We start from the raw sequence: 72089 nt of genomic DNA on the forward strand, positions 1-72089 counted from the left end.
AAGGAAATTGTTTCTGAAATGTATAGCCCCTTACACTTCACATCATCTGGAATACAGGCTCATTTTTATTAAGAATTTAGAATGAGATGGGAAAATGTATTGCAGACATTTAATACAATATTTATAGCAAGTTCTGTTAAAAAACAAATGTTTATGCAACAGACAAGAATGTTAAAATAGCAGAAACATATAACTAGTTTACACTGAAGACAGTTTCCTTTCCCTAGAAAACCGGAAGGTGCTCCTTATGTGACATGTATGTTCACTACACTGCTTGGGAATAACCAAAGGTATAGCCCAGTTCCTACAAGTAGCCTCACTTAACACCTCCAAGTTTGCGTTTCCACTTTTCTGCCTATCATGCAGAGACAGACTGGACAAATTTATTGTGCTACTTGAAAGAGTCAACACCATAGAAGCACATTTGATCTCCTTTGAAAAAAAAATATAACACAGAAAAACAAAATCCAACATCTCAAAATCCTATCCTATCCTATCCCAAACCAACAAGCACAACTTCCGGTAACCACCAATCTTGAAAGTAACATCTCCATTCTCATCAAAAATGCCAATGAACATCAATAGAAGCACCCCAATGATATCTTATTTGGTCTTGAGGACTCCAATGAATCTGATGACATCACAAAGGTTTGCAACATCAGCAGCTTTCAGGCATCAACTACCTCCCCTGGCAAAATCATTGACATTTCCCATGACGGCCCTGAATTCAAGAACAGTGACAGTTTGGTGGCCCCACCCTTCTGCAAACGTTTGCAAGAGTGAGTTCAGCAAAAGCAAACTCATCTACACAATAAACCCAATTGCATAAAGCTGCATTAACCATAAGAAACTTCATTCGTGGCCTGATCTATCTGTACTACAACATGTCAATTCCTGCGACCTCCACTCAGATCTCAAAAGACTCCATGACCAAGGAAAGACTGACCTATACAACAACTACCACACTTACAGTATCAAACACAAAAGACCACCCCCCCAACAACCAAAACTATGCATGCACAACTTCCTCCAGATTCATCACTACAGACCTTAAGTGCAAGCTACTTAACACAAGAAGCCCCTCAAACAAAATGCCTGAACTCCTCCTCTTACTAAATATAGCTCTATTCAACCTTATATTTGTCTGTGAGAAGTGGTTAAATGTATCTTTCCCAGACTCCATTATCAGAGTAAATGACCATCATGTTTACCAGAGGAGGGTAGTGTTGCTATCTTCTACAAAAAGTCCCTAGATCTGAAAAAGATTCAAGTTACACAGAAGCTTACTCTTCCTGACATCATCATCTGCAAACTGTCCCTAAATACCACATTTCGCTTCTTACTATGTTACAGAGCCTCTGATTACGACCTCAAGCATTCAAACAAGCTAACTGCATTACTAACGTGGGCAGCCTTCTGCCCATACCCTCTTATCTTTCTTGGTGACTTCAATTTACCTCTTAGTAATTGGACTCCAAATGAATGTATAACCAAAGCTGTACATGCAACCCTGTATAATGCCCTTACTACTCTGGAACCGGATCAATTAGTAACAAACAACATTAGGCTCAACAACTGCCTTGATTTCCTCTTCTGCAACAGTTTAAACTTAATTTATGGTTTACCAATCAAAGAATATTTTTGTTAACATGACCACAGCATGATTGACTTTTATCTCAATTTACATCCTTGCAAAGAGGATCATAATGATGAGAGTCCAAAATATAACTTAGAAAAAGCTAACTGTGATCTCATAACTGCCAACCTCTCATCTCTTCATTTGAACAGTCTGTTCACTGGCTGTAATACTGCTGAGGACCATTATAACACTTTTTGCTTGAAGTAAAAAGAGCCATTAAAGTATACGTATCATTAGTAACCCCCAAAGCCAAAAAAACAACAACCCATAACAGTAAGGAAGCTCCAATTAAAGAAAATCTATTTGGCAAAAAAACCAAAACAAAACCCAAACTGTCTACGTAACTAACTTTAAAAGCCACTACAAAACCTTATGCCACTAGATAAAGGCAAAATGCACCAATTACTACTGCAAACAAGAGGAAGAGCTGTTACACATAAAATCCCCCCCCAGCCTTTTATAATTTTGTAAATGCCAAATTTAAAGACTTGAAAACTATTCCACTCCTAAAAAGGCCTAACAGGAAAGTCTGTAATAATGAAACTATTAAGGTCAACCTCTTCAACCCGTTCTTCAGTTCAGTCTGGTTGGTTAGGGTTAGGGTTAGTTAATTTTCCCATATTATTGCAGTCAGTTGCACCGGTTTACAATTTCTTTCTAAATGCAATTTAAGATGCCAGTGATTACCCTAAAAAATCAGGGAAATTAAGAATAGATTTTTAATCACTTTGGTAAAACCTTAGCCCTGACATTCTAGAACTCTGCAGTGGAATAGATACGGCAGCTACATTTGAAACAGAGGCGAAATAAGGAGTCTGGTTTAGAAAGCTTTGGGCAGTTGTTTTACATAAAGTCTTTTGATGACATTTGTCCAATTAAATACAGTAATAGAAAGATGTCATTAGTCCAGTGTGACCCTTACAATCAAATATCCTTCAATCGCCTTGGTAACAGACTTTAGATGTGTGATAAGATCATAGAAAAGAGCTTTTCAAATGACGTTTGAGTTGTACAACCAGAAAGCCATCCAAGAAAGACTGAAGATAGGTAGAAGAGGATCTCAGTCAAACTGCATTTACAAAGATACATTTTAGCATAAAGAAGTAGTACAGTCAAAAAGAAAATGAAAATGAAAATGAGATGTTAGTCATGGTAAAATAAAGCTAAAAAAAATACACAGAATTGGTAGAAAAATTTTGAATTTTTTTCCTTTTTTCCCCTTCTGGGGTCTAGGTATGTTTTTCTTATCGCAGTAAATGAGGTTGAATGTGTATAGTTTTAGAAGGGCTCTCTCTCTGTGTGTGTGTGTGTGTGTGTGTGTGTGTGTACATACACATACAGTTTATATAGTAGATAATGTATATTTTTGTGTGCCTGTGTGTAATATGTATGTACACATATGACATATATACATAGAATGAAATAGTATATTTTGAATGTTCAATAATAGTAAGTAGGCAAATTCTATCTCTTTGAAGTGAGGAGAGGCCTCTCCTCACCTCAAAGAAATAGAATTTTCCTATTTATTATTATTGAACATTCAAAATATACTAACCCTAACCCAAACCCTTGATGTGAGTGACGTCAGGTTGGCCACCTTTAAGCCAGTCACATGACCTTTAAGCCATCCCCGGTCACATGGTCGTCAAGCCCTTCTCACCTGGTTACATGGCTGGCAAGCCACACCCACAAAATAAGCCAGGACCACAGTGTGGTAGTAAAAATTTTTGCAGCCCTTCACTGGGTCTAGGAAGCACTGAGATTGCTCTCACCATGAGGCAAAGAGCCTCCCAGAGGTTGAAGTTTTGAGATTAATATACTAAATGTTCCCTTCTTCATAGAGTATATTTTAAAGACATAGAATATGTCCTGTTAAATTCCACACTCCCCCCAAATTACTAAAAAGATACAAGGGAGAGGAGGGAATGATATAGGCATGAGAGAGAGAGGGAGAGGGAGTGGGGGAGAGAGGGAGGGATGGACCGGGGAGGAAGAATATATATATATGTATGTATTTTCTCTCTTTGCTTATATTCTGGATTCCTGATTTTGAGCAGATATTGGTTGTATGAATCATCATAACTACATTTGAACTTTATCCTTCAAACTTTTCTGGGAAGACAGAGATGGAAGAAGTGGTATATCTCTGTTACACAATTTCAAAATATTTAAGAGTATTATTTGTTCCCAAACTATCAAAAGCTGAATGGTTTTCTATTTATGTTTAGCAAAATAAGTTCTATGTTGGAAAGAAGGGAGGGAGGGAGGGTTGGATGGAGGGAGGGAGGGAGGGAGGGAGACAAAAGAGTCAGTCAATTCACAGCAATGATTATTTTAGGCAGAATAGATGAGAGTGGAAAAGAAAACAAAGTTATTCTGCTTGGCATATAACAACTGCCTGAGAAATGTGGATCTGAATGAAGTCTGGAATGTCAGCGCGTCAGAACTAATATAGCGATGAGATGTTCTCTTCCTGATCCTTTTCAATTCTTTAAAAATAACAGGGTAAATAAGATCTATTCCTTTTATGAGAGGTATACTGCCCTAGGGCTTTCAAAGCTGTTACTAAAATATTAATTCTTTGCTTTTCTATGATATGAGTACTCATACAGTTATTGAAATGGAGCAGTGACAGCATTTTGAGGATAGGTCTCAACAACTTTTGAGAGCAGTTTTATGGATCAGTAACTTCAAGGGATAGGAAACATGGATTTCTATATTTTTGTCAGCCAAATGACAAATATGTTAATTTTAACTAAGTGTACAATCATGAATGTTGGGGCAAGGAATCCCATAACTACCCAAAGACTGATGAGGTCTGAGCTATCTGACACTAAATTGGGAGAAAATCTTGGTTGCATAATGGATAGCTCCATGAAAAAAATTTTTTTCAGTGTGACAACTCTTAAAAGAGCTAGATTTTATAACTGATTTGATTATGAATGGAGACTGAAAATAGATTTTATCATAATCATTTAAGTGATTTATAAATTCTCAGCATTTCCACATAAAAGATTTATCCCTACCCAGAATACTGTGTACTATAGATACTGGAAAATAATATAATAGAGATGGGATGGTTTTTACAAAATCAAAGTATTATAAGGGTTCAAACATCTTCCATGGGAGAAAAAAAGAGATTTTTAACATTCTTTCATGAGATGTAGGGAGATTGATGGGATACATGATATTTATAGAGTCGTGGATGAACAGGAAGCAATTTTATATCTTGTCTCAAAATACTAGGATCAGAAACAGCCAATGAAACTGAGCAGAAGGTATTTATATTAGACAAGTGACTGTTAGTGACAGATTGTAAGAAACAAAATTAAGTATAAGATGGATTCTAGATCTCAATCAACAGGGATAAACTTATGTCTCTACATGATCTGATACTAAGTAAAACTCCTTGAAGTGGTGAATAATCTTGTTTTATTTCTTATTTTACTTATCCTTTTACTGATACTTCTCTTCCTTCCTTCATTTCTGCCTCCTTTTAAACTACTTCCTGAATCCCTTTTCTGTACATATGAAGAGCGTGTAGTGACTGGGCAATATGAAAGGTTTAAGATCAGATGTAGTTCTCAATGTAATGCTCCCTCCTCTTCTTCTTGTCTCCCGAACAATAAAATTCTCTTTTTAATATTCTGCAGCAGATTTTGAAGCGATGTGGAAATTTTAAAGTACAGAATTGTTAGTAGATAATATACGGTATTTCCAGTTACCAAAATAGAAAGTCACCTTAAAATGTGGATTTTATGTTGGCATAAAATAATAAAAATGCTCTTTGCCATATGCTAATAGGTATAAACGGGATTAAATTTTGTAAAGCCAAGATTATCTTGCTTCAGGATGGCACAAAAGGTTTTTTTACCCTGCTGTTCTCTTCGAAAAAACTTCCTAATGTTATGTTCGGGTCACATACGACCCGGACCGAAAACTCTTCATTTGAAGTGCTTATGTTTGGTCAATTTGAAAACTTTTTTCACTTGGAAAGTAGTCTGAACATTTCTGCACACAATGATATGAAAATTGAAATGAAAAAAGTAAATCTTATTGGTTTATTTTGCAGATATATTGCATGCCCCCCCCCGTTTTTGTGAATTTTTTTCAATTTATGGATAGTTTTGCTTGCAAAATCCATTCTATTTTACTAAAGTTGGTGTGGGATTGGTAGCTTGAACGTTTCTGAACATAATGATATGAAAATTGAACTGGAAAAATTGATGCATATTGGTTTATTTTGTTGATGAAATGCATGCCCCCCCATTTTTTTGAAATAGTCTTCACTATGGATAGTTTTGCTAGCAAAATACATTCTATTTTACTAAAGTTGGTGTGGGATTTGTAGCTTGAACATTTCTGAACATAATGATATGAAAACTGAACTGGAAAAATTGATGCATATTGGTTTATTTTGCACATAAATGGGCCCCCATGCTTATACTCAAATAGGCTTATACTCGAGTAGGCTTATACTCGAGTATAAGACAATATGGTTTTATATTCAAAAATAAACCAATAAGAATCATTTTTTTCAGTTCATTTCTATTTTTCTTATGTTCAGGATTGTTTCAAAAGGATATTCCAAATATTTCTAGCCAAATATGTATAAAAAGTGACAATAATGGCACACAGCAAGGCCGAGGGGGGGTGGCCCTTTTGTGGCAAAAATAAACCAATAAGAACCATTTTTTTCAGTTCGTTTATATTTTTCTTATGTTCAGGACTGTTCAATTTACTATATCAAACCTTTTGGGGGGAAATTCCTTAGGGATTTGTAGCCTTAAAAAATAGAAATTGACACAAAATTCAGAAAGGATGGGGGGAGGGGCTTTTTGATCAAAATAAAAATATAAGTCTCAATTTTTCCAGTTCAATTTTCATATCATTATGTTCATAAATGTTCAAACTAGTTTTCCAGTTGAAAAAGTTTTCAAAAAGATCAAATTCAAGTAACTAATAAAAATCATTTTGGTCCGGGTCTATATGACCCGAACAGTGTAAACGTGACTTTTTTTTTGCCCAGAAAAAACATTTTCCCCCCACACCCACAAATATTTTTTTGATGATCAGCATTGTTAAATTGAGTAAATGAATGCCTAAGATTTTAAAGAATATTTCGGATTTGGAGCATAAAAAAATAAAAAGTGAAAATGGATGCAAGCAGCCGAGGGGGGGAGGCCTTATTTCTGATGTTAAAAAACCAATAAGAATCATTTTTTTCAGTTCCTGTATATTTTTCTTATATTCAGAAATGTTCAAGCTACCAATCCCACACCAACTTTAGTAAAATAGAATGGATTTTGCAAGCAAAACTATCCATACATTGAAAACAATTCACAAAAACGGGGGGGGGGCATGCATTATATCCACAAAATAAACCAATAAGATTTACTTTTTTCATTTCAATTTTCATATCATTGTGTGCAGAAATGTTCAGACTACTTTCCAAGTGAAAAAAGTTTTCAAATTGACCAAACATAAGCACTTCAAATGAAGAGTTTTCGGTCCGGGTCGTATGTGCCCCGAACATAACATTAGGAAGTTTTTTTGCCCAGCAAAAACTAAGCCCCCCACCCCCCCAAAAAAAATTCTCACAGAGAGAACCCCTGAAATGATGAAAAGTCATGAAATTTCAAGTTTCAGATATGCAGGGAAAATGTTTTACAGAGGACTCAAACTTGGTTTCGGGTCACATACGACCCGAACAGAACAGCAGGGTTAAAAAAATAAAGATATTTGCATACTAAAAAAGTAGGATCATTTACTATTGATGTTCAATATTATACAATGAAGATGTCACTAATAACTAATTTAGTCAAAACTAATTCTTCTATATGAATGTGTTTAATTGTTGCAGAAGAGACGGAGTAACGACTCGGACACAAGAGCTGGATTTAAACTTGGGTCATTTTTATTATAATAAATTTGCATAATTTATTAATTAAATTAGCATGAATTAGCATAAATTTGCATAAATCAACATACTAAACTATGACCCGGAAACAGTGGACCTGCAGGGTCAAACAAACACTTCCGGGGCGGAAATGACGTAAAAGGTCAACATTCCTGGGCAACTATGGGCGTAATCGATGCTGGTCCAGGTGAGGGACCTCTCCCTCACCTGAGACCCTGCCATACACTCGCATGAGGGGGGTCCCGCCGGCTCACCCCTACCCTGGGACTTCAATAGCGGGACCCAAAGACAGGTTCCCCCCAAGCGCGCAGGTAGCACCCACCATGGGCTTGGAGAGAACCTGTCAATCATCCCCAAAGATGCCCAAGGGAGAACGCGCAGTTGCTGAAACCACCCAGATTTCCGCCCCTAACCTGCCTACCCAATGACCAGAGGTAAGCCAATTAGCCTAATTAAATGCGAACACCCCCTAACCGCACATCCATCTCCCCAGTGTGGAATGGGCGAAAAAACAGCCTGGCCTAATGGGCGAGGCTGCAAAAAATTCCCATTCGGCCCCCGAGGGCGACCCACTAGGCACACTGCAAAATAGGGAAGGGCGGGTGGGTGTCTGCTTCTTGGCACCAGGTCCGGGCGAAAAGGCTCTCTTCCCGGCCTGCTGTCCCTTAAATAGGGCCAGCAGGCCACGCCCGGACCCGACGTCATGCCCAGCCACGTGGGCAGGGCATTCTCGGCCGAAATCTCGCATCGCGAGATTTCGGCCGAAAACAAGATGGCGGCCGCCATCGGAAGGGTCCGAGTCTGCCCGGCCCTTCCGCAACAGCGCCGTGGGGCCGGTGAGTCAGCCGGCGATATTGCAGAAGAGACGGAGTAACGACTCGGACACAAGAGCTGGATTTAAACTTGGGTCATTTTTATTATAATAAATTTGCATAATTTATTAATTAAATTAGCATGAATTAGCATAAATTTGCATAAATCAACATACTAAACTATGACCCGGAAACAGTGGACCTGCAGGGTCAAACAAACACTTCCGGGGCGGAAATGACGTAAAAGGTCAACATTCCTGGGCAACTATGGGCGTAATCGATGCTGGTCCAGGTGAGGGACCTCTCCCTCACCTGAGACCCTGCCATACACTCGCATGAGGGGGGTCCCGCCGGCTCACCCCTACCCTGGGACTTCAATAGCGGGACCCAAAGACAGGTTCCCCCCAAGCGCGCAGGTAGCACCCACCATGGGCTTGGAGAGAACCTGTCAATCATCCCCAAAGATGCCCAAGGGAGAACGCGCAGTTGCTGAAACCACCCAGATTTCCGCCCCTAACCTGCCACGGAGCGGGGGTCAGATCTCTATCTTGGCCCCCCGACTCCCCCCTCTATCTGCGCCAGCTCACGCAGAGACCGCTGCAGGTCCTGTAAGAAAATGGCGTTCCCCTGTTCTGACAGGTGAACGCCATCGGCCCGGTAAAGCCACGGCCGATCTACGGTGATGAGGGGATGGGCCACTACCACCCCACCTAATTCTTTGACAGTTTTTCCCACGGCCTTATTCACCCTACGCCTAACCCGGTGTATGGCCCTAAGGGAAATGGCGTCCCTCCAAACGATCCTTGGGAGGATCTCTGACCACACCACTTGCGTGGTGGGCCATACCGTGCGAAGCCACCGCAGGTCTTCGCGCGCCTGGACGATCAACGGTAGACCGCCAAGCAGGCACAGGTCATTGCCACCAAGGTGCAAGACCAGCCATCTGGGTGCGGCTATGGGCTGCCGACCACCCAGTCCCATCTGGGTGCGACCCTGGGTAGCCGCCCGCCCAGCAGCGCTGGGTACCGCCCGCGGAGGCTGAGTACCCAGCAACGACGGTAGGAGACCCTCCCACCGCATACCCCTCCGGCCCATCCAAACAACATTGACCCACCGTCCCAACGACAGCTGGGTCCCAATGGCGCTTCTGGCTGCTGAGCGGCCGGCCCAGAAGACCATGCTGTGGCCACACAGCAGCACCGTCGGTTTCTGCCTGGACTGGGAACCTGGAAGAGGACACACACAGAGAGGTTACCTAGCCTAAACCCTGCCCAGAATCCTCAGCGGGCCTAACATAACCCAAATATGCCGCTGACCGCCAGCGGCCGATCTCCTGAATCCTTTGGGCCGGGAAACCAGAAAGTGCCGCGCTAGTGGCGGCGCCGATACGGAACGAATGCGTTCCGTAGCCAGCGGGATCCATGCCTACCTGAGACATAGCTTTAGACACTATCGCCCAGAATTGATACCGAGTCAGGGGGGTGCCATCCTGGTGGACAAAAAGGTACCCACGCCCTGACCCCCGCAAGCCGCAAAAACACTGCAAAGCAGCCACCGGGCAAACAGACTTATCGGTGGCTGCGCTAAGTTCAAGTCTAACCCCTCTGTGTAACTGATCTGTCTTGGAGTGTCTCACCAAAAGGGAGACACCCCCCTGTCTAAAGGTCAGATCAGTAAGCTGGAAAGCACGGAGCGACAAGTCAGACTGTGAGGAGGCCATTGCCTCGCTGACCCTGAGGGCCCCAAAAAACATAACACAAGTCGCTGCCCTAAAAAGACGGGCCTCGTACAGAGAGGCACACAGACTGTCAAATGCCTGATTAATCAAAGACAGCTGCTGAACCGTCAGGGCCTGACGAGTGTCAGAAGGGAACCCCTGTCGCTCCCTCACCCAGCCTTCCAGCATCCTCCGGATGCGAAAATCACCCGAAAAATCACCAAACCCCCCCCGCCTTGGACAGAAAGGCGAGGCCGGCTAACCTAGACCTGATAGTCCTAACTGAAAGGCCACGCCCCTTCAGCAGGACACAGAATTCAGCTAGGTGCTCAACCGGGACAGGCCAGCTATGGGGGTAACCCCTACCCTGCCTGAAATCCCCAAACTCCTTACCTGCACGCTGGTAAGCTCGAAGGGTGCCAGGTGCTACGGACAAGGCGATCGCCCTGGAGGCCTCATCTCTCCAGCTCTCGGGAGCCCGCCCAGGCTCCACAGGTGGGCTGGAAACACCTCTGGCGACTCTCGGGCCCACGGGGCCAGGGTCCGAAACCTGGACAACTGACCACGGGACAAGGCGTCAGCCACCCAGTTATCTAGCCCCGGGACGTGCCTAGCCAAAAACAAGGCGTTTAGAGACAAGGACCTGTGCACAAAATGGCGGACAAGCCGCATTACCCTGTCACTCTTAGAGGACAGGGCGTTCACAACATGGACAACCGCTAGATTGTCACACCAAAAATGCACAGTCTTGTCCCTAAACTGCTCTCCCCAGAGCTCTAAGGCCACTATCAAGGGGAAAAGCTCCAAAAAGGTCAAGTCCTTAACCAATGAACAGGCACTCCATTCCGGAGGCCATGCCGACCAGCACCACTGGTCACCTAACACTACCCCAAAACCGCAAGTCCCTGCGGCGTCAGAACACAGCTGCAGCTCCGCTTCCAAAAGAAGCTCCTGCCGCCAAAAAGACAACCCGTTAAAACGCTCCAAAAACTCCCGCCACACGCAGAGGTCAGCCCTGACCCCTGCGCATAAGCGGGTACGATGGTGGGGCAAACTCAGCCCCTTCATCGCATCATACAACCGGCGAGAAAAAGCCCTACCAGGCACCACTACCCGACAGGCGAAATTAAGGATCCCGGCCAACTCCTGGAGCTGCCGGAGAGTAACCTTCCTGCAGCCCAGGACCGCCTCGAGCTTAGACCTAATTTTTACTAACTTGTCCAGGGGCAATCTAGAAGATTGCTCCTCAGAATCCAATTCAATACCGAGGAAGGTAATCCTGGTGGCAGGGCCTTCGGTCTTCTCGGGGGCTAAAGGCACCCCCAATTGAGCGCAAAGGGCTTCGAAGTCCCGCATCAAAGCAAAGCATTGCTCCGATTGCGCAGGCCCGGCCAGCAAGAAATCATCAAGGTAATGAACGACCGACCCCAGGCCACTACGCCTCCTGAGCACCCACTCCAAGAAGGTGCTAAAGCTCTCAAAAAGAGAGCAGGAAACAGAACAGCCCATGGGCAATGCCCTGTCCACATAAAACCCACCTTCGAAATGGAAGCCCAGAAGCTCGAAGTCGCCTGGGTGAATGGGGAGGAGCCGGAATGCCGACTTAATGTCGCATTTACCCATCAAGGCTCCCACCCCACACTCCCTAACCATGGCCACGGCCGCATCAAAGGATGCGTACCGGACTGAACAAAGCTCGTCAGGAATGAAGTCATTCACTGACTCCCCTTTTGGAAAAGACAAATGGTGAATCAACCGAAATTCACCACTCGCCTTTTTGGGGACCACCCCTAGGGGGGACACTCTAAGATTCGAAAAGGGCGGCTCCGGGAAAGGCCCCAGGACCCTGCCCTCGGCAACCTCCTTTCGAATCTTGGCCCTCACAATGTCCTCATGTCCGACAACCGACCTAAGGTTGTCTGACATGAAGGCCTTCCTAACACCCACATAAGGGATCCTAAATCCCTCGGAAAAGCCCCTCAAGAGCAGCTCGGCTCTCGGGCGAGGGTGGTAGTCGACCAACCAACCCTCGAGCACAGACACATTAATTGGGCTGGGCCCCTTTTCCCCCAGCTGGTGGGGGAGGTTTTCCTGGACCCCCGCCCTTCTTCTCCGCCCCTTTCTTGGGGCGGGGACAGACTGAAGCTGCATGGGACCCCCCACAATTCCCGCAGGCATGCTTGTACTTACAAAAGGGACGAAAACACGCCCCTTTTGCAGCAAACTCATGACAAGCGGGCGAGGCCCCCTTGCCAGCCACACCAGGAGTCGCCTTGGCCGGTGAAGCCGTGCCAGGCTCCTCCTCCATGAAGTGCCCACTATCCGTACGCTCACACCCTTCCTTCCCTGACATATGCGTGGCCCGGAACCAAAGGTCCGGCACCACCATATCCCAAGGCAAGTTAGGCTCAACAGCCATCCTCATACGGAAACCCTTATCATAATGGCGCCATATGGTGCCCTTATATTCGAAGTGGGCCCTAGCAATCAAGTCTATATACTTAAACATGGCAGAGGCCATAGCCGGCTGCCTTTGAATCACCACAGACCCGTAGGTGAGAAAAGCATACAGCCAGGAGCTGAAGCATTTCGTCACCTTGGTCTTCTTTGTTTTCTCCCCCGGGACAATCTCTTTCTCCTGCTTAGGAACCTCACGGTTCAAAAGCGAAAAAAGATCCACATATTCACCCCGCCAAATAGCCTCCTTGACCGACGGGTGAAGGTGGCATCCTAGAGGGGTGGACGGCAGTCCGCACGGTATAGCCCCCGCTTTAATACAAGCGAACGGGTCCCACACCGAGTTGGCCGCTACACCGAAAACCCTCGCACCATGGGGGTAGGGCAAAACGGGGAGCGGGGGCATGACAGCAAGGGCCGGGGGAACCCACCCCCCTGCACCCGGCACCGCAGGTATCCCCGCAGGACCCGTCCCGGACAGCAGAGCAGGGCCGGCCGCCGGCGGCCCCTGAGGAGGAACCGGCTGTGCCCATACCTGCCCGCAGGTGCCCGTGGAGGACCCCAAAAAACTGGACCCGCTCCCAACCCCCGCCGGGGGAAAACCCGGGGTGGGGGAAGGAAGAAAGGACAGTGGTGTAGTGTGTGGTGCAGCCTCACCTGCCCCGTACGGGGTTGATGACATCCACGGGTGGCCCATTGTTGCAGGGCCCGGGAAAGCCGCCATCGGCCCTGCCGGGGCCTGTCGTCCAACCGGAGCCATCTGCCCAGCCTGGGCCACCGCCGGATCTCTCCCCAACGCCGCGGGAACTTGATCGATGGACGCTCCAGGGCCCGCACCGCTCCTCCACTGCTCGAGTTCGTCGAGCCTCTCCAATACCCTGGCCCAGGACATGGCAGGAGAAAGAACAGGTTGAGGGGCAGGAGGCAACGCAACCACCCCCCCTTGCTCGGGGACCACCCCCGCAGTCCCCTCCCTACTGGCCCGAGCCCGGGCAGAAGGCCTAAGAGCCCTCCTGGGGCGCGCAGCCGGTGGAGCCATAGGGGCAGTGGCTGGCCTCTTTTTTGGAGCCATCCCACGTTTCCCAAGTATGCCAGGAGCAACCCAAACAACCTAGGACCGACAGACCGCGTAGCAGGCACTTGTCTCCCACCGCTGGGCCCTACCTAGGGCCTAGAACTGGAAAGGGGGAAGCCCCTGCTACCTAAGCCCTCGTGTGGTAATTAGTCTATTATGCCTCCCTCTCAAGGCCAGCAGCAAGCCTCCCTGGACAGGTAGGCCCTAAAGGCCTGCAAGCTCAAAAACCGCCCCAGCCCAGGGCCCCAGACCAAACACCCCCACCGCGCCCTCCTCCCAGCCGGGAGGAGGTTACCAGTCCCCCTCGGGCCCGAGGGGGATCGCTGAAGACAGCTCCGAAGTGGAGAAGATCAGGGGCCTCAACGTTGCTCTGAAGCAGCAGCACTTTTCGCCCCCTCGGCAGGCCACAAAATGGCGGCCGCAACACGAGGGGAACCAAAATGGCGGCCAAGCAGCACCAGCAAGTGTCTGCTTCTTGGCACCAGGTCCGGGCGAAAAGGCTCTCTTCCCGGCCTGCTGTCCCTTAAATAGGGCCAGCAGGCCACGCCCGGACCCGACGTCATGCCCAGCCACGTGGGCAGGGCATTCTCGGCCGAAATCTCGCATCGTGAGATTTCGGCCGAAAACAAGATGGCGGCCGCCATCGGAAGGGTCCGAGTCTGCCCGGCCCTTCCGCAACAGCGCCGTGGGGCCGGTGAGTCAGCCGGCGATAATATATCACTATTTCCCCAAATCTATGATTTGACCTTTTAGTTTGTAATGCCTGATTTGAAATACAGAATTTAGATGAGGCAAAAGTCTTTTAAGGAAATTTCACTGATCAATCAGAAACTGAATGTAGATTTCTAGCATTTATACAGAATCCTGCACTGGTTTAACAAGAATTATCTATAATTTAATTTAATTTAATCAAACAAGTAACATTGAATGTATAAATATATTTGTTCAGAATACTTCCATACATTTAACATTTATTCTAAAGAGAAAATGATTATTTTATTTTATTCAGTAAAGACCTTTGGATTTCTATAAAATTCTCAACCCTGTAGAACAAGACAATATGTTCCTTACTGTTTGAACTTAAGGTATGTATAGATCTGTTTTAAAGATACAGTAAGATATGAGGGGTAGAATTTCCTGCTGGCAGCTGTTTGTAGTTTTCTGTATTTTGTTACACACCCTGCACATTTACTTCACTCCATGTTCTAGAGATTCTATTGGTTAAGAGAAGATATTTGTGCAGTCTAATGGTTTGACATGGAATAACTCATATTGCAGCGGAAGCGGAGTAACAATGTGGACACAGAGCTGGATTTAAACTGGGTCATTTTTATTAATTAAATAAACTTATTTAATTCAAAACTAAAATGGGATCCGCAGAGGTCAACTAAGAACATTTGGGGTGGAAATGACATAACAAAAACTTTCTGGGCAACTCAGGGCGTAACTCCATGCTGATCCAGGTGAAGGGGACCCCGCCCTCACCTGGATCCCAGCCATGCAACGCATGTGGGAGGTCTCACCGTCCAATCCCTGAAAGGCAATTGAAATGGGCGAGACCCAGAGAAAACTTCTCCCCAATTGCTCAGGCTGGTTTAAAAGCCACCATGAGCCCTTGGAGAGAGTCTGCCAATCATCCCCAAAGATGCGGAGAACTCGCAGTTGCTAGCACCTCCCAATTTCTGCCCCTAACCTGCCAACCCAATGACCAAAGGCAAGCCAATTAGAACTAATCAATAACGAAACACCCCCTAACCATTCATCCCGCACTGCAGTGTGGAATAGGTGAAAAAATGGTCGCAGGTAAAATGCCGAGACCGCCAAAAATTCCTATTTGGCCCCCTAAGGGCAACCCCTGTAGCACACTGAAAGATAGGAAGGGCGGGCGGGTGTTTGCCTGCTTGTTGTCGGGGTGAAAAGGAAGACCCAAGCCTGTGCAGCCCTTTATAAAGGGCTGGCAGGCCACGCCCCTGAGCAACATCTTCGGCCGGTGCCGATGACAGGCCTGGCTGGGATCTCGCGAAATATAATGAGATCCCGACCAACAAAATGGCGGCTGTGCTGGGGACCGCGTTTCCCCAGCACCGCAGCAAATCCAGCCAGCGGTGAGTCGCCGGCTCGGCATTGTAAATAGAAGGGGGACATCTCAATGTAAGAATGCCATTTTGAATGGAACTGTTTCCGATTTCATGTACAGTTTAGTTATCTGCTAAAAGATTCAGATACTATTTCATTTATTCAGACTGTATATTGCTTAAAATCAAAAGTTTGATCTACTCAGCTAAGATCAAATATGAAAAGTTCACCCTTTCCTTCCTTCTTCAGCCCTAGCCATGTTAATGATTTGATAAATGGATACATATTCAATGTTTGACATCTTCTTTCATTCAATCTTATACCAAATAGGCCAAAATCTCACTCTGATGAAATTAATGAGGTCATCCAAGATACTGACAAGTCAGTTTCAATTTACCATAGAAAATATGATGGAACAGACTAATTTTTTTAAAAAAAATGTATGACATTCCTATACAGAACAGTTTCAAAATAACCTGAAGAAATCTATTTGGCTTTTCCAGACCTTGTAAATTATAACTCAGAATACCTGAGCTCCCTATTTGGCTTCATTTAAGCAAACTTTGATAGCTTCCAAAGTTAAGCCAACCTGTGAATGTATGGTGTATGTTAAGTTTTAGGCTGTGGCTGATATGATTATGGGTGGTACACCTCCTTTTGTTTTTGAGTACAGTGGGACCTCTACCTACAAATGCCTCTACTTACAAATATTTCTAGATAAGAACTGGGTGTTCAAGATTTTTTTACCTTTTCTCAAGAACCATTTTCCACTTACAAACCCGAGCCTCCAAAACTGTAACTGGAAAAGGCAGGGAGAAGCCTCCGTGGGCCCTCTCTAGCAATCTCCTGGGAGGAAACAGGGCCTCCACCCTCCCTGTGGTTTCCCTAATCGCATACATTATTTGCTTTTACATTGATTCCTATGGGAAATATTGCTTCTGCTTACAAACTTGTCTACTTAAGAATCTGGTCACAGAATGAATTAAGTTCGTAAGTAGAGGTACCACTCTATTTGTATCCTAAACTCTCTCCTAAACACAATACATGTTATTTTGAAATAAAAATAAAATAAAAGTTATTCAGTAACACTATGTTCTTTAAAAAATGGATGGAAAACTGATATAAAGGGTCTGGAGAGGAAAATTACATAAGAGAATTGGCAGACATGCAACAATTTTTAAATTTCCTTAATTTCTAATAGGATACATGGCATGTATCCCAGATGAGTGCTATGGCAGCATTTCACTAAACTAGCTGGACCAGAAAGCTATGCAGAATGAAATCTGGTTAGTACTTGGATAAACGCCAAGTAGCTAAGTGGCTTAAGGATGATGGAGATGATCTAAGACTTAGATTTTAAGTCCTAATACTGTGTATGGGGTGACTTCCCATCACACACCTCAGCTTCTGCCCAACTAGCAGTTCAAAAGCATGTTATATGCAAGTAGATCAATAGGTACCAGTTCATGTGAACAACTAGAATCTGTTGTGGCCCAATGACTGTCGGCCCCTCCAGCAGGTGAATCAGATGAGGAAGAGACGTGAGAATCAGGGTCAGCATCAAGGCAACCTGAGAGCTCTGAAGGGGAAGAGGGAATGGAGTGGTCAAAGAGAGAGAAAGAGAGAGACACAGGCGGAGCCTGGGCTGTCCATCAGCCCTCAATTCTGGAGGTGGCTGATGAGGAACAGCTAAGTCTAGTGCCTGAGGTGCAGTTGTGCAGAAGGCAGAGGAAAGGAGACCACTGCTGCTAGCGAAGCTCCACCCTAGCACTGGAGATAAAAGGCAGTGGGTGGAGATGAATTGATGTGGCAGAAAACTATTCATCTGCCTGCCAGACAGACTTGTTAGCTTATGTTAAGAGAGAAACTGTTTGCCAAGGTTGCTGGCACTTCTAATAAATGAATCATTCATTTAAATACTGAAGGTTTGCCATGCTTGGGGAGCTGGGTCAGAACAAAAACCTATTGGCACTAGACCAGTTATGAAACCAATTTATAAGGTGGCTTCGGTGGAGGGAAAGGGTTTTGGATGATGCTGCAGGAAAGGGACTCATCTTTTTCTCTGATGTAAAGTTAGCATGGACCCTTGTGTTCTGCCTGACCGGCCTCAAGCAATGATTAACAGTCCAGGAAAGAAGGTCAGATACACACATGGATAGTTAGTCAGCAAACTTGTATTAAACAGTAAAGAAAAAAGTCTAAAGCAAATGGTCCTTACTTTCAGGAGGAACAAAGAGGATTCATTGCAAATTCAGTCAGCTACAAAGTTCAGTGAAAAGCCAACAAATACAAAAGTCACAGAGCATAAATATTCCAAGAGTCTTTGAATATTCACATCACAAAAGCAGCAGCTTGTCCCAGAGTTTCCAACTCCCACAACACTGAGTTGAAATCCAAAAGCAGGAACTTCAAAGCAGGAACAAACGACGCCACACAAACCACCCGGATAATCAGCCACAGTTTGCCTTGGCCCCGTTCCCATTTTATGCCGTTAGCCCTCATTAAGGGACCCACACCCAGCCCAGGTGTGCTTCTCCTACTTCTTAAAGCGATCCCTTCTTTGCAAGGCCCTACAGTTGCGTAAATTAATGTATTGTCCTGCAGACGAGCTGAGAGAGGAAAAACTGTCTGACGAATTGCTAGCCCCTTCCCCTGAACTGTCTGCCAATTCTTCCTGGCTCTCTGCCCCATCTTCCTGACTGTCTGCTGCATCATCCTAGCTGTCAGCCAGGCTTTCACAGTCACTGTGTGCCTCGTCTCCCCCATCTGTGGGGGCAACAGCTGGCCCAGGCACAAACACAACACCTTGTGGTGCACCTTAGGAAGCATCTGAGCATGAACCAAACAGGCTAGGAATCTTAGGCAACCAAACTACTGTTCTGCATTAGCATTGTGGTCTACCAGCTAATGTAACAGTGCCATACACTAAATAAAGTACTTGGATGGGATGTAGTGAAGGGCCACAAAAAGTTTTACTACCACACTGTGGGCGTGGCTTCTGCAGGACACCCTGCATTTTCTTTCAACATCTTTCAGTACAAATTTGGTGATCTGGGGTGGAACTCCATTTTTGCTACCCCACTGAGGCTCCCCCCCATCCGGGCAGTAGCCCAACCCTGATGGGATGCTAGAAACAGTCCCAATAAACCAGATTGGGAATAATTTTTGTTTAAAAAAAACCTTAGAAAATGTATTGCCAGTTGTTGCAAATTACTTCCAAATTGTTGCCAACAAACAATATGCATATGTTCCTGAAGTCACATATGTTCCTGAAGTTACCAAAGCCAAGGTCAATAAGTAGATGTTACTTCTATTAATTCTTAAATCACTATGCTCTTATATAGCTAGAAAATTTATAAAATACTAACATTCAAAGGGTTAATTGGAATTATTAACTTGATTCTATTTTTAATACAACTTTACCTTTTAAACAAAACACCTGCCCTTTGAGTTCCATTCAGATAAATCCATAAGATAGATAGATAGAGATAGGAAAATAGATATTATGCTATGCACTACTAGGTAACATTTTTCCAATAAATAAATTACACGTACTCTCCTTTTAATATTTTCACATAGCTTTTCAACATTTACTAGTTAGTGCAACCTTTGTGAAATTTAATGTTTTTGATATTTAAATGACATTTAGCTTCAACTTGCCAAACTGTAGTTGCCTTCAAAGTGTTGTCCAAATTGGAAATGAAGGACATATAAGTAATTCCAAGGGTATTTTTGAGTCTTACACATCTTTCTAATTTATTTGTTTGTTTAATTCATGTTCTTTATAATCTGCTGCTTTTACATTCCAATTTACAATCTTCAATGTACCATGAACATCACCATTAGGGCCCCTGGATGGTAATCTCCACCATCCATCATGACTTTTGTAAATTGAAGTTTTGACTTCAAACTTCTGACTAAAATTGAGCCAGTATACGCATCTTATTTTAATCTGAGTAAGCTAGAATAGGTGTAAACTAGGTTGCCAGTTTTGATCAAGTCTCTGTCGCACAGCATTGATTACTAACTATAATATTCTGGCACAATTTGGTCAGAATGCTACATGTGAAATCAAAATCCAGCATTGAGCAGTATATGCTCATGCTATTCAATGCAGATCTCTATTGTGGTGGTCATAACCTGGCTCATTCAGAGCAATCAAATCACTTTGAAAATAAAACACAATTTTATTTACATGCATGCATGTAATAATAAGGGTTTTTAGTTGTTTTATTATTGGATTGTCACATGCTGTTTTTATCATTGTTGTTAGCTGCCCCGAGTCTATGGACAGGGGCGGCATACAAATCCAATAAATTATTATTATTATATTATTAATAATACAGTGTATTATTAATTATAATAGTGTATTTGCCTGCAGCAAAGCTGGTATACTTTGCTGAGTAGCTTTGAGTAGTCATTATATAGCTTTGGTCTCCTATATTGCAAAGTATTGGAAGATGTCCATCAGAGTTCAGATCCAAGTGGGGAGAAAGGTACTGGAAACACGGACACTGCTTGGAAGGATGGTTTAATGGACCAGAACCAGCATACATGTGTGATTCTGGGTAGCTGACCACATGGAGAGAAGAGAGATATATATTTATATCCTCCTTTGGGCCTTGCCCTAGAGCTTCCTGTTCCTGAGGCAAGAGCATGTATTCTATTGGCTGCTGTAGGAGTCATATGCAAATTCTAGGAGTTTGTCTGGGATAAGTCTGGTTGAACTGTGCTGGGTAATATAATATCCCCAGGTGCCATGTGGTGAGCTCTGTTGCTAGATGGGTAGACGGCTAATCCTATTATGTCCTGAGGATCATATCTCAATCCCATCAGCCTGAAGCTGTGATCTTTTGTTTTGTAGATAGGCTAACCTAGTCTTAATGTGCACCCAATATCTTCTGGGGGGCAGGGAGCTGCTTTCCACTCACTTATTTTTATCTGTTTCTGGGTTTTTTCGCTTCTGCGCATGTGCAGAAGCGTGAAAACCCGAAATCTCACACGTATACATCCTTGCTTGACATTTGGCTTCTGCGCATGTATACAAACATCCAATAACATAACTTCAAACATGACATATCTTTGAGTCCTTCCTTTCCCCAGATATCACAAACCAATTTCCTTGAATAATTTCCTTTGAGCAAATGTTTCTCACACCTAATTTCTTTGAAGCCTTCTGCCTTATCTCAACCAATCTCCTGTTTACTGTGGTCAAAGTCTTTTATCACAGTCTCATCCTGTTTTGCTTCAGGCAATGTAAATTTCCCCCTTTGATCGTATAACGTCCTGTTTGGAGTGATGTATACTTGTTTATCAGTGAGATGTTTATTGAACCCTTTTATGGTCAGTTGTCTTCCTGTTGCAAATTCCACCAGAAATACAGACTTAAGCAAGTTAATTCCATTCTATCCTGGCTGTAATGGAATCAGGGTAAGCAGAGCATTTTACGCTAGAAGTCCAGATATATATAATATTATATGATCCTATTCTAACATGCATGCTACACTGCAACAGCATGTGCAGAAGCTGAACTCCACACAGGGACGCATGCGCAAGGATGCATGCACAGGGCACGCATGCACGCTCTCAGCCCATTCTGGTAGGGCCAGGAATCGTGGCCTGTTCCTGGGAGAACTCCTGTTTTTTAAAATAAAGTTTGTAGTTTACTGGCGTCTCCTTTAATTAAATAGCAGTTATAATTCTTTATAGAATCACTATCATTAAAAAAAAATCTTATATTCCATAAAGGGCATACCTATAAAACCTGAATGCTCCATAACAGAACTTTGATAAACACCCTTTGTAATATCTGTCAGGATACTGTGATAAGGGTGCTTTGCCCTCTCCCCACTTCACTTATCCTTCTAAGTCTTCCTTATGCAGAGCCACAGGGATGCAGAAAGGAGATTGAATGACCTTCAGGGATGAATGGATCTGTCATCAAATCAGAAAGTTGCTTGCAAAATTGTCTTCCCATTGTTGTCGTTGGCATTGGTGATGATATTCTGGGAGAGAGGGAGGGAATGACTACCAGTATACTGATGTCATCACAAGAATACCTAGTTGCCATCTAGGCTCCCTTTTTCAATAGTCATATAGCTAACAGTTCTCTTTTAAAAACAAATAACCAATTTATCTTTTCTGTTCATGATCCTCATTCCCATCTTACAATTAAGTCCCCTCCTACATTAGATAAGAGGAGGGAACTGAACGGAGAGTTTCAATTTGCTCATTTCATGCTCCAGAATTTGGAACAAACTGGGACAATGAAGTCGAAGAAAAATGTAATTAAGGTAGGATTTCTTCCAGAACTGAAGATCCATATGCAATTAATCAGGCAGTCCTTCCATAGCCTTGCCCTTTATTATGTCTAGATTTTTTTCCCCTTTATGTATTGAATTGAAATAAGCTGATCTACACTGTTTGTGTGTCTTTATCTATCTACTTACCTACCCATCGCTCTTGCATTTTAAACACAGACCGGCCAGTCACTTTGAGTTGCCCATTGAGTGTCAGACAGCAACAACTTTTGTTCATTGCTACTTTAAAGATGTGATCGTTTCACAGAACTTTAAACAAAGGAAAAGATTTACAGGTAGTTGTTGAGTTAAGAAGGGTCATTTAACAACTGTTTCAAGTTACAAACAACTGTTCAATGCCCCCCAAAAGTACACAGGTAATCCCCAGGTTACAAGTGTTCATTTAGCACCCATTTGAAGTTACGAGATAAGTGCCCACTATTGTTTATGAAAAAGTTCCAAAATTATGAATGTTGCAGCATCATGGTAGTGACAACCACAGAGGTCTGCAACATTCTTCCCCTGCTCCCCACAATTCCCTCCCAATCCCATCTTGTCATGCCAAACTACTTACCTTGCAAAGATCTGCCATGTTTTTTGCCTATGAGGGAGAGGAGCATCAGTGGAGGCTCTTGGGTGCCATACTACTGCATGAGTTAGCGGATGGCTCTGTTTCTAAGTATCCCATAGATGTCCAACCAGAAAAGAGAACTGACACAGACTGGAAGCTTTGTTTCCTTGCAAAAAGGAGCTTAGAAATGAAGCAGATGGTTTTTCACTTTTCTGGGTGAAAAGTGTTCTGGTAGTGGCAGAAAGGAGTTGGAGGGGAGGACTGGAAGAAAGGCACCACAAGCACTTTTCATGCCTGGAATGAAAGTTTCTGGAGTCCGTGAGAGTTCAGGCACCCAGTCTCTGCAAAAGAGGATATGTGCCTGAACTTTTGCAATATTACAGCTCCCAGGAATTTCCATCGACTCTCCTCTCCTCACAGGGACAGAAAGACTCAAAGTCTGCTACAATGTCCTACCTGTCAACGAGTACTTGAGCTTCAATTAGAGGAATACACAGGCAAACAATAGATATAAACTCAAGGAAAACCACTCCAAACCCAGTTGCAGAAAATACAACTTCAGCAATAGAACGGTCAATGCCTGGAATGCTCTACCTGACTCTGTTGTTACTTCCTCAAACCCACATAGCTATAATCTTGAACTGTCTAACATGGACATCGCACCATCCCTAAGAAGGGTCAGTAAGGGGCCGTGTATAAGCCCACCAACATCTCTACCATCCCAGTCCCACTGCCCCATTTCTTTGTATTTATTTCATGTGCTCATGTCCATATTTATACTTACACCTGTTATCTCATACATGTTTGACAAACTAAGTAAATTGTGCAATAGGGTTGATATTCCTGGAGGGGTCTGTAATATGGTAAATGATTTAGCTTTACTAGATAAATGGTCAAAGCAATGGAAACTGCAGTTTAATGTTTCCAAATGTAAAATAATACACTTGGGGAAAAGGAATCCTCAATCTGAGTATTGCATTGGCAGTTCTGTGTTAGCAAAAACTTCAGAAGAGAAGGATTTAGGGGTAGTGATTTCTGACAGCTTCAAAATGGGTGAGCAGTGTGGTCGGGCAGTAGGAAAAGCAAGTAGGATGCTTGGTTGCATAGCTAGAGGTATAACAAGCAGGAAGAGGGAGATTGTGATCCCCTTATATAGAGCGCTGGTGAGACCACATTTGGAATACTGTGTTCAGTTCTGGAGACCTCACCTACAAAAAGATATTGACAAAATTGAACGGGTCCAAAGACGGGCTACAAGAATGGTGGAAGGTCATAAGCATAAAACCTATCAGGAAAGACTTAATGAACTCAATCTGTATAGTCTGGAGGACAGAAGAAAAAGGGGGGACATGATCGAAACATTTAAATATATCAAAGGGTTAAATAAGATTCAGGAGGGAAGTGTTTTTAATAGGAAAGTGAACACAAGAACAAGGGGACACAATCTGAAGTTAGTTGGGGGAAAGATCAAAAGCAATGTGAGAAAATATTATTTCACTGAAAGAGTAGTATATCCTTGGAACAAACTTCCAGCAGACGTGGTTGGTAAATCCACAGTAACTGAATTTAAACATGCCTGGGATAAACATAGATCCATTGTAAGATAAAACACAGGAAATAGTATAAGGGCAGACTAGATGGACCATGAGGTCTTTTTCTGCCGTCAGTCTTCTATGTTTCTATGTTTCTAAGTAAATTAAACAAACAAACAAACAAAAAAACAACAAACAAACAAACCAGGGCACAGAGGAGATAGAACTTGTAAGATAAATGAGTCTGGCATGGCCGGAAGGGAGGAGGAAGGGCAGTATTTTAGTGGGTTGAGGAGGCCTTGGGGGCCTTCTCCATCACTATGCCCCCTATGACCTCTCCCACCCTGAGATCCCTCATGTACACTTAATGAACAGTGCATTCAATTAGTAAATGTGGGCAGAAAGCAGGAAATGATCTTGTTCAAGATATGAGATTCACTCCCATGAATCCTCAAGGGACAAATGGAATGGTCAGACTCCATTCCATTCATAACTCGAGGACTGCCTGTACTTAAGATTGTGGTGACCAGCAGTGTTCCCTCTAATTGTTTTTTTTGGGGGGGGGGGGCGAAAAGTATAGTGTCTGAGCGGCAGTCCCTTCGGGACTGGGCGGCACATACATACATACATACATACATACATACATACATACATACATAAATAAATAAACAAACAAACAAACAAACAAACAAACAAACAAACAAACAAACAAACAAACAACCCACCCTGTTTTGCCTCAGAGAATTCCAAAATAAAATACTGTACTGTGTGTCTATAACAGTGAGCTCATAATAGGGCAACTCTATCAATATCAAAATGCCACTTAAATAGTTGAGCTAGTTTCAAACTAGATTTTGATTTTCTTTCTCTTTTCCTTACTCCCATTCTTTTTCTTTCTCTTTTCCTTCCTCTCTTTTTTCTATCTGTTTCTCTCTCTTCCTCTCCGCCTCTCTCTCTCCTTCCTTCTCACTCTTTCCCTCTCGGCTTCTGGGCAGGTTTGGAAAACTCTGAGTTGATGATGATTTTTAAGTGAGCGATTGCTCACTGCTCAGCTGAGAGGGAACTATGGTGACCAGCAAGAAGTCTCCGAAGTCATGAGACCTGAATTCAGTCACTCATAAACCAGTGGCTATTTTTTTTAAAAAAATTGTGACTGCCCTTTGTCATCCATGGTTATGAGAGGAAAACTCCAAGTCCCATAAGATTGGCATGTTTTTTCTTCCTTGTCACATTACCAGTTAAAATAAAATCCTTTGCAGGTGGCCTGCTTCCCCCCCCCCTCCTCATTGCTTCCCAGTGTAGAGAAGTGAATCTCTTATTGCTGCCTTGTTGTTTGTTTCATTGCTGTTGCCTTAAGGACTGGAGCACTGTAGTTGCCTTTGTAAGTACTTTATTTTTATTAGTAGTATTATTATAGTACTGCATTTGTTTGTAAGTACTTCACAAATCACTGTTCTCATTTCTAAGTACTTTGCACAATACTGTTTGTAAATACTTTGCAACTATACTCTGTTCATTTGTAGTTGTCTTGGAATGCCTTGCAGAACTACTAGCTAGAGTCTACAGAAAGCAGATATAGTACTGCAAAATTCCTTCTCATTCTACTGTTGTTTGTTTGCATGTAGTTTGAGATTGCGTGCAGAAAGATCCTTTGCATTCTATTCTATACCGTTGGTTTGCTTTTGCGTTGAGGATTAATATGTACTACTACTATAGATTGCTTATTGTGGATCTGCAGTTAATAGGCAGGTGGCAGTGGTTCCTTTCAGAGACTCCACTGGAACCCTAAAAATTCAGTGTTGAATTATGACCCTAATGGGCAAGTTCTGGTAGGATCATAGCCCCAAGATTTTCTCTATATTTCAATAAGTAAAACGTTATCAGAAGATGAAATTTCTCATAACTATTAGTCAACCAGCTTAAAAAGTAAAACAATAAATAATGTCCCGTACTATTTGGAAAAGCCAAAATCAAGGAAAATGTTCATGTTCTTCCTATATTGACTATCCTAAATCTGTATCATATAAGGGCATTTAATTTGAAATTCCATTGCTGAAATCCTGGGGACATTGATCTGATCACCTTGGGTATTTAGGGACTTCTAAAAACATTAAAAGAAGGAGCTCTGAGGCCTTTGAAATGCTTTCCACTCTCAGAATATGACTGTAACGCTCAGTCTGACCTGAATTTGTTATAAGCTTTTTAGAATCTTGCTTATCATCATGAGCATTAATTTTCTGAAACAAAATACAAGCAGCAAGAAATAGTGCAGGATAATGTTCCCATTGGTGCTTTTGCATGCTTTTCTACTACTTAATCTAAGCATGCCAACAGTATTATTTTAATAACTAACACTGAATACAAAGGCTATTCAAGCATAAAATTCCAAATAGTTTTTGCTTTAGTTTTTGTTTTGTTTTTTGAGATAGCACTTGTAACTGTATTTCTAGACCAAATATTGAAGAATAAAGGCAACAAAGGTGCATGTTATCAACGCCATAGTTTTCCCTACTATAACATTGCTGTGAAACCTGGACCAGCAAAAAGTCGAGCAAAAAACACGTTGATGCTTTTAAATTGTGATGTAGAATAATTTTTTAAAGAATATCTCGGCCTGCAAGAAGACCAAATCATTTAGTTACGATGTATTTACTGCAAGCACCAAAAGCTTAAATATTGGGAATGCATAATATGAAGGCAATTGTTGCTGGGAAAAATCTTAATGCTTGGAAAAGTTGAAAAAGCAACAAAAATAAAGATTAGCAGAACAGAAGGTAGCTAGAGGTATCAATGACAGTATAAGCATGAACACATGAGAACTCAAAGCAGACAGTCCTGGTGAAAAGATCACAAAAAAGTTAAAATAACTTGACATTCAACAGCAACGTCTGTGTCTTACTCCCAAATAAAAGCATGTTTAGAATAAATTAAGATTTTGTAAATGCTCTTTCCATCATGATCGTCTGTAAACTTCTAACAGATGACGAAAGGATGACTAGTTAAGCAAGAACAAATAGATATGTCTGTATATTTGCAAACTCTCTTCATCTAACACAATCACTAATGCCCAGCCGGCAGTTTGTAAAGCTGCCGGCTAAAATTCCCTACAGGGCGGGGGGCGACGCTGAGCTAGCTCTTTTCAGAGCTCAGCACTTCCGGGTTCATTCGGAACCCGGAAGTTCGGCTTCTGGCAGCGTGCCAATGAGAGCGTGCTGCCGGCTTGCCCTGCCAGGTCCCAGATCGCCCTATTTAAAGGGCGATCTGGAAGGGACCCCCCATTGCCTTGCCAGCGAACAGAGGAGTGACCAGACGTCGGCTGCTCGCTTGTCAGGATCACGTGGCGGGGCCTAACGAGGCCTCATCTCAGGCTTGTCGGGGCAGGGGCTTACGGGCCTCTGACTCTTTAATTTTCTTTCATTCATTTAGTTTAGGAGTGAGAGGGTTGGGTGGCCTACTCTCGGGACAGGTGTGGAGGTGTAGAGGATAGCGAGGCCTAAGGGGCCTCACCCGGTAGGCAATTTTTCTTTAATTTACTATCTTAGTTAAATTAATTTCATTTTGTAAAAAATAGAGAAAATAAAAATAAATTCATTTTGGAATTAATTGATTATTTAATTAATATTGAATTAATAATTAATATTAATATTAATTTGGGACATTTGGTGGAGTTAACTCTTGATTAATTAATTATTTAATTAATATTTAATTAATAATCAATATTTAATTGGGTCTTTAATTGTTTAGCTCAGCTAAATTAATTTAATTTTGTAAAAATAAAAAATAAAAATAAATGTCATTTTAGGAACGGGATTTTGTTTGCGTTGGGGGTTAGCGGGCAGGCCTCCCCCCCTTAAGGGGAGTTTAAACCCCCCCACACGCACACGCACACCATTTCCCCCCCTGCCCCCCCAATTCTCCATGGGGGGGGGGGTGTTTTACTAAGGTGGGCTGGGAAGGGCTAAAGTAAGATAAGCCTCTTGTTTTGGGACAAGGGGATTTGGGCACTTCGAGGCAAGGGTGGCCTTAGTGCAGGGTAGTGGGATCAAGTACTGCACCTAGTGGTGCGATCTGGTCCCAGGGCCCCCCCCCCGGTTCGAGTGTCTTGGCCTGGGTTGTGGGGGCATCCAGGTTTTTTCCCTGTTAACAGTGTCCCAGGGTTTCCTGAACCCCAAGACCTCCCTTCCGGGTGGCTGGGGGTGAGCAGGCCTGGTTTGGGCCTACGATCTTAACTTTACCCCTGGGATTTTAGAGGGATTATCTACATGGCTCCCAAGAGGCGTGCCCCTACCCAGGGCCCCCTGGGTCCTCGCCCTCGGAGGGCGAGGGTCCCTTCATTACGGGCTAGGGAGGCAGGGGAGATAGTTCCTACCCCTCGTGCGCAACCCTCTCCTGTCAGCCAAGCCATCCCAGGCCCCAAACCCATTATCTCGGCTCAATCTTTTTCCGCTTTACTAGATCGCCTGGACAGGATGGACGCCTGCTGGGAAGCCACCTTCGGGGCACACAGCGGATCCAGGCCCTCGGCAGCATTGGGAGCCCCTCCTGTCAGCAGGGATGCGCAAGATCCAGCTCCGGACCAGAGCAACCCGAGGGTACAGGATGCCAGTTCGGCGGCCGGGGCCCTCGGGGCCCCATTGGATGGCAGGGGTGAGTCAGTATCCATTGCACCCACACCGGTTGTACGGGGGTTATCCACCGTAACCCCCCCAGCAGGGCCGGCCGGCATGGCTCCCCCTTTGGGGTCCAGCACGCCTACGGTATGCTCCCAAGTTTGGGGTGCAACCGTGCAACCGGCTTTGGTCCCGGGCAGGGCGCCAATGGTGAACACGGGGTGCACCGCGGGGGGGAGCCAGGGTAGTATTTCTAATACACAGTGGCTCCAACCATTGCCCGGATCTTCAGGGCCAACCGGGTCATCGCTCAACATGACTGGCAGTGGAGGGCCCCAGCTAGCTCCGGTTGGGGTAGCTGGGTCGGTGACAGTGCCGGGTTTTTCTTCCCTTGCGGCGGCCTTTTCTGTGGCAGGGACGGCCAGTAACAGTGTGGCCACCTCGACCGACCCCATGGCTGCTGCCATGGGGGCGGTGCCTGTAGGCCTTCCATCAACCCCCTTGGGATATCATTTGCACCCCTCGATTAGGGATAAGATTTGGAGGGGAGAATATATCGACCTCTATACCCTGTTAAATAGGGAGGTTCCCAAGAAGGAGAGGGATGAGGAAGCTCGGACCGATCTGGCCAAAAAGGTCAAGGTCCCCAGAAGTTTCAGGTCTTGGCTGTACGCCTTTTTGACCTATGCCACTGTTATAATACAAAAGGAACCGGGTAGGGCTACAGCGCTAATTAAATACATCGACCTCATTGCCATGGCATACTTCGAGATCAAGGGGGATGCCTGGCAGAACTATGATGAGGCATTCCGGATGAGGGTGGCTTTTGACCCTTCTCTCCCCTGGGATCGGGAAGTGCCCGACCTATGGTTTCAGGCGACCCGTAAGAGCGGGTCGGGTCAGCGGACCAATAGCGGTCATCTAATGGAGGAGGAGCCGGCTGCACCCCGCGCTGCTGTGGGGCGGGGTGTTCGAACCACCCAGCTTTGTTTTGAGTACGGTGCCAAGGGCTCTTGTGCACGCTCCTCTTGTAATTTCCGCCATGCTTGCGGTAAGTGTGGGGGTTCCCATGCCACCCACATGTGCACACGTCCCGGTGGAAACAGGGACAAAAGTAAGCCAGCCGTTCCTGCGACGCAAGGGCCCTTGTCCGGTCAAGCTTGAGCGCTTGGCCGAGTTCCTGCAAGGGTACCACCCGCCAGAGAGGGCGGCTGCTATCCTTTGGGGCTTTTGTGAAGGCTTTAGTATCCCTTATCGGGGTCCACATAAGGCCTTATGTCAAAGAATTTGAAGTCAGTTTTGGGTAATGACGATTTAGTTAGAGCTAAAATTAAGAAAGAGGTAGACGAAGGGAGGGTCCTGGGCCCCTTCCCCCCCCGTGCCTAATAGGAGGGTCCCCCCCGGGTGGTGCCCAAGAAAGCCCTAGGGGAATATCGGCCTATTCACCCCGTAAAAAGGTAACCCTCAAACAGCTTCAGGAGCTCACAGGGCTGCTTAACTTCGCATGCCAGGTAATTGCTCCCGGTAGTTGCTGGTGATCCACCTCGGGCGCAATGACCTCGGTGTTTTGAGTGGCTTGGCGGTGAGCATCCAGGCTCGCGAAGATCTGCAGGCCATCACCACTGCATATCCAGGCACACGCATAGTGTGGTCGGAGATTCTCCCCAGACTGGTCTGGCGGAATGCTATCTCACCTAAAGCTGTGAAAAAGGCCAGGTTAAGGGTCAACCAGGCCATTGGAAGGGTGGTGGGGGAGTTGGGGGGGGTGTAGTGAAGCATCCCCTGATAAAATTTGGAACCCCCTGGCTCTACCGGGCCGACGGCGTTCACCTCTCAGATGAGGGGAAAGCCATTTTCCTGTCGGACCTACAGAGGCGCTTCCAGGAACTAGTTTAGGAGGCTGGGTGGGGGTCGGGGCCCCCAAAATTGAGATCTGACCCCCCCTTCCGTGGCAGGTTGGGGGCGGAAATGGGCAATTAGAAGCAACTGCGCATGCTCCTTTCGGGCATTCTTTAAGGGTGATGGACTGCCTCTCTCCAGGAACTAGAGGTTGGGATTGGGGGGTGAATTCCTCCCACATGACGAAGGGGCGTGGTTTGATCCAGGTGAAGGTGGTACCTCCACCTGGTTCAGCAAGGAGTTCTTGCCCAATGTTGCCAAGGAATGTTATGGTAAGAATTTCCACCCCGTTAGTTTGGCTCTGCAGGTCCTTAGTCTGTTTTGAATTAAATATTCAAAGTTACGTATTTAAATTTATTTAAAGTCATTTAAATTTATGATAATTAATAAATGACCCTTAATCCACAATATATGTCTCAGCGTCTTTACTCCGCCTCTGGGGGGCAAATGCCCAGCCGGCAGTTTGTAAAGCTGCCGGCTGAAATTCCCTACAGGGCGGGGGGCGACGCTGAGCTAGCTCTTTTCAGAGCTCAGCACTTCCGGGTTCATTCGGAACCCGGAAGTTCGGCTTCTGGCAGCGCGCCAATGAGAGCGTGCTGCCGGCTTGCCCTGCCAGGTCCCAGATCGCCCTATTTAAAGGGTGATCTGGAAGGGACCCCCCATTGCCTTGCCAGCGAACACCCGCCCACCCTCCGCTATCAACAGTGTGTCCTAAGGAGGTCGCCTTTGGGGCCGAATAGGAATTTTTTGCGGCCTCCCCTTTAGAGGCGGCCGTTTTTTCACCTATTCCACACTGACGGTGCGGACTGGATTGGTTAGGGGGTGCGGCGCTTTCAGTTGTTTAAATAGGCCTCACTTTGGTCACTGGGGTTTGGCAGGTTGGGGGCGGAAATGGGCAATTAGAAGCAACTGCGCATGCTCCTTTCGGGCATTCTTTAAGGGTGATGGACTGCCTCTCTCCAGGAACTAGAGGTTTGAGCAACGTCGGGGATTGGAGAGAGGATGTCCATGGGAATCACCGGATCCAATCTCCCCCGGAAGATTGGATCCGGTGAATTGGAGGGTGAATTCCTCCCACACGACGAAGGGGCGTGGTTTGATCCAGGTGAAAGTGGTACCTCCACCTGGTTCAGCAAGGAGTTCTTGCCCAATGTTGCCAAGGAATGTTATGGTAGGAATTTCCGCCCCGTTAGTTTGGCTCTGCAGGTCCTTAGTCTGTTTTGAATTAAATATTCAAAGTTACGTATTTAAATTTATTTAAAGTCATTTAAATTTATGATGATTAATAAATGACCCTTAATCCACAATATATGTCTCAGCGTCTTTACTCCGCCTCTGGGGGGCAATTGTCTATTCATTTAAATTGCATTTACTTCCACTATGTTTATAATAAGAAAAACAAAGGAAAGTTACAAAAATATGCAGGTGACCTGTGCAAGGTGGCTTTGAATTGCCTTCACAAGGCATTTCAGGCAAAATAGATAATATGATTTGACAGCATTTGCAACAGCTTTGTAATCTAGAAGAGACACAATGACCCTCATTGAAATGAAAAGGCACCACCATTTGACTGGTTATTGCAAGGGCAAGAGAAGGCAGTTAAAGCAGATGAAGTGGATCAACATAGCTCATTTACTTCCTTTTTACAAATAAGCAGGCTGCATTGCATTTTGAAGCAACTTCAAGAGTAAGTTTCTCTTGAGGCTTCGTGAAAGAAAATATCACATTAAAGACCTGCTGCACAGTCCTAATATGAAAGCTTTGGGTTTTAAGAACTATGCCTCATGTCCACAATAATGTGCATTCCCGTTATTAAGAACAAAGGAACATATATTGGTACGGAAACTGTTACCATCACAGCCTAATTTTGCCAGGCATTAACAATTAACAATGCCAAGGATTATGTATATGCACTCTGTAACACAGGGCAGTTACAGAGGCAGAGATTAATGAAGTTATCCTTTCCTCTTCCATTTAAGTGCCATGTATTGTTGGAAAACAAACCATCAATTTATGCCTTTGAATCGCTGCTCTAGCCAGCCTTGGTATGCAGTGATTAGAATGCAGTATTGCAGCCAAACTCTGCCCACAGCCTGGAGTTCAATCCTGATGGGACTCAAGGTTGATTCAGCCTTCCATCATTCTAAGGTCAGTAAAATAAAGATCCGGATTGTTAATGGGAATGTGCTGGCATTATAAACCACCTAGAGAGCGTAGTAAAGAACTGTGAAGCAGTATATAAGTACTATTGTCATTGCTACTTTGCTTTAGAAGGAATTCAGGGATTCTCTGAAAAGCTTATGAATTGAGTCTCATGTTTCATTCAATGCACCAAACTGCAGCCCTTCAATCCTGATCTGGGCAGTGAAAAGCATGCAGTGCTTTCCAAAAATTGGAATCATGTGATGCCCGACTTTCAATATTCCTATAGGCAAACCTCTTTTTATAAAGAACACGATTTCCAGTCTCAACAGAAAGAGAAGTGCTTTAATTAACATCAGTCCTTGTGTATGATGGGGAGGGGAACTACCATGTGAGTTTTTCTGAGCCTTTAGTTTTGTGTCCCAATAGCAGCATCAACATCGTGGAAGATACATAAATGGTCTTCCTGGAGGTCAATATTGTTGCCTAAGCAACAACATAATGAAAAGTAACTGCTGGTATCAGTGAAATGTCTGGTCTGTCAGGCAATCACAGCAAGAATTACTATGGAGATTTAAAGTTCATGCAATGAAATACAATTGTAGTCAAGCAATCACTGACATCCAAGAAGTCCATCTCCATATGATTCGGATGTAGCCTATCTCCATTAGGATATTTGCATGGGAGAGATGCAGATAGATTCATGAAATAATGCAATTTTAATAGGGGTAGCCAGCATTAAAAGAAACCATGGGTGTGCCTGAACAAACAGATTGCTTTAAATTATTGCTAGAAAACTCCATACCTAATTTCAGCTGGGAATACCACAGCAATACTATTAGATGAACATTCTTACTATTGGTAATGAAGTCATATTGCAAAAAATTTGGTTTATTCCACAGGAGACAATGTAAGCAAGTAATTAAGTGCCAGTAAGTAATTAAGTGCCAGTGAGTAATTAAGTGCCAGTGAGTAAGTAAATAAGTAAGTAAATAAGTAAGTAATTAAGTAAGTAAGTAAGTAAGTAAGTAAGTAAGTAAGTAAGTAAGTAAGTAAGTAGCTAAGCAACTGAGTGGCTGAATAAGTAAGTAAATAAGTATTAAGTAAGAAGGACAGTCAGAAGAAGGTGGATTCTCAGATAAATTGGTCACAAGCAATTTAGGACTTATAAACCTATAATAATACTTGATCTTGATTTGATAAGTAGTTGACATGCACTGTGACAAATGTTTCAACTCAAATGTGTTCAATTAGAACCCTGACTGAACAACCTATCTGTAACATTTCAAATTTATCAGATCCACTCTACATTTATCATATTCGTCTGAAAAATGTTCGTGTCATGCCATCAATAAACCATTTGATTTGCCTCAATATTTCTTTGAAAGCAACATCCTTTTAAAAAGAGTTAGAGGGAAAAAGGAATACCTTTCAAAGAACTCAACTATTTTTTTCTTGATGTTGGAATTTATGTTCTGAAATAGTGGAAAATAAGAGTTATTTGCTTTTAAATAAAAAAACAAACCAATGACAACAGTATTACCATTCATCATTTTCTGGTCTACTGCTTTCTAACTATTTTCTTGTATACTGTATAAATGAACATTGCATCCACGGGTGGGTTCTAACTTACCTCAATGCCAGTTTGCTTCCTTCCACACCATTTGGTTGTCTATGCAAAGCACATGTGCACCTACAAAGTGGCAAAAAATTTAAAAAAATTAAAAAGGCCAAAACCAAGATGACAACGCATGCACAGTGCCAAAAACTCAGCTTCAGTGCATGCACAGAAGAAAGGAGCCTGAAAAAATGGCAATTTTTTCTAAATAAATAAATTTTAAAAAATTAAGAAAAAAGATGTCTGTCTCCATGGACCAGCACTGACCGAACCAGTTTCATGATGCCATCATGATGTCACCAGCAGGTTGCTATTGGTTTCGGCGAATCTGTCCAAACTGGGAGAAACCCAACTCTGATTATATCCTATACATCTATGCTTTTTATATTATTTATTTATTTATTTATTTATTCATTTATTGTATTTCTCTTCCAGCCCAAACACAGATTTTCTTCTTCAGTGTTACCCTGGGATAATCTCTCCCACATATTCCTTGTCTCTCTTTTAATCAGATACCTATTCACAGAAAGAGAGTTTTTAAATGGGCTTTCAACATATGTTTATAGCTTCAAGTCATTAACAGAATTTGCCCCAATATTTCAGGTTCCAGTTAAATGAATATGAACTAGTCTGAAAATGATCAATGGAAAACTTATTTTCTAGAGGCCATTTAAGTAAATAACATTTGGTGTACATTGGGGGGGGGGGGAGACTCGTTTGTTTAAACAAAATAAATTGTCCTGTTTTTCTTTCACAAAGATATAGCTGGCAATTCAAAACTAAATAAACAAAAAAATAAATTACTTTTCTCCTCTATTTGTTTCATCAACAAAGACTGTGTTTATACCTGCTACTAAACTTCAGAGGATAATCAGAACTTCAGAAAAAACAATTACTGCCAACCTGCCTTCCATTGAGGACCTGTATACTGCACAAGTGAAAAAGAGGGCAGTGAAAATATTTACTGACCCCATCGCATCCTGGACATACTGTAAATTGTTTCAGTTCCTACCCTCAAAACAATGCTATAGAGCAGCGTTTCCCAACCGGTGTGCCGCGGCACAGTAGTGTGCCGCGAGACATGGTCAGGTGTGCCGCAGGAAGCTCCAGGTGGGCGGGGCTCTGCCAGTGCCGGACCGCCAGTGCCTCCGACCTGGAGCTCCCACTCGCAGCTGTCCCCCGGCTACTGCCCGATGCAGCTGTTTCCGGATGGGCCCCAAAGAAGGAAGGCGGGAAAAAGGAGGCAGGGGCGGGGAGGTCCGGCAGTAGGAGTAAAGGGAGCCGCGGTCGCCCCTGCCTCCCCACGGTGCCTCTGGCCAAACGCGCCCCTGGCTTCTCTGCCCTGCCCCATTGCCCGTCCGATCCGCCCACTCTCCTCCTCCTCCTCCTCCGCCGCCTCCTGTATTGGGGCATGATCCGCCCCCTCTCCTTCGCTGCCGGAGAGAGAATGGAGGGCGCCGTTGTCTTCGCCTCCGCCCGCCGGCTCCCCTCGCCCTCCCAGACGTCCCCAGCGCCCGGCCGCGCGCCGCCTCCCGTTAGCCCGGCCGACCTTTCCCTGCTGCCGTTTTCATGGTGCTCGCTCGCTTCTCCGGTCAGCAAAGCCATCTGCCCAGGAAAGCGCCGCGCCGCGCTTGCTGGCCGGAAAAGCGAGCGATCCGGGAGTCCGGGACTGTGTGGCTTTGCACCATGAAGAGAAAACGGCAGCAGGAAAAGGTCAGCCAGGCTAACGGGAGGCGGCGTGTGGCCGGGCGCTGGGAACGTCTGGGAGGGCGAGGAGGCTGATGGCTGCTGTTGCCTCTTAGCTGCAGAGCCGGCGGGCGGAGGCGAAGACAACGGCGCCCTCCATTCTCTCTCCAGCTCTCTCTCTCTTTCTTTTTCTCTCTGTTGCCGGCATGGTGAACGAGAGAGAAAGAGAGAGAGAGAAAAAGGAGGGGAGAGAGAATGAGAGAAAGAGAGAAAGAGAAAGAGAGGGAAAGAAAGCAAGAGAGAGAAAGAGAGGGGGGAAGGAGGGAGAGGGAAAGACATGGAGGGAGGGAAGGAGGGAGAGAGAAAGAGCAAAAAAGAGGAAGAAAGAAAGAGGGATGGAGAGAGAGAAAGAAGGGAAGGAAGAGAGAGAAAGAGGGAGGGAGAAATAGAGTGAAATGGAGGAAGAGATTTTTTTTGTCCAAACTTTTCTTTAGCCCCGCCCCCCGTCCCCCCTTCAGTGTTCCCCAGAATTTTGAAAATATGAATAATGTGCCGCGGCTCAAAAAAGGTTGGGAAACACTGCTATAGAGCACCACACTCCAAGACAACTAGACACAAGAACAGTTTTTTCTGAATGCCATCTCTATGCTAAACAAATAATTCCCTCACCACTGTCAAACTATTCACTAGGCTGCATTACTATTACTATTAGTCTTCTTATTGTTCCTATCACCCATTTCATCCCACTTATGACTGTATGACTGTAACTTGTTGCATGTATCCTTATGATTTATATTAATATTGGCTGTTTCCTGACTGCTTATTTATACCCTATGATAATCATTAAGTGTTGTATCTTATTATTCTTGATAAATTTATCTTTTCTTTTATGTACACTGAGCGCATATGCACCAAAGACAAATTCCTTGTGTGTCCAATGACATCAGGCCAAAAAATAATTATTTTCTATTCTAGACATTATGATCAATATAAAATACTGTCAGTAACCATGTTTACAACTTTTAAATAAATATTTTAGTATTACAGGGTAGTTCAGTAACAATATTTGGTAATATATAGTATGTAGTTCAGTAGAAGAGTTCTTTATGATGAACTATTTCCTTTCTGTATAATAGAACATATAAAATAGAACATAGGATAATAGAATTGAAGGAACCTCCGAGGTCTTCTAGCCCAACCCCCTGGGATCCTATATCATTTCAGACAAATAGTTGTCCAGTCTGTTTTTGGAAGCCTTCGGTGATAGATCACCCACAACTTCTGAAAATAAGCTATTCTCCTTAGTTTCCAAGCTTTATTTCTTATCTTGCCTTTTGGTGCTTTGAAAAATAGTTTGACTCCATCGCCTCGTTAGGTGCCCCTCAAATATTGGGAAAATGCTACTATATCCCCCTACTCCACTTTTTCATTAACTAGGCATAAACAATAACATAAACAACATAAACAGTTCTTCATATATTTTAGTCTCCAGTCTTCTAATAATTTTATTCCTGTTCTCTGCACTCGATCCAGATTCTCAACATTTTTTTTGTATTGTGATGACTAGAACTAAATACAGTATTCCAAGTGTGGCTTCATTAAGGCTTTGTAAAGCAATACTAGAATTTCACATGGCCTTGATTCTATCACTCAATTAATGCAGCCCAGGATTGTATTGGCTTTTTTTTAACACTGTGAATCAAACCTTCTTGATTGTGAATAGCTTTAAGAAGCTTGACATAAATGTATGGACTTATACCATCTTCTACATGTTTCATTCATATACTTTCCATCAGAAATTCACCTGACAAGCATTCCATGGGAGGATTGGCTTGAAAGATTACTTGTAAAAAAAAACAAACACCCACCTAATTCTCACCAATTGCCATTGGTGGGAAATGGCTCCCTGTTCATTCTTGAATAGAACTGATGATTCTGTGGTCACAGAAGCTATCAACATTGTAAGAAATAGTATGTTTGGGGGTGGGTGGGTGGGTGGGATTGTGTTCAGATTCCTAACAATTTCTTCTATTTTCAGAGATAAGAAAGAAAGAAAGAAAGAAAGAAAGAAAGAACCACAGTCCATATTAGAAATTGTTAGCTGATCACATGTCAGTGTTTCACTTTTTTCCAGAGTAAACCATTCAGGACAGGATCTTTTGTAGAGTCTCAATCATGTTTAATTTAACATAGATTTCCAATGAAGTAGGACAACTGAAGACCACTTATGTTTTTTTTTAAAAAAATATCATATTCCACAGAGGGAAAACATTTTTTTTAAAAAACCAACAACTGTATTTCCCAAATGATGGTCATTTCACACTTAGTTTGGTGAACTCATTGACTGGGATTCATTTTATGGCCCTACACCACCACCCCAAAAAAAATCATTATTCTTATTACAGGTACTGTTCTGTGACATTTCCCATTTGCTTTCCTTATAAAATGACTGGGTGATAAGTGCAGTACATTATTAAAAATAGTATCTTTGCTCAATCCTTTGGGCTCATAATTTCACTAGTCTGCTCTGTCGAAAGCTACAAAAGAAACCAAATCCCACTGTTGTAGGCTCAGAGAACAGACAAGTAGGAGGAAAAAAATAGCAAGGGCTATTCAGGAAGCTATTTTTGGTTTGTGACTAAGCAGCCCCCCTGCTGATCCGGTGTCTTGCACATCTCTCATGAAATTTCACACTGCAAATCTTTTGTTTTCTTCACAAAGATAATGTCCTCCTGGATTATGAACTAACCCACAAGCACACATCTTTTAGGGCCATAATCCATCACATAACACACAGATAGGATGTAAGTAGGGCATCATCTAAACAAAATTGCCACTGTTGGATTCCTTTGAAAAGAATGAAGAAAGCTACTTTAAACAATGTTAAATACAAACATTGTATTTTTATTTAAAACAATGGAAGGAATCCAGGAGGGAAGCAACCTGGAATTAAGGCAAAACTTTCTAATAGTGAGGACAATTAACCCATGGAACTAGTTGCCTCCAGAGGCTGTAGGTGCTTCAACGCTGGAGGTTTTTAAGAAAAAACTTGGACAGCCTCTTGTCTAAAAGGGTACAAGGTCTCCTGCTTGAGCAGGAAGTTGGACTAAAAGACCTCCAAGTTCCCTTCCACCTGTATTCTTAATTAATTATTCCATTGCAGTTTATGGGTTTTTAGAAATAGGTTTAGAAAATGCTCAGTAGGTTTTTTTTAGAAAAAATCTCTAAGCAGTGGTGGGTTTCTACTGGTTCACCCTGGTTCAGGTGTGACAGTAGCAGTGGCACCGGGAGGCTTCACCCACTCACCCAGTTGTCATCACAGATGCTCTGTGCATGTGCTGAAGTGGCGTACATGCGAGTAAAGCGAGTGTGTGCACACGTGCACACATCTCCAAACCAGTAGCAAAAGTAAGTGAAACCCATTACTTTCTACCATCATCGTTACACTGGTAATAGAAACATAGAAGCATAGAAGATTGATAGCAGAAAAAGACCTCATGGTCCACCTATACTGCCCTTATATTATTCCCTGTATTTTATCTTAGGATGGATATATGTTTATCCCAGGCATGTTTAAATTCAGTTACTGTGGATTTACCAATCACGTCTGCTGGAGGTTTGTTCCAAGCATCTACTACTCTTTCAGTAAAATCATATTTTCTCACGTTGCTTCTGATCGTTCCCCCAAGGTAATCCTTGATTTACAATCACAATTGATAAACTAGATGATTAAGGGAGCCGTACCTTTTTTTTTTTTGGCCATGATTGTTAAGTGAATCACCATAGCAGGTAGGTCATTACTATTATAATTATTTATTGGATTTATATGCCGCCCCTCTCTGAGAACTTGGGGCAGCTTACAACAATGTAGTTGTTAAACTAATCCAGCTTCCTGTTCACTTTGCTGGTCAGAAGCTGACCTGGAAAAGTTGCAAATGGTGCGCATACAACCCTAGGATACTGCAAACATTGAAAATACCATATTTTTTCAGAGTATAAGATGCACTTTAGTTTTAGGGAGGGAAAAAAGAGCGGAAATCCACCTACCAGGGATTTATCTGCCTAGTGTCCTTAGACTGGTCAGCTTCAGCACATTATTTTATCCCCTGGCTAGGGCTGAAAAAAAATCTTCAGAGCGAATAGGAATAAAAACAAGCCTGTAATGATTTAGGGCTGGAAAAAAAACCTTATTTGGAGGGAGTAGGGATGAAAAAATCCTGCAAGCCGTGAAGATTGTTAGCATCTTTTTAGAGCTTTTTCCCATCTTTTTCAGAGGGAGTAGCAATGAAAACAAGCCTACAAGCTGGGAAGATCATCAGCACCTCATTAGGGCTGGGGGGGGGGGGAGGCTTCAAAAAAGCTACATTCGGAGTATAAAATGAACCCAAATTTTCAGCCTCTTTTAGGGGAGGGAGGTACATCTTCTACTCCAAAAAAATATGGTACATTCTGTCTGCCAACCTTCCAGATTCGATCCTGAGATTGTGCGGAATCTGTGACAGTTGTAAGAGTGAGGACTGCTTTGCTAGCACTTTGTTGTATCTTCAAATGAATCTTTGGAAGCCAAGGACTACCTTTGTTGGGAACTAAATGTTGCTGGAAATAATGAATGCAGTGGCAAACTCTTGTGTTTCATAAATTTTCTTTCCCCTTTCTTTTCTCTTTTTTATTAACAAAAAAAATGAAACAGTTGTCACAAATAGGAGGTAGTAAGATTTTCAACTGTAAGATTTTCTCATATTTCTAAACGGGTAAAAAACCCCATACATCTTTTTTTTAAAAAAGCAGGTCTTTTTTCTCCCCAAAAGCACATCAATAACTTTATTTTCTCCAAAGCGGCAAATCTGAAGATGTGAAGTAAAGTGAGTGAAATTTTGTTACACTATAGTTAAAACACACTGTTTAAACTATGTGCGCATTTACCTCCCAGGTCTCTAAACTACAAACTCGCTTCTTTATGTAAAGCTGGTTAACCTTCTCAGAGATATTACAACTTCTGATGATGTATTCCCATGTACAATTCAGCATGCAAAGAGAAGCACATCTCCTACTGGGGATATCAATTTGCATCTACAATAGGGATGTATACTTCATGTACACTTACACTTAGGCTGTAACCTTCAACTTGTTGGGAATCTTAGCAAGTCTCAAAGGACTAATACAGCAATTAATTCAGCAAATCCAGGTATATTTTTCCTCTTTCATATGTACAAACAGTCCCCAATTTGCAATCCAAGCTATAAGTGTAAACAGTGGTGGTGGTGGGGGGGAGATGACTGGGAAACCTACTACACAGAAATCCAATCTGCAAATGTGAGTTCATGTAATGCTGTTGGTAGTAGCCAATATATTCTCCATTACCAGTCAAGCAAATCAACCCTGAAATTAGCATTTGAGAATGATGCCCATTTAAAATGTGGCGTGAGAATCAGCAAAAGGGCATATTGGAGGAAGGAGGCAAACTATTTTCACAAAATCTTTAAATCACTGCCAAATTAAAAAGAATCCATTGGTGGAAAATATATTAGCCAGATATTGCACAAACTAAATTTATCTAATTTTCTGCATGTTGCTACTTCAAAGTATTGCTCTGTAAAACTTGCAGATATTTCCACCTCAAGAGGAGAAGAGGATCTGTGAAATTCCCTCCCCAACTATTCAGAACCTGACATTTTTATATGAGAACTTTGACCAGTTTAGTTTTTCTAATTAACTTCTTGACTCAGCGGGAATATGGTTGTGGGTAATTTTCTAGCAGTAAACATCATAGAAATATAAATCTCTCCTAGGATTTTTCTGTCTGATCATTGGGTCTCATTTTGACTTGCTGTGGTTTCATCTCTTCTTAATTTGCTGCTGTGACAAGTGTACTCCCTTATTATCTGTGGATTCCAACTTTTTGTTTCATATTTGCAGGTTCGTTTCTTTAATTTTTTTCAATGAAGTGTTTAAATGGAAAAATAAAGGTCTTGAAATACATTGTTACTGTCTCTCCATTATTGTTTGGACTGAAGTGGTGCATTAAGTTTCATATTTATTATCCATTGCTGCCATCCTAACATCGATAAATATATTTTATCTGCATATTAAGTTATGAACTTGTATAAGGTTTTAGCTGTGAGGGTGATCAGTTAATGTTGTCCAGATTTCCTTTCCTCTGAAGACAAGCAGATAACAAGCAGTTAAGAGGAGCAATCATGAAATGAACAAATGCTATAGGATACTTGATTTTTTTTAAAAAAATCATTATATCTGTAAAATCATCTCTGCTATGATAGAGACTTTTTAGTTAAGTTAAAGACTTAAGTCAAGGCCTGGCACAATCTTCTCCTTTTGTTAAATATCCTATTTCTTGGTGTATAAGATGCACCTTTTTACCTCAAAAAAGTGTGTTAAAGCTGGGTGTATCTTATACATCGAATGTTGCATTGGGGAAGTTGGGCGGTGGTCAGCAGTGGCGGCAGTTTCCCTGTAGTCCTGTGGCAGTGGCTTTTCATATGGTTTGGTGGCTGGCTGCCACAGTGGGCACCAAAACATGAGAAAACTGCAGAGAAAGAGCTGCTGCCACCACCATTCCTGCTCAAAGTCTGTGAGGAGTTGCTGCCACCGCTGCTGTCCACCAGTAGGCTCGGTAAGTCTGTGGAGGAGAGAGCCAACCTATCTGCTGCCATCAACTGACCAGCGACTCATCTCCGCATGCCTGCATGATGGACGGGGAAAAGGAAGAAGGCACACTGATCTGCCTGGGAGGGTTTGTTGGATGGAAGACATCCTGACGGGGTTCCCAGTTGTCTGCAACTTTGTGCGTCCTGTTCTGAAATGCTGTATTATGTTTTTTAAAAAGTTTACAGTCGTATTTCCCCCCTCCTCTTCTTCTGCCTCGTCTGCATGGAGTTTGCCTCCCTCTGCTTTGTGTGAACAGCCAATCCCACATCTATGTGATGGGCGGGCTGAACTCCCTTGCTTTATACTTGAGCATATTTCGGAACAGGCGATATAAAGGCATGAGCTTGGATCTACTCGGGTTTTTTTAATGGTTTACCAAATGACCCTGCAAACCATTCACTTTCTTTAATAACAAAAAAAATCAATTGATTAACCACGATGGAGGAAGACAGACTAGGTATCATCCTGCAAAGACAGCTCCAACATCAGAGTTGGGTTCTTTTTTTTTTTAAAAAAGATTATTTTAAATATTAAAAATCACATGAGTTGTAACACTGGATGTTTCCATCATGGGGAAAGTCTGAAGAAAGTCTGAGTTTGGCAAAGGCAACTGATGGTGGCCAACAGTGGCGGCCGTGACTCCTCACAGACTCTGAGCAGGAATAGTGGTGGCAGCAGCTCTTTCTATGCAGCTTTCTCATGTTTTGGTGCCCGCGGTGGCAACCAGCTGCCAGACAATATGAAAAGCCAGCACCATAGGATGATGGGAAGGCTGCTGCTGCCACTGCTCACCGCAACCACTGAAGCATGTGAGAAACATGGGAAAACTGCCACCACCACCACTACTGCCTGCCTCTGAATGAAGCCTGCATCTGAGGAACTGCCACCACCTCTGCTACCTGAAGCAAGCCACCTGACAGGGTTGAAGACCAACTTCCAAGTTTGAAGACTCCTGAGTTAGAGGTTAGGAGTGTAAGGGTCTTCAAACCTGGCAAATTTAAGGCTTGCAGACTTCAACTCCCATTCCTGAGCTAGCATGACTGGTGGAGGAATTCTGGGAGTTGAAGTCCACAAGTCTTGAAGCTGTCAAGTTTGAAGTTTGTAAAAAGTGTACATGGTTTTAAAAAGAATACACGGTTGTAAAATGTACACTGGTATTTTATTAAACAATATACTACTACACCATTTGGTTCAGAGTACTTTTTTCCTTGTTTTCCTCCTCTAAAATCTAGGTGCGTCTTACACAATGAAAAATGGGTATTTGTTTGTTTTTTTACTCTGTCCAACTGTTTACTGCTTCCTTCTTCTTTTGTCTTTCTGTCTTGCTAGGAATACAATGGTACCTCAGTATTCATCTTTACTTGGTTTGGGGGGAGGGGTGATGAGTACCAAAAATGAATACCAATTATAGTGTGTCAAAAGGAACCTGACATTGTTAAGGTCTAAGTTGTTTATTGACTACCAAACAAGTAATGAGTACCAGGACAAAGGTTTCACACCAACGTGCATTGAGTACCAAGTTCAATGAGTTTCAAAGAAGTTAAGTACCAAGATATCACTGTATTTCATATGCCTTGCTGCCTTCCTAAAGAAGGATGTGAAGAGTTTACTTGCTGCTTGCATTCTAACAAAAGAACAAGGTACTTCTGGCATGCTCAGCTACCATAGGGGCTTTCTTCCCAGTAATAATAAAAAAAACCCATCCACTATTGTTGAGATACAGGTTTCATTCAGAAACCCAGAAACTCTTCAAGAGATCATGAACTAAAAGCAATGAATGATAATACTGTGAAGAGCATCAACTTGAAGAATGAAAAGCCACTCATCTTTAAAAAAATCTTCTCCTATCCAATATCAGCATTGAGATTGTATCTCATGACACTTCATTTTCCTTGATGGGAAAGATTCCTCAATGGTTGAGAGAATGAAATCAACTTGAAATTTAGAATATCTCTCTTTCTATAAGCAATCTAGCTAAATTCTTCTAACACAAAGAACATAAACAGCCAGGGAAGGCATTATCTATCTATCTATCTATCTATCTATCTATCTATCTATCTATCTATCTATCTATCTATCTATCTATCTATCTATCTATCTATCAACAATCCATGCATCCGATTCTATTCTATTCTATTCTGTTGTGTTGTGTTGTGTTCTGTTCTGTTCCGTTCCATTCCATTCTGTACTGTATATAATAAACTCTGCCATAAATTTAATATAATACATTTCCCCTTCCAAGGTCAGTTTCTTCATTTCTTCTAACAGGCTTACATTACCAACATGACTGAGAGTTAATAATCTCTGGAGATATCAAAAAAATATAGAATCCAGAATCCTTAATCCTAATTTATGTTTGATAGTACACAATCATGTTCTGGGAAATACTTGCCACTGTGACTTAAAGAATGATAACTCCAGAGATTTCCAAGGTCACTGCAAGAAAGATGGCCTACCATATCTGTATGAGATTCATAGGTCTAGTGCTCTGGCCTTCAAATCCTCTTTTGCTTGTTAATTTTGCTATGATTTGCACAAATATATTGTGTGTTTTTCCTGCTAGATAAAGCAGACACAATTGTAGCCTCTGCTGTTTTTAAACATTCTACAGTATATGAATACTGTAATTGTTATGTTATGTGTTCCTCAATAGTTTCTCTGAGAGGGTTGCTTTCTTTGCTGCTTGTACATAATTAACAAAGAAAGATAATTTATTTGATGTTGTCTTTGAATATGTTAAATCCTGAATGATCATGTTAATCGAAACCGCATAAATATATTATTAAATGAATATAAAATTAGTGATGTATTGAGTGAATGAACCATATTCATAAATGGACATTATATTTCTTAACAGAATTATTCAGACATCTGTTTGGTAGTAATCATATCAAGAAACCAAGTACAGTATGTTCATGCAGATTTGAACTAATCTGAAATATTTTCTAGAAATGGAATTAAGATGTGTTTGTTATAATCTATTGACTGAGCATGAAGCAATATATGTTTTAATAGCTGTTTTTTAAAATTTCTTGACATATGGTAAATTAGACATCCAGTTATAGTTAATACACAAATTCCAGATTCATTGAAAGGATCCTGACATAGTTACTCTAGCGGATTAGAAAGAAATGCTAAATGTATTACTAAATGAAGGCCTGACTAATTTCCAATGTCATGCTTATTAGCTAGGTTTTATCAGTGTTCTGTCGGGCTTTCTGGTAGACTCCTCCCCAAAATTCACAGGTACAAATTTCAGACACACACACATTTGAAAATTCAAAACAATGTTCTTTATAATGAAAATCCACTTAAACCAAGCCCTCTTTTGGGATAGCAAAGAGTACTCATCTCCAAACAAACTGGTAATTTATACAAGTCCCTTATCAGTTCTGTGATACTTAGCTTGCAGCTGTGAGGCAATTCACAGTCCTTCTTCTTTCACAAAGTGAAACATACTTTGCTCTGGTTTAGGTTCAAACCGGGGGGAAATCAGCACACAAAAGGTCAAAGTCAGTAAAGCAGTCACGAAACACAATGATCAGATAATCCTCCACAATAGCCAAACCCACTGGCTGCTCTTTATAGTAGCCTCCCTAATTACCACAGCCCCACTCAACCACAGGTGGCCTCATTTTCTTTGATAATAATCTCTCAGTTGTTGTTGCCTATGCATCGCTCTCCGCATGCGTGGCTGTAACATTAACTCTTGTTCTGAATCCAAGGAGGAGCTAGATAATTGATCTCCTTCTGAGCTGTCTGCCACACTCTCCTCCTCCCTGTCACTCATGTCTTCTTGGTCAGAGGAGCCTTCATCAGCAGATTCCACCAGGGGGCAAAAAAGGCCTGCAGCATGTGGATGTCTCCCCTACATCCACAGTCCTTGGGGCAGGAGCTGGGCCAGAGCTAACCACAACAATCAGTAAGAACCTTGGTATTCTGAAAGAAAGTGGAGGGGCTTTGTCATTAATCCGCAATTTTTCCAATGATTGTAGATTGAGAACTTCTCTTCCAAACAGATTCCAACTGCTTTTCACTTTCCTTCTGCATTTCATTTTCTGGGCAATTCATTTTGCTGGCTCATGTACAGATTTTAAATTAAGGTTCACGACTCATTTGTTTGAATAATTCATAATTAATTGAGTTGCTAATTTTGCCATTTGCTAAAGTACACTGGGATGCATGACATTAAAGGTCCTATTGAAGTATGGGTTGATTAACTGATTTCTAGATTTTTGTTTTTAGCAGTACATCTTGCAGATGTGAAGAAATTAACGTTTCATCTTTTTGCTTTGGTCTCTTTGTTTTATACCAACATGACATAACAACGCGGAATGAATAGCCAGTTCAAAAAACCAGCTGTGAAAAACAAAGACAACCTGGGACTTATCTCTCTTCTATCAGACTCGGTAGTGGACTCATTTTTATCATCATGAGTAATTACCACAAACTGTAGCTTGAAATTCAGGAACTTGGAGACATTCTCTATAGAAAATATAAGTTATTTATTTGTTTGTTTGTTTGTCAAACATGTACAATATAGCAGGTATAGGTATAAACATAAAGATAAGCAAAGTAAGTACAGATAAATGAGGACAATAGGACAGAAAGACAGGGACGGTAGGCACAATGGTGTGCTTGTGCACGCCCCTTACAGATCTGTTAGGACAGTAGACAATCTTAAGTTAAAAAATTTTGGGGTTAGGGAAGAAACCACAGAGTCAAGTGTATTCCAGGCATTGATCACTCTGTTGCTGAAGTCATATTTTCTTTGTACAGACTACCCGGTTGTTTTGGGACGAGTGCTCTTTGCAATACAAAAAGAGTGCTTTGTTTATTTTGAATTTTGTGATAAAGAACATTGTTTTGAATTTTCAAACATGTGTGTGTCTGAAATTTGTACCCTTGAATTTTCGGGAGGCTCCTATCAGAGAGCCCGGCAGAACAGTTTGTTGTTGTTTTTTTTGCTCTGTCTGTCTACTGTTTACTGCTTTCTTCTTCTTTTGTCTTTCTATCTTTCTAGGAATACAATGGTACCTCAGTATTCATCTTTACTTGGTTTGGGGGGAGGGGGGTGATGAGTACCAAAAATGAGTACCAATTATAGTGTGTCACAAGGGACCTGACATCGTCAAGGTCTAAGTTGTTTATTGACTACCAGATACTAAGATAAAATACAGAAAATAGTATAAGGGCAGACTAGATGGACCATAAGACCTTTTTCTGCCGTCAGACTTCTATGTTTCTGCAATTGAATCTGGAGTGGTTTACCTTAAGTTTGTATCTATTATGTGCTCATGTATTATTGAGGTTGAAGCTGAAGTAATCATTTACAGGTAGGACATTGTGGCAGATGATTTTATGAATCACATTTAGATCAGATCGAAGGCGACATAGTTCTAAATTGTCTAAGCCCAAAATTTCAAGTCCAGTGGAATAAGGTATTCTGTTGCGAATGGAGAAATAGCATCTAATTTTTTTTTTTATTAGGGAGCGGGTTCTATTTTATACGGGAAATATCAAAGAAAGGGGAACAAACTTTTTGGTAAAAATGGCAAAAAGAAAGCTTTTGGGTGGTTTTTTGTTTTGTTGTGGTTGTGTATGTATGGATATCTAAAAATAAATTAGATAAATTTCCCCCTCTTGTTACTTTTGTATTGAGATGGGGGTGTTATTCTCCTCTCTCCTACTTTGGCCAATTGGTTTGAAAATAACATGCATCATTGAAGTGTCCCTGAGGAAGAAACCTGAAAAATTCACAGTGCAGAATGCAAGGAATTATGGTGAATGGAAAAGGTTTAAGGCTTTTGATGTTATTATTTTCAGTTCAACTGATTTCAAAGGATGCACAATAGAACAGAAGTTTATGAAGGACACAGATCACTGACAGAAGCAGAAGACTAACTGAGCCCTTGATCCTAAACTCTTTCAGTTCTCACAGACTTTACTAAAGCTTCTTTTATTGTTATTAAAAAGTATATCCTTGCTCTTGGGATAAAAATCTAGTAATTTACAATGAAATATTTCTACAATATATTACTTTGACCCATCCCCCAAAACACAGTGAACAGGGAGATGTGGTAAAACCACAAGTGTTACATAGATAAGTTCACCTCTGTGTCTCTACCTGCCACCATCCTCTGTCTTGAGATTTTCTGATGTGGAAAATGTAGAGAGAAAATAAGTTTGCTGGGGGTTCAGATTTTTACCTGAAGCACCATAGAGGAAGCAAGCTTCATATCAGAAAAAACCTTCAGAGCATATTAGAGTCAGGTTAATTTATTTAGGAGCTATAAGATTTGTCTTAATTTTATGTATGCCCTTTCTTATGCCATAAAGAAAAATAATTTGCAATATAAAACTAAGAAAGCATAGCTGCTTTTGAATGTTTGGGCGGGAAGAAATAACTAACTGGTTCAATTCCAAGCTGGGAGAAAGACACTGGAACATGGAGGCTGATTGGAAAAATGAACAGAATGGAGACTGATTTAATGATGAACAGAACCACCAATCACATGGTTCTGGTGCAGCTCACAAAATGGAGTTGAGAGTGAAAGGTTTTATACCTTCTTTAAGCTTTGCAGTTGATTTTCCTGTTCCTGACATATACTTGATTGGCTGTTGTCAGACTCCTATGGGATCCTGTAAGGGTCATAGCTGGCTCTATAAACAAAGTACAAATCCTAGGTGTTTGACTGAGCTATGTTTGTTAAAGTTTTGTCTTCTTTGAGGGTGATTAATTCTTTTGTGTCTCAATGGCTTTGCTCTGTCTTGGATCTTGAGTGAGAGCTAACCCTACCATTCTGCCTTTGTTTCAAAGTATCCTGTCTTGAATGGATTACCAAATCTGCCTTCCGAAAAAGTGGTCTCCTCAGTTTGGTTTCTGAATAGGCGGGCCCAATCTTAATGGGCACAAAATATCTGCTGGGACTATTAAGAAAGTTGGGTTTGCTTTCTACCTCAAAAAATGTGTTTCTCTATTTTAATTCCTCAAAATGTTTCATTCTTCTAGAAGGATGAAAAAAATTAAAATTGTAGAAACTAAAAAAAAAATTGTGGGAAAGATCCAGCTTTCTTGTGCTATGGTGATTTTCTTCTTATAGGAGAGTGCATAAAAAAACCTTTGACACCACTCTGCATGCCATGGTCATTAAAAAAACACCCCTCAGATTCTTACCATACCTTTATGAATGAAGTTAATATACCTGTCCCAAGATAATGTTTTAGGATTCAATCTGAGTTAGTTACTGGAACCAGAGTTTTATTTTTCTAAGCTTTTGAGCTTGTACTGGAAACCAACGGGGAACTTTTCCGACTCTGGCGTATGTGTACTGGGCTTTTTTATATGTTGTATTGATAGGGTTCCTGGTTATATGTACCTTTTAGTTGTTATATAGGATGCTGATCACAGGCTTTTAATTGTTTTTTCCTTGTGTTGCTGTGCCCTTTGCTCCTAACGTTCAGATAGGCTGGTAGTAAATCAATGCTCCCATTGACTGACAAAAGGCTTGTTTTGCAGGCCAATCACTTTTCAGGCTACTTTTGTTCCTACTTTCATTATAGCTGAAAAAAATGAATGCATGTTCTTACTTATTGCAATGTGAGGCATGTATCTTACATATGACATCGCTCTCTCTTTCTCTTTCTCTCTCTCTCTTTGTCTGTGTCTCATCCTCCCTCCCTCCCTACACACAAACACACACACACACACACAATATAACTCAGAGATGAAAGGTCTGAAGAAGATGTTTGTGCTAATTAGCTGACAATAATAGAAAGTACCAATGATAATGTTTGGGATTGCGAACATACTAAACTCAGAAGTAACAGTGAGTTTTTGCTTGTAACTGTTTGAATTAATATATTATTCATCAAATTTTCTGCAAAGGAAGAATCGCATCAGGGAGCTTTCAATTAAAGTTCTGAGTACTGAGCATGAAGTATAAATTTATTTTAAGCTTTCATTCTAGGTAGACACATTGTTAACATGCCATGCCTGCAAGCTAGAAGTTATATGACTTTGTCACTCACTAGACAATCCATGTCCCATTGGGTCATTTTTTACCCGGAGATATTTCCTTACCTAAGTAAGTAAGATCTTGAGGGAGGTTAGTTGACAAGGAACAAACATGCCACCCTTTGTTGACTAGTAAATGGTAAAAATACTACAGTAGTACTGTAAATTTCTATGGTGAGATAAATAGCAGGCATGTATTGTGTATCTTCCCAGCTGTCAAAAACTTTCTAGAACAAGTTTAACGTATCCCAGCTTCAACTCACTTCTCAAAGTCAATCTTTTTTTTTTTTACTTCGCTACTTGGTTTTTCAATATCAACTGGTCTTCTTGAATTTTGGCTGACAAAGCCTTTCTTTTATACTCCATTTCACATCTTATCTCTGAGATTATATTTTTGTACAGATGCTTTTATGTCACCAAGATCTATTCATATAATGAATCATGTTTGAGGGCATCTCTATCTCGAAATTCCTGTTGAAGAGGCTCCTCGTTGTGGTCATTGTCTGCATTCCCAAAAGACCTGAAAAGCAGTAGGATTATATTGATATTAAGCTCTTTGAGATGAATTGATGAACAAGATGATTAGACATTGTATTTCCTTTTTAACAATGTTCCTTAACAAAATTCTATAAAGCCATAAACAGCTAGGTCTCTTCATGGATGGATAAGCAGGAATAGAAAAAAGTGACGTATTTTCATAATGGAAATATGTCCCATAAAACTTCTATTTGGAGGCTGCAATTTTTTATTTATGTATAAATGACCATTAGCTAGGAGTGAGAGTGAACGAACAATGTTTGCTGGTGGTTCCAAATTATTGAAATCATCAGTGCTTCATAATTCTTCTCAAATGGATTACCTCAACACGAGGGAAATGGATTTTAAAATGGTGCAATTGTGCAACTCAATAGAATCAAGTACAAAATAATGCATATTAGAACAACAAATTATCCCTCTGTATGTCTCTCTCAATATATGCTCACACACATAGATTGAGAAAGTTAACTGAAATGTCAGCTGAAAAATAAAGGTGAATTCCAATCTAAGAATTTTCAGGAAGTCAGATATAAATAAAACTGTCTGTACTTATTAACCTATGGGATACTGCACTTATGATAATTGCAAAGTTTTGATCACTGAACCTTATAAAGGTTATTGTAGAGCTGAAATTATAAGCTAGAGCTAATCTCAAAGCAATTAATATTGTTTTTGAGAATTTTTTTTTATTTGCAAAGAGAATAGAAAATAGTAAGTTATAATCTTCCCCTTCCCATTTCTCATAATAACATTGCTAAAAGGAAGTGTTTCTTTATCAAACTTGTGATACAAATGTGTAATGTATCAGAAATGCAAGGTTGTCCAAATTTAATGGCCAGCTGAAATTGCGCCACGGCCAGGAAGAACATGACCTCAGCGCTTTTGCCTACCTGAGCATTGGCAATCTTGCGGGGCGTGCCTAGGTGAGCCCTATAAATAGGGCTGTGCCTGAGGCATTCCTCCTTTTGCCCCTGGCCGTCAAAGAAGTGGACACCCACCCTCTCTCCCTATCTTACAGTGTGCCGTGAAGGGGTAATCCACAGAGGCCAAATAGGAATTTTTTGCTGTCTCAGAGCTTTAGTTGCAACCGTTTTTTCACCTATTCCTCACTGGGGAGTGAGGATGGACTGGTTAGGGGATGTGGCACATTTAGTCACAATTTGTTAATTGGCTTTCCCTTTGGTCACTGGGTTTGGCAGGTTAAGAAGGAAATGGGCAGCGGTAGCAACTGCGTGTTCTTCTTTAGGGCATATTTTGAAAGATGGTGGGCTGTCTCTTGCCCGGAACTATAGGTCTGCACAACCTGGGTGATTGGAGAGGGGGTGCCCTTGGGACTCACTTAATCCAATAACCTGAAGGGGATTGGATGGTAAGCCCTCCCACACATGAAGCCGTGGGCAGGAACCAGGTGATGGTAGCTACCTTCACCTTGTTCAGCAAGGAGCTATGTCCATAGTTGCTCAGGAAGGTTATTTGTGAATTATTTCCACCCCAAATTTTCTGCAGGTCCTGGTTATTTGGTTGATAATCAGTTAAAGTTCATTTAATTTTAATAAAGTGACCCATTTAAATCCAGCTCTTGGTGTCTATGTTTTTATTTCGCATCTGGCACAATTTCTGATGACATTTTAAAAATAATTGTACATTTGTTCAAACTTTAACCTTGCTCTAGATAATTTATGAAATAAATGCACATATTTTAGCACCACAATTCTACATATGCATATTGAGAAATAGGTTTTACTATTATCAGTCAGATTTATTGTTTTGTCAGCCCTTCAAGGTAGTCAAAACAGGAAATCAAAACCGTTGCTACTAACACTACATACAATTTTGCAAGTGTGAAAGCATTTCTCTACTCTTTTAACTTTGCTTTCCAAAAAAAGAAGTGATAGTCCATTCTTGCTAACAGTGAGGTCAATTAACCAATGAAACAGTTTGCCTTCAGACATTGTGAGTGCTTTATCACTGGAGGTTTTTAAGAAGAGACTGCACAATCATTTGTCTGAAATGGTATAGAATCTCCTGCTTGAGCAGGGGGCTGGACTAGAAGACCTCCATGGTACCTTCCAGCTCTATTCTGATTCTGATAAATCTGATATAACAAACATATTTTGGATTGAATCCAGAAGTCTATTGGCTACTTGCCCAGTGCATCTCCTACAGATTTTTCTGATGTTACTCTGCTGAAACTATTCTATCCTGCCTCTCATCCATAAATCAGTATGAAGATATTTTTGTATAAGATATTTTGTATCAGAACCTTCCAGGCAGCATCTTGTAAAGCAAATTGCAGTAATCTAATGTAATTACAACAATAATGTGATTCTTGCAAAGGAAGATTTTCTTTCCAGTGTGCATACAGACATATCCTTTTCCTTTCTATCTTCTTTAATCACCTCAGTTTTTCATGCAATTTATTATGAGATATTGACATAAAAGTTAACTTTAAAAAGAAAGAAAGAAAAACATACAGTTGGCTTTTGCTGTGATAATTGCAATGTAGCATTTGGATTATAATGGAGGTAAAGGTGAGTAACTCTGTGGGAGTTGGGGAAGGGGGAGGAAGATCCTTCAAATCTACACACCCCCTTTCCTAAAATATTAAACTGAATCACTGCAGGGTTAGTTATAATGATCTTATTCTTGGCATTATTATGATTAAATTGGGTATATTTAACTAAGCAATGATAAATTAAAAGCACAGTGGAAATCTGGGTGGGTGTGAACAGATGAGTAATCTTAATTAGAAATATAATATGCCCATTACTCTGTGCTGCAGATGAACTTTTATATTATAAATGATAGAGATAAAGGCTTTTTGTGCAGTGTATTTCCATGTTGACTAGAGATAAAAGTGAAGTGAAAAGGGTAAAGAATGCATGGTTAATTAGTTTCAAGATGCAACATCAAATATCCTACGTAAGTATAATACTCATTTTATGGATATCAGACAAAAAGTTGACTACTTAGTTCATAAAGAAAAAAGCAGAACTACATTGAACCAGCATCATTTTAAGAAGTCTGTCACCAAGGATTTTTAAATTTTAATTTGAGCAGAAGGAATGATAATCTTTAAAAAACAGGTAAGACATTTCTATTGCATTTATCTCTAAAATATTCAGAGATTTGAAGAGAAAGAAGCTCAAAGAATATTGATAAAATAGAGAAAAATCACATGATCCTTTGCAATTATGAAGATTGTATGCCTCAGAAGAACAGAGGCTTTGGGCCATCCATATGGAAGTTTAAGTCATAAACATGTGGAGGTTCTCATAGAATTTTTTCTGTGTTGCCAGTTTGATCATTAAGGTGTAACCTTCTTGCTCATGATCCAAGCATAAATAATGCAATACTTTGACTTTAATAATCAACCTTTTCCCCCCTTCATACAACAGACATTTTGTTATGTCTTAAAGAACATTCTATGATTTACAGTAGGCTACAGCCACCATAGCTTTTATCATGGAACATAGTTATGTAGGTTATTGGTTGAACATTTTATTGTTGCTTTGTTTTAACTTCCTGTACACTGTGCAGAGTCAACATTATGAAGTGGAAGGGCATATTAATTATTTATATCAATAAATATATAGAGAAAAACAAGGTATATTACCATAGTCCTTTGGTAATCCTAATATATTCTAATTTTAGATTTCATGTCAATAGTTCCAAACAAGTGGCCTGGTTATTGAAGAACCTACTGAAATTCATTCTTGGTCAGGTGTGTGTGTGAGTTTGAGTCTCTCTCTCTCTCTCTCCCTCTGTGTGTGTGTGTGTGTGTAAATCTATCTATCTATCTATCTATCTATCTATCTATCTATCTATCTATCTATCTATCTATCTATCTACCAAGAATCCATGCATCTTATTCTATTCTGTTCTATTCTATTCTATTCTATTTATTCCATTCCATTCCATTCCATTCCTTTCCATTCCATTCCATTCCATTCCATTCCATCTAATTTACTATATATAATATCTATCTATCGTTCAAAATAAAATAAAGGGAACACTCAAATAACACATCCTAGATCTGAATGAATGAAATATTCTCATTGAATGCTTTGTTCTGTACAAAGTTGAATGTGCACAACAGCATGTGAAATTGATTGTCAATCAGTACTGTTTCCTAAGTGGACAGTTTGATTTCACAGAAGTTTGACTTACTTGGAATTATATTGTGTTATTTAAGTGTTCCCTTTATTTTTTTGAGCAGTGTATATATCTGTGTATCCAAAATATTGGGTGGCTGCCAAAACATAGAAAGTCTTCCTCCCCCACACCCCAAATTTTGCAAATAGCAACATTAATATCTCTGGAAAGGAGCTGATTTTGAGCGATCTGATTATTTTATTTATGTATTTCTTTGTCTATTTATAACTTAGAATAATGTCACCTGGAAGACTCCCATATACCAAGGAATCTTATGCACTACATAGTTTGATGTTATGTTAAATTGTACTTAAAAAGCTATAATGATGTGCTAATGACCCATATAAAGAAGAAAAGGCTATTTGTTTGCTGACCTATCTTCTGAATCCCCATGTCTTCTCAACTCTCCTCTGGAAGTTTTCCATCACTCCAGATCAGTTATAGAAAACATGTGTCTGGGATATAGGTAACAAAACAACTGAAAATGTTTAAGAATAAATCAATGAAGTATTGGAAATGCAATCATTTACATGCTCCTTTTTACCATATGTAGTGGACTTGCATGAAAGCTAAAAAATATTGGATAGAAGTTCAAATATGGATTGAAAAGATCTTGAAACAAAGTGTTGATTTAAAACCTGAAATATTCTTATTAGGCATACTGCCAGAAAAATTCAACAAAGAAGAAATATACTTAATTGTTCACATAGTGACTGCCACTAAATTGTATATACACAAAACTGGAAGTTGACTAGAATACCAACAGAAAGAGAAGTATTAAGGAAGATAATAAACTGTGTGGAAATGAATAGACTTACATTAAAAATTAAAGGGGAAAATTTTATGAACGGTTTGAAAAAAGAAAATAAACAAAATATTTAATATAAACTTAATATAAAAGTGGTAAAAGAAAATGGGAAAGATGATTGGGATAACTCGGATGACAAAAAGAGAAAAGGAGGCAGCATTAGATGTATCGTATACTGAAAACTGAACTAGAATAGATTAGAAATAGAAATTAAGATTTAAGAATACGACTACTAGAATGGAAAAGTGAGAAAAATGGCTCAGTCTGTCATCTATTAAATTAAAATTAGTTATTGGAGTTATATTTTAGCCCTTTTTAGACAGACTGAATAATTGGAAAATTGAAAGGTTGATAAAGGATATTTTATTACTTTCATGTAAGAGATATTACAACATATGATTTGTTATTAAAGGTATATGTGTTGTCATGTATGTGTTTCCAAGGAGGAGAAAAAAAACTTTATACAGGGGTGGAGGGGGAGAATCACTCTAGGCCAGTGATGGCAAACCTTTTTTCCTCAGGTGCCAAAAAAGCATGTGCGCACACTAACGTACATGCCGAGTGCCCACACCCATAATTCAATGCCTGTGGAGGGCAAAAACAGCTTCCCCCACCCACCCCAGGAGGCTCTCTGGAGGCCGGAAACTCCTTGTTTCCCAATTTTTTGGGGGGGCCAGTAGGCTCATGTTTTTCCCTCCCTGAGCTCCAAAGGCTTCCCTGGAGACAGGAGAGGTTAAAAACGCCCTGCCCCATCCCCCAGAGGCTCTCTGGAATCAAAACCACCCCCCAAGAGCCTCTGTGTGAGCCATAAATCAGCTGGCCATCACACACATGCACATTGGAGCTGAGCTAGGACAAACAGCTTGTGTACCAGCAGATATGGCTCCGCATGCCACCTGTGGCACCCGTGCCGTAGGTTTGCCATCATTGCTCTACGCTCTGTTTATAGAAAACCCCACCTTACTCTTTGGGCTATATTTGTATATCAATAAAATCCCCAAAGAAAAAAGAAATGATATCACAATTATTGACTGCTGATTTTAGAAGTAATTTCTGTAAGGAGACTGTCACAGTGCCCCCGCTGAGGAGGGTGACTGTCAGTTTTTCTCTCAGTTTCCAATATATGCTGTGATGAATAACATTAAACCTATTTTTTCTTTTGAATTTAGCACAGTCAAGTTACTTCTTGAACTGCAATTTCTTCTCTTGTACACCCACCATGTCATCACCTGAATGTACACCTGCCAGCTAATTACCATGCTGTTAACCTGAGTGACACTGATGTCAGACCTTTTCACTGCAGCTCTTAACAGAGATTGCATTTTGCTCACCAGGCACAACTATTTGTGTGTAAGAAAGCAAAACATTTTTGAATCATTTCTTTCTGCTTTCTTAGCTGCTAAAACCAGGTTCTTCTGACTAAATTAAGGTCACTCTATTATCTCTAGATTCTATGACAACATTAAGAACGTACTGCTAGAAAACCAGTTCAGTCAATCAGTATGTGAACCAATAAGCCATTATGACTCAAACATCACAGGACAAATTCTGAGGTTACAGCTTATTCTTTCAAACCAAATGTTCTCCTTATGAAAATAATTCATATACTTTGCAAGGATAAATGTCTGATCAAGTGATCAGCAACTTTGAGGCTTTTTCAGACATTTTAACAATTATCCAATGATTGTACAAATAGATGTTTTGCCATACTAACATGTTATATAAAGAAATCAGTCATCCCTCCATCACTCCCTCCCTCCCTCCTTCTCTCCATCCATCCATCCATCCATCCATCCATCCATCCATCCATTCTGACTCACCTCGCCTCAGTTATTGCCATCTTGCCTTCAGATGTAGCACTATTCATATTGAAGAACATAGTTTTGGGTCTAAAATATTCTGATCTCTAGTTGGATGATGTTCCAAAGAAAGGATGACATTATTGAAAAACTGTTTATTGAATTCACTTCCAGAAGAGGTCGTGACAGCTGTCAGCCTTGATGGATTCATGGCAGGATTAAACAGACTCATGGATGCCAAGAGTATCGGTGGTTATTGAAACGGATGTCCATGTGCCGCCTCTATGTTGGTTGAGGCAGGCAGGATTCCGCTAAGTACCATTTGTTGGGGGTCAGGGGAAAGGGAGGGTCTTGCCTTCTCTTTCTGCTCATGATCCTCATGGACAATTGGTGAGCCACTGTTTGACACCGAATGCTGCACTCAATGGGCTTTGGCCTGATTCAGCATGGCTCTTGTTATATGTTAATATCTTCCTACCTGTTGTAATGTCACTAAGCAAGAAAACAGAAATCTTGAAAAGAGAATAAGAAATATATTCAATAAATGTATAATGATGGTGTGGAGGAAGAATCCCCAGAAGGGCCACCTATTTTCTAAATGGCAATACAATGCCATAGATATTGACTCAGAAGAAAGTCCTTACTGAGAATGGCAGCATAAGATCAACTCTACCATTCTCTAAAATACAGTAGCAGAATATATCATGATATCATTACATGATTTTGATGTACTGACCTTATGCCTCTTCTCAGCCCATTTGAAAAAGAAATATGTCCCAAATCTGAAATATAAGCAGTTATCTTTAAAGTGCAGGGAGACTACCCTGCTTCTTATTGTTGTGAAAATCAAGGCTCCAAATTTGCTCTGACTTCTCTGCTATTCAGAATGTCACAAGTCCTCTTATCAAGTCCTCTTGGTCTGCTCTGACCATTCTTGATAACCTCTTGATGACACATGAACCTTCCTTAGGCAGTTACCTGATCACATGGAAGATATAAAGTGAGTAGGATATGAAGCCAAAGTTTATTTGGTTGATTGGTTGGTTGGTTGTTATCAAATTTTTATACCACAAATCTCCCCCTGAGTGGTTTTATTTAAATATTGCTTTGTCTCTGTCTCTGTACATTTAGCAGGCAGCCTGAAAGAAAACTGTAATGTTCTTCTTTTCCGGTTCCTTCTTTTCACCTTCCTCTTTTACTGCTTTGGGTGTTGAGCAGAAGTGGGTCCCTACCATTCAAATTGGTTCTACAGAACCATTAGTAACCTGGCAGCCTGGGTCTCTAGATTCAGGCCTACCACACTCCTGAGCCGGTTTTTTTTAGCATAGTGTAAAGCATGTGCAAAACGCTCCTGAACACATGAAGGGTCCCTGAGCAAACTGGTAGTAGAAGAATCCGGAACCCACCTCTTGTGTCAATGACATGCAACATTCATCCAGGTTTTTGCTTTCCCGGCAATCTCAACTATTGTTATTTGATAATGATTTAGTTTGTCTTTGATGTTGTCTCTCCATCTTCTTCTGAAATTGCCTCATGTTCTTTGGCCTTCTCCTCTCTCTGTATGTGCCTTGCACAGTATGTTTAGCATAATGTGCTATTTGGGGGATTGCATGTTATAAGGTTCTCCAAACCTAAAGGCAATATTTAGGTCCTAATGTACAGAAATGTAACTTCAAAATGAAGGCATGGAACCAGAGAGAGTAAGAATGAAGTCAGCATGTGTGGCCAAGGGCTGTATCCAGGGTCAAATTTTCATAGAGTGAGATGAATGTTTGGAGAATAGTATAAAACTCTTTATTTTAGCAAAATTTTCATCTAACGGGGATGCTCTCAGCTAATTAAGCACCTGGCTTTGAACTGATTTTCATCTAGTAATCAACAGTTGCCTCTTATATTTGTTGTTTTTACGTCTGCTACTGAAGCTTTTGTTTGTTTATTCTTTTGAAAAATGTTCTTGTAAGCCATCTTAAGAAACAATTTTAGGGGTAAGATAAATCAAAGGACATGATATAAATATCAAAGAAAAAATGTACTTTTCATTTTACAAAGTATCTCCCTATTCCCTGCTTTAGCAACATTTATGATGTGCTTGTATTAACATTTCAATTGTTAATTGTATTTATTGAGAAGCACATAAAAAAATTCAATTCAGTCATTTTGAATTTATGATTTTGATTTCTTTGGAAAATACTCCAAACCGAAATGTTGTTTCAATTGAATAACAAATGCAGAAATTAATATATATGTGTATCACATGTTTTTGCTGATTTTTTAAAAAATTAAGGGAGACTAGGATAGCGCTATTTCGGCCTTGTTCTGGCCTCATCAGCTATCCATACCCTTACTGTGATTTGATCCTGGGGCAAATTAACCTCTAGGCCACAGGATCTGATCCCTTCAGCTTTGTACCAGGGAGGGGCTATATGTTTTTTTCTGTTGGCTCACCCTGGTATATTGAAGGATTGTCACTGCTCCTTTTTGCCTCTAGATCCATCCCAGGGCCATTTCAAGGCAGTTAATTTATTCATAGCCAACAAACTATATTCTGTATGTATCACATATTTTTGCTGAATTATATATAAATAATTTTGGAAATACTGAATTATATCACATTATTTAAAATTCAGTGCATGATTACTGTATTAATTTCTACTTATTCCTAATTTTAATTTAGTCAGTCACACAAAATGATTTATGAAAATATAGAACAGTATACGACAGAGTGAGAACTCACTATAGCAATCCAAACAGCTGGAAAGCAGGTACCTACACGAACAATTCAAGCAGAATGGGTACCCACCAGGGGTGGGTTCCACTCACCTTCACTACCATTGCACATTGCGATGTTTCATGCACATATATCCTTTTGTTCAATTTCACTTCTGTGCATGCTTAGAAGGTTGTTTCAGGCTGAAACACAGCTGAGGAACTGCTCAGCTGTGCTTTGGATGAAGAAATAAAGGTTGGTATTAACCCAGGGGTGGGCAGGAGGGCTTTTTTCACAGCAGAGGATGACAAGAAGCCATACAAACAATGAAAAAATTGCTGAAAATTCAAAAAAAAAAAAGGAGAGATAGCTGTGCACACAGAACATGCACACAGAACGCCACAGAGAGAACTGGATCTGAGATGCCATCTTCGTGTTACAAGTGGGTCACTAAGGTTCGAGTGATCTCATCCAAACTGGGTACTCACAATCATTTGTTACAAGATGTCTGTGCAACATGATGGGAGAGAAAGAAAGAAACAAGGTACAAGATGAACCACATGGCACACCTTACCATACATATATCAAAAACATTTCAGAAGCTGCAGAATGCAGTTTCTGATATCTACAAGTGGGCATCACACACTGTCCAGAAGCTATTAAAGAAGGACAAATTATGCATTGTAAAAATTTCTCAGATGAGAGAGTTATGTCCAATGTAATTTACCAAATCCCATGTATGGATTTTCCCTGTGACTATGTGACTATGAAGGTCCAACACATGGCAACTGCAAATCTCAACTAGCAAATGCTCTGTCCTACACATTGGGAAAAAGAATCTGAACTCCAAATACGAACTGAATAATCAAATTATCACAAATAATCCTCACTCGGTTAAAGACCTCGGTATACTAACAACAAAAGATTTAAGTGCCAAAGCCCACTGCAACAACATAGCCAAGAAGGCTTCAAGAGTTGTAAACCTAATCCTACGTAGCTTCTGCTCTGGCTATCTCACACTACTTACCAGAGCTTACAAAACTTTTGCCAGACCCATCCTCGAATACAGCTCATCCGTTTGGAACCCATATCACATCTCAGACATCAACACCCTTGAAAATGTCCAAGGATACTTCACCAGAAGAGCCCTTCACTCCTCCACTCGAAACAGAATACCCTACAAGACTAGACTTTCAATCCTGGGGCTAGAAAGCCTAGAACTAAGATGCCTTAAACAAGATCTAAGTAATGCCCACAAGATCATTTGCTGCAACGCCCTGCCTGTCGGAGACTACTTCAGCTTCAGCCACAACAACATAAGAGCATACAACAGATTTAAACTTAATATTAACTGCTCCAAACTTGACTGTAAAAAATATGAATTCAGTAACCGAGTTGTCGAAGCTTGGAACACATTACCAGACTCCATAGTGTCATCCCCACCCCCCAACAATTTACCCTTAGATTATCTATGTTTGACCTATCCAGATTCCTAAGAGGTCAGTAAGGGGCGAGTACAAGTGCACTAGAGTGCCTTCTGTCCTCTGTCCTATTGCTCTCCTATATCTCCTATACCTTTCTTCTATTCCTATATCTCTTCTTCTATTCTTTCATTGATATGTTCTATTACTATATCTTCTTTTCTATTCTTTCTTAGATATATTTTACTACGAGTATCTCCTCTATAACCTTCATCAGGTATTGTACTATGTGTGTATATATATATATCCACTAAAACCCTCATTGTGTATTGGACAAAATAAATAAATAAATAAAATAAATAAACCACTAGATTGCAAGAATACAAGTGAGTGGTCAGATGAGGAGACCTGAACTCAATTAAAAAGGACATGCATTCAATTTTGCAGCTATCAAGACTGTGGGATGAGTAGGCACAACAAAAAACAGTGAGGACAGTGATTGAAGCACGGGAAAGAGTCAGTCAACAGGAGTGCTGATTTACCACTAGTTTATCAAATACTTAGAAGGCAAGGGCTGGGCAGCACAAAAAAAAATAATGTGTTAAGCCAATAATTTAAGAGCCAGTCATTAACACACCTCAATCAACATCTAAACAACCACAAACAAAAGGCATCATATAATTATTACATACAGGGTAGCACACACTCTGCTGGAAAGAAGTTCCTTGAAGATGGGTACCACCATGAGTCCAAAAGCTCAGTGGACAAAACCTCTGATCCTGGTGACTTAACCTGATTGGATCAATTCAATCTCTACTGAATTCACATAACCTCACAGCTTGCCTTCTCTTATTGTATAAGCCATAATATTAGTATTACTAAAATTAGCCATTTTAGTAACAGTCTCAGCAATTTGACATTTGTTTTCCCCCTCACATCAAATATGTATTAATATAACTCTTATATATTTTAAATTGCATTGCTATTTCCTATTTTTTAGATTTATAGATTGTGATAGAATCTTTATTAAGTTTCAATTGTTCTGTGTATATTTTTTTACCCAAACTCCAGGATCTTCTGGAATCATATCATTTCTGGGCTCCATGGCATCCTGTATTTTCTGTGTTACATCCATATGTCTATTGGTTATTCAGTTCTTATTTGTAAAAATGCAAATTGTATTCTGTCTTTATCCCCACCTCTCTCTCAAAGTTGCAATAAGTAAAACAGATATGCCCATTTCAAGAGATTTCAAGAGATATAACAATTTGAGATTGGTGCAGCCTGAGAAAACGATCATTTCTACAACTAATGATAAACTTTTGGCAAGAATGAAAAAAATGTTCATATTTACAAAGCTGCCAATCCAATATTGTTTCACTAATTAAGGATATAAGCAATGCACATTTGGAAAATTAAAAGGAAACTTACTTTAACAATACAGCTCCCACTCTGGTAAATAACAAAGGTTTGCTATTTATCTTCTAAAACTTCCCTAAATATTTTCTTTACCTCATACACAGAACCTTGTGTTGTATTCTATTGTGTTTCTTATCTATGAAAAAATGCTACTGGTCTGGTTCTCAAGGGTTGATAACCAGTTTGAACAAAGGTAATTGATTATCCCATAACAGCACAGCTAAAATGTGAATTGAAAGAAATATGAGCAAATAAAGCTATGATCCAGCTGTTATTAACTAATAACTGTAAACTGGATTTTAGATATAGGACAGAAAGGCCCAGATCATAAAAGAAACCATTAAAATAGAGGAAAGCATTGTTACATTAAGATCTCTAACAGGAATCAGGCATTCATTCTAGAATCAGATTTATTTTAAAGCAGCTGAATTATAAAAATAATAAATAGATTACATTAAATATTGTAGTATGCATTGGTTACTTTTTGTAATTCTTAACTGTCACATTTTGAGTTCAATACTTTTAATGCTATAGGGAAGAATGGGTGTATAGAACCTCAAAGGTGACCTTGGAGAAGGAACGTGAAAGTTAACAAAACATGATTTAAGCTGGGGGAAAAGGGGGACATTTAGGTGAGGAAAAAAACCCTGTCTCTGTCTTAAACTGTCTGGTGGAAAAGGAATGGATAGAGAGAAAATGCTATGAAATGTTCAATATTTTGCTTCTATATTAATATATCAGTGTTTCTTAAATATTTTGCTATCAAGATTCCTTCTCACTTTTAAAAAACTGTGGAGTATTGGAAAATGGCTTTTTTTCTATTTAGCATACTAAAACCTAAATTGACACATTTGTAGAAGATATACGTAATCTTGCTTTTGCAAGATTAATGTAATGGTAGCAATATGAGATATTAACATAAATATTTCACTTTTAATGGAAAACACCTATGTTTTTTTTTAAAAGTAAAAACAATAGCACTTATTTTTATCTTTTTGCAAATATTTTCAATATTTGGCAAATAGTTTTAATAGGACTCTGAAGAAATCTATGGAGATTCTCAGTCAAAAACCAACTGGAATTCTTTGTTTTTCTTGAAGGTGTTTCACTTTTAATCCAAGAATTGAAGAAGCTTCTTAGATGAGAAGTGAAATGTCTTCAACGAAAAACAAAGAAAATCCAGTTGCCTCTTGAAAATATACCTTTGGGAAGAATCTCTGACAGAATTTATCCGCCCCACCTACCTCCAGTGGTTCTTGGATCACACTTTAAAAAACACTGGGATATATTACACACACACCCAAAAAAGTCTACTAATTCTTATGGAGTCTGTTTCTTGACTTGACCTACTATAAGCTGACATGGGCACCTGTTTCAGAACAAAAGTATAACTTGTTCTAATTACTGGAGTCATTTCAGACCACAGAAATTTTTTATTTCTCATCTCACTAGACAGGGCGGCTAAAAAAAGTTATCCAGAAACTAGGCACTGATAATTATTAATTGCTCTATGGCCCTGACAGCTCACTTCAACCCTATCTGTGATTTAAACTGAACTTTTACCTACAATTTGATCCCACATTTTTCAGTTCTTATTTAAACATTTGAGTTCTCATAGTTCTTGCACAGAGTCCCATGTGGCTTTTCTAAACACACACACACACACACACGCACACACACACACACTTACAGTAGGTATAATCAATTTGTATATATCACATCTCTTTGGTCAAATGTGGCCAATTAGACCCTATTTATTGCCTCTAGACATCTCCTGATTTAACTACAAAATTTTAGTAGTAAAACTAATTTTCAGTGGAATATTTGTCTGAATTTTTTTGCCTCCAGAAGGTCCAGAATACTATCTTGCAGCTAGCATATAATAATCATAGATTTATACTATATTGCTAATTTTAATTTGCATATGATTTATATTGTGCCTTTGACTTGCACTAGTATTACAATGACTTGCACTAGTATTACTATGCATCTGAATTGGATGGATGGATGGATGATGGACATACATACAGACATACAGACAGACAGACCTTTTCCCTTCTTACTCCTATGGGTAGTATGTGTCTTTGTCAATCTCAGGTTGTAGATTTTCATGGGTGTAGGTATGTAGGTATGTAGGTTTTAGCATATTTGGGACGTTTCCTGTGTAAGGCTGATAGATTCCTGGCGACATTTTGATGAGGTCCCACTCGTCATCTTCAGGCTGGTGCTTTCAGCTTTGTGCTAGAGCTTGAATCGCTTTGTGCACCCAAACTGAAAGCACCAGCCTGAAGACGACGAGTGGGACCTGGTCTGAATATACGAAGACCTGGGCGCACGCAGACACACACACACATGTGTGTACAACATATATAGTCTATTTGAAAGCCTTGATTCTATCTGCATTTCAATTTCTATCATTTTTCTTAAATTTCCTTTTTTATTTTTGAAATTGAAATAACCGAGAAACACGGTTGCTAACTTTAAATGTTTATTCTCAGCAGGAGACTAACTAGACGCGGATACACTTTCACTCAGATGCGAGCTAGAGAGAAGCACGTAAGCCCGGTGGCACTTTCCTTTTATACAGTTTCGCCCGGCAACAAGCGACGCCTGACAGCTCTACAAAGATTGGCGCCAAACCGCAGCAGCCAATGAAAAGGAGGTAAACATTTCTACTTTAACACAGCCATTTCTACTTAACAACTATACTTTAAAACTTTACCCAGTTACAGAATCTTGTGGAACCTTCTGGTCATAACACTCCTCCCCCTTCTGGATGGATTTTTACAGGTTTTTATTCGGACAAACAAGTAATAAAGTCCTCAAGCCGAGCAGGCTTCCTTGGGGAGCGTTCTGACCGTCGTGGTTCATTGAGGACCTGGACATCTACTGAGGACGATGGTTCTTCTGATCCTGCAGGTGAAGAACTTCCCCGGTTGGAGCATGCTGGAGCTTGAGCAGCGCTGGAGTGGTCAGGTAAACCCAGGTAAGTCCCAATCTATTTGCTCTTGGGCACAGCTGGGTCTGGTATAACTCCCTGTGGGGAGTGAAGCATTAGAAACCCCATTACTATTGTCAGCCATATTCTCTCTGATACTGGCTGTTTCCAATCTTCCCCTGACATGGTCAATGTGCCTCTTCCAGAGGCGTCCATCATCCAGTTTGACCATATATGTCTTAGGACCTGTTTGCTCTGTCACAATCCCAGTCTCCCACTGTTTGCCCCTGTCAAAGTTTTTTACATAGACCTTTTGTCCCACAAACATTGACCTTTCAGGGGTGGTTACATGATCAGGCTTGACCTTAATATAGGAGGGGTGCAGCCTATCTAAAGGAGACCTCAATCTCCTTCCCATAAGTAATTCAGCTGGGCTCTTATTGGTAGTTAGACTTGGTGTTATATGTTGAGTTAACAGGAAGGTGTCCAGTCTTTCCTGTATCTCCCCAGGTGATGACCTTTTAATGGTCTCTTTGGCCACCCTAACATACCTCTCCGCCATACCATTAGCCCAGGCTGCGTGGGGCGAGACCAAGGCATGTCTCACTCCCAATTGGGCTAAGAACAGCTCCAGCTGCCTAGAGGTGAATTGGGGGCCATTGTCCGAGACCAGGACATCTGGACACCCATGGATTGCAAACAACCTCCTTAATACATGTATAATTGCAGAAGAAGTGGTGGACCCTAGTAATATAACATCCAACCATTTGGAGTATGCATCCACCACTATCAAAAACATATTGGTGCCCACTGGTCCAGCCAGATCTATATGTACCCTTGACCAGGGTCCTTGGGGTGCATCCCACTGTGCAGGGGTGGTTTTAGGAGGATTTGGCCTTGTTTCCTGACAGGGGCTACATGTGGCCACCCAATCTTCAATGCCCTTGTCTAACCCTGGCCACCATAGGTACCCCCTGGCCAGAGCTTTCATCCTGACCACCCCAGGGTGCCCCTGGTGCAGCATGTGCATGACTTGAGGCCGTAGTGCAGTGGGTATTACTACCCTATCACCCCATAAAATACAATCCTGCATTCAGAGAGTTCTAGCCTCTTGGTTTTAAAGTCTAGTACCGAGTTGTCTTCACCATTGGGTGGCCACCCTTTCAATATATATTGGAGGACCTTTCCCAACACCAGGTCCTTTTTTGTTTCAATGGCCACCTCTTTGGCAGTAACAAGGGATGGTGCACCTAAATCAATGAGGAGAATATCTCCTGCAGGGGCAGGGTCCTCCACCCTTTGGCCTAAGGGACAGCGACTAAAACCATCATTGAGCCCCCTTTGTGTACCAGAATATAGTCATAACCCGCCAGAAATATAGCCCACCGGGACATGCGAGGGGACATGAACGAAGGAGTTGGGCGCCCTGTGGCTAAGAGCCCTAACAAAGGTTTATGGTCAGTGACCAGCTGAAAAGACCTCCCCAATAAGTAGTTGTGAAACTTTTTTACCCCAGCTACCAATGCCAGAGCCTCCCTATCTATCTGTGCATAATTGCGCTCTGCTAGGGACAATGTTCTTGAATAGTAGGCTATTGGGGCTTCCTGGCCATTTGGCAAGATGTGGGCCAGGACCCCTCCCACCCCATACGGAGAAGCATCGCATGTGAGCCTAAGTGGTAATGTAGAACTGTATTGTACCACAACACTTTGGGAGGTCAAAAGGTTTTTTACATCATTAAAAGCCTGTTGTTCTGTCTCACCCCATCTCCATGGCGCTCCCTTGTGGAGAAGTTGATGAAGCGGCTCAGCTGCGGAGGCTTTCTGTTTTAGAAAAACAGAGTAGAAATTTAACAGCCCTAAAAATGCCTGCAGCTCTGTTCTAGAGGTGGGGGCAGGGGCATCCCTAATGGCTTTGATTTTCTCCTCAGTGGGGTGTATGCCTGCTTTATCTATTCTAAAGCCTAGGAAATCCACTGATGAGGTTCCCCACACATACTTTTCTGGCTTTAGCCTTAACCCCTTAGCTTGTAACCTAGCCAGAACCTGTCGAATTCTACAGTGCAGTTGGTCAGGAGGGTCCCTTGATATTAAAATATCATCAAAATAGGGGACCACTCCCCTAATTCCCCAGAGCAATCGTTCCATGAGTCGCTGAAATATACCTGGGGCCACACTGATTCCAAATTGTAGGCGAGTACATTTGAAGGCCCCCCTGTGGGTCACAATTGTTTGTGCGAGGGCTGTGGCATCGTCCACAGGGAGCTGCTGGTATGCCTGTGCAAGGTCCAGCCTTGCAAAAAAATTTCCAGACCCCAGGATATGCAGCAATTGCTGCACAACAGGTATCGGATAGGAGTTGTGCTGTAATGCCTTATTCAAGGTAGATTTATAATCTGCACAAACTCGCAGAGAGCCATCAGGCTTCAGGGGGGTGACAATAGGGGTCTCCCAGGGGTATGTTCCACATGCACTAAAATACCCTGAGCCTGGAGTTTCTGTAATTGAGCATCTAATTTTTCCATTAGGGGTAGTGGTACCCTGCAAGGTTTGAACCGAAGGGGGGGAACAGCGGGATCCAAGGAAAAAGAAATGGGAGGCCCCTTATAGGTACCCAACCCTGGTTTAAAAACCTCCGGAAATTCTTGGACAAAGTTAGGCTCCTTTACACTAGTCACTTTGTGAAGACCAGTGACAGCTAACCCCAAAGGAGCCATCCAATCCAGTCCCAAAAGGGAATGATTGGCCCCCTCAATAACTAGAATAGGTAACATACAATGTACATTTCTAAAAGTTATAGGCACCCTAGTGCTTCCCAAAACCCGGATTGGATGCCCCTGGAAGTCCTTGATGGCAATGTCCAGTGGTGTTAAAGAGTCCAGGGATAGTGAAGGCACATAGAGTCTCAGTTTATGCCACAGCATTAAAGTAAATTTAGAGCCTGTGCCCAGCTCCATGTGGCATGGTTGATGATTTAACATGAGGGGAACAATAATTTTATTAGGGGCAGGTGGGTATGTGCCAAAGTCCGTGGATGTGCGGTTACCTCGGTTGTTCCATGGTCTCTGGTTTCCTCGTCCTTGTTGTCTGAATGGCCGGTATCCTCATTGAGATGGGAATGTGGGCAGCAGGTCTTGATTGAAGGGGATGTCATCGGGTACGATGGCTCGGCAGACGGCGGCAATGTGGCCTCGTTTGTCGCAGCAGCGGCAGAAAGCATCCTTAAAGGGACATCTAGAACGGGCATGCTGACCCCGGCATCCGGCACAGGCTTGGAAAGATGGACGAGGTTGTCTGGCAGGCGGTCCTCGCAGCTGGCAGCAGTAGTCTTCATATGGATCGAATCCAGATGTGTTGTACTCAGGTTGAGGATTGGCGGGGGCTCGAGGAGCCTCAGCGATTTTAAAAACTGTGGTCAGCTTGTTGTTTGACTTAAGGTCAGCTGCAGCGGCTTCAGCGACTTCCACGGTTTGAGCTGCCTTAATTACATCTTGAAGTGACGAGTCGTCAGCTGCCAGCAGTTTATTCCAGATAGAAACATTCCTCATGCCAAATATTATGGCATCAGTTAACCTAGCCTCAGGATTGTCAAACTGACACTTGGCTAAAATAGTCCTGAGGTGAGTGGCAAACTGATTAATGGACTCCCCTTCAGCCTGAGCCATTCGGGAGAACTGATGTCTGAAAACCCTGGCAGGTTTCGTTGGCTTAAAATGAGCGGCCAATTTCTCCATTAAAGTTTCCCATGGAACCGAATTTGCAGGTTCTGGGTCAGTTAAAGTCCCTGCCAAATCAAAAATTTGAGTGCTGCAGTAGTTAAGAAATAAAGCCCTTTTGCGGCCGTTGTCAGCATCTTTCATGCCAGCGGCTTCAAGGAAAATTTCAAATTTAGCCATATAGGCTGTCCAAGTTGACCTCTCTGGGTCAAATAACTTGGGTGGCTGAATAATCGAAGGGGTCGCCATAATGATTTTTTTCTGTTAAAAAAAAATCTCCTCAAGACCCTCGTCGCCAGTGAAATAACTGAGAAACACGGTTGCTAACTTTAAATGTTTATTCTCAGCAGGAGACTAACTAGACGCGGATACACTTTCACTCAGATGCAAGCTAGAGAGAAGCGCGTAAGCCCGATGGCATTTTCCTTTTATACAGTTTCGCCTGGCAACAAGCGACGCCTGACAGCTCTACAAAGATTGGCACCAAACCGCAGCAGCCAATGAAAAGGAGGTAAACATTTCTACTTTAACACAGCCATTTCTGCTTAACAACTATACTTTAAAACTTTACCCAGTTACAGAATCTTGTGGAACCTTCTGGTCATAACAGAAATAGCATTTGATTTTTTTCCAGCAATTTGTAGGTACATCAGCCATGGTACTCTGGGTTTTGGTAAGTAAGTCTTGCTGTGGTTTTAATCTATTCATGGGAACTGTTTGCATATATAATTAAAATTTTCCTAGTATAATTATGCCCAATATGAAAACTATTTACAGGGAAGGCTAATGTGAAATTTTTGGACTGATTATTTTCATCATGGAGTTACATATTTTTATTGAACTTCATCTTATAATGTGTCCTTTTAAGTTTTTATATTCTTTTGTGTCTCTGTATCATAACAATCTATGAGTCCATAACTGGGTTGGCTGCTTGCAATATTGATGTTCTACTATTTGGGGATTTAATCCACTCTATTAACCAGGGCTCTCCATGGCAACTTAGCATGCTCTTCATAAAGTAGTTTATAATTTAGCTAATTAGTTTTAAGTATTTAGATTTTTTTTTAGTATTCTATTTCTATTTATAATGTTTTATAACCTGAAACATTTTTAATTCTATTGCTTTTCTAGAAAATGTGTATATATGTTAATGTGATCTTGCAACTTACACAAATTGTGTAAAATGTGATCATAAATAGGTGAGGGAGAAAGAGATAAGAGAGAGAGAAAAAAATCACACATCTGCCAAGATGCAGGCAGAAACCATATACATTGAACAGCAAAACCAAATACCTGGAACATCTATACAGCCTATGGACTAGATGCCCCAAAGTCTAGTTGGGACACTCCAAAAAAGAAATTGAATCAGCAGCAAAAGCCAGAAGCCACCCCTGTGTGGCAGGTACCCTGTTTCCCTGAAAATAAGTCACCCCTGAATGTAAGACATAGGACAGGTTTCGTAGAATTGCCTAATATAAGGCATTCCCTGAAAGTAAGACATAGGAGATGTTTCTTTTCACAGCATTCCCAAACAGAACATATATAATATATATTTGAAGAAAGTATAATTGTTGTAAATGGAAATAATGGTACAGTAGTAGTAAGAAATTCTTGATAGGATTCACAGTTTGTCTGCTTATGCTTGTTTGTGATGACAACTACTGTACAGTATATAATAAATGTTGGTTTTATTTGTTCAGCAATAAATGTGAATTCTTCTTCATTGAAAAAAAATTAGACATCCCCTGAAAATAAGACATAGTCCATCTTTGGGAGCAAAAATTAATATAAGACACTGTCTTATTTTCAGGAAAACAGGGTAAGTGCTGGCCAGTCAATAAGACATTGTGGAAT

This window comes from Erythrolamprus reginae, chromosome 1 (genome assembly GCF_031021105.1).
Source record: "Erythrolamprus reginae isolate rEryReg1 chromosome 1, rEryReg1.hap1, whole genome shotgun sequence".
Taxonomy (NCBI): Eukaryota; Metazoa; Chordata; class Lepidosauria; order Squamata; family Dipsadidae; genus Erythrolamprus; species Erythrolamprus reginae.